Below are 72089 nucleotides of genomic sequence, written 5' to 3'. Positions count from 1 at the left end.
AGTTGCCCTTGAGTTAGTTTCAGAGGGCTGAGACCCTTAGGTTTGAGACCAAACTAGAGGCTTTCGTCCCTCTTTTGCACTTGTGTTTTGTTCTTGATTCCAAGAATTTCATAGTTTCTTTCATTTCAGTAGAGGTTAAGCTATAAAAGCCTGTGATTTCTATCTTCTAGATCACCTCTCTTGTGGTAGAATGGTTGGAAGGATTCATAATCTTAGTAAAAAGATATTGTGTTTATTATTTCTTAGAAATAGATGAATGTTAGTTGTTCTTCTTCACATTTTGTTTATGTATCTTAGAAGTCAGTTTATTGATTAGAGTAGTGTTATGGCATAAAATAGATGTTATTTAAATTCAACTCATCTTTTCCATCATAGTTTATATCACTTTGTTAATGATCAATGGATGTATGCATGTGGTTGGTTGTAGGGCTGTGTTGATCGGCAAGGGGGGCACCTATTCCACCTCCATCATGGACTCCTCAATCTTCTCTCTCCACCCCTCAATTACGTTCGAAAACTTTATTTCCATAGTCACTTTGTCTAGTAAACTTAGGACATCATGAGCATTCATCTTGGCGCAAGAAAAACCTCTGAGAGGTATTGGGATTGGCTAGGGGCTCAACCCAAACTTCCTTTACTCTCCCTAACATCCATCCACCTATTCATTCCATCAAGGCATCATTTTCACTATAAAAAGCCTCTTGGAACTCCTCCTATAGCATTACAAGCCCTTCTATAGAAATAAAACACCCCCACTTCAATGTTAGCTCATTCAAGATGAAAAATGACCCCAAGTTGTGATTTGATGATCAAGGGATGCTCCTAGACCACTCCAACCATTCCTTTTCCTCACTGCAAAACATAGTAGAATTAGTTAATTTCAATTACAAGTATGATGCAAGTTAGGTTTTTGATTTTCAAGCAAATTTGAAATAGGTAGTTGATACATGGAATTGCGTTGCTAGTTTGATGAATTATGCAAGATAGAGTAGCTTTCTTTCTGCAAGTATATTATCCCTTGTCCTTTCATGAAATGATTAATTAGAATCTTCAAGTTGAGCAAATGGTATTTCCAATTTCATAGCTACAATTAGTTTTCAAATGTACTTTCATTAGCAAGCTTTCACTATATTTCAGTAGGAGGAATGGTCTCTAAGAACTTTGATCTAATGTCATGAATGAGAGTGCATGAGTAGAATCCAAACTATTGTGCATATAACATTGTTACCTCTAAGTTTGTACGAACCCCATGTTGATAATTTGAGTTGAGGAGCCCTTGGGAGTTGTAACATTCTTCGTGTCATACTAAGGCTCACCAATCACTATCAATGAATTCCTTCAACCCATTATCTTCCATCATTGCCTCCATGTGGTCCTTCCAAGATCCTTCCAATAAACATAATTCGAGCTTCCCTCATAGACACACTCGAGCCTTAGTCCATAGAAATCTATCCTTCTAGTCTTGAATAATTGATCCTTAAAATCCAATCCTCCTGCAATTGTTGGAAGTAATACTGAGAGGAGGGGGGTGAATCAGTATTATCTAATCAATATAACTTTTTCATTTCCATATTCAGATTCATATATGCTACCTCAGTTAAGGAAAACTGCGTGTATATGCAATTGTGTATAATGCAACCAACGTATATTCAGTAAACTTATAAATCAGTTAGTTGCTTCTTAATGAGTGCATCATAACATTATTAACCATATGATCAGTAAACAGGAGTAGTAAAGTAGAGAAAATCATCACACATAATCAACACACATGAACACCAAGATGTAAGGTGGAAACCCAATGTGGGTGAAAACCATCTATTGCAATTTGTCTCTATATTCTTTTAAATTAGAAACTTCTTTTTAAAATGATTTTGTACTGGTGCAGTCTTATACCAGTACGTAGGCTACTACCTGCATAAGGCTACAACCTTCTCTCGTCCTCCAGCTTCTCCTGGAAGGGAGATACAACCCCCTTAGCTCTTGTACTAGCTGAGATACTAGTACGTAGGTGCTGACCTACAGAAGGCTACAACCTTCTCTTTTCTTCCAGGGACCACGTTTCATAAATTTTCAGACTGGATCCATGAATATCAATCAAACATCAAGTATATCTGCATCAACCAATCTCCTTTGTACAAACAAATACTGAATCAACCAATAACTTCTCAGAATGTTGTAACCAAAAAACAGTACCAGTAACCAGACACCAATTTTGAACCCAGAACACTACAGCAATAAACAGAAGTAGCTAAAACATATTTCATGAGATGTACGCTACTTCAATATGTGGAACCTGTGTGCATACGCTTCTGTATCAAGGCCAACCGACATATACACTATTTTAAGTTAGTGAACCAGCGTGTATACGCGCCTCTGCTACGCTGAACCTGCGTACAAATCTATAAAAGATAATTTACCCTTTTCACTTATTTAGACATCAGTTATACCCAGATTATCATATTTATAGATCAAGTCATGCACCAAATATAACAGATCAAAATTACACAAAGATACTTCTCTTCAAGCCGCCTTAAGATCTTGACCCATCAATAGAACTTATCCTTCTCCTTGCGCTCAGGTTCCTCCTTGATTCAGATCTAGTTATGCACCATAACCCAATGACTAGTATTCTAGATCTTACTCTTCATAAGATATTCAATGCTTAAGTCAATACCCTTGCCAAATGATCTCCTTCCCTTTTTATAGTCTTAGGCCTTACTCAAACCATGGTCCAAAACCATTGAGAACCAATACTAGGGACCCAATACTTGGGTTCAACACTTTGGATGCAATACCAAGGACCAAAACCATAGGTTCAAATATGTTGGACTAAATACCATGGACCAAACATAAGATTTCCCACATGTACGTGCTTTTCTTTGCATGAAAGTGTGTGCATACGTATATGCTCCTTTTGGTCGGTAATCCCACATGTATACGCGATTTTGTTAAGAGGAACCTGCGTATACCTCATTTTCTTTCATTCTGAGAGCCTGAACTGTGATCTGCCCTTTGAGTGAGTTGCCATCAAGGACAATACCTGTGCCATAGTGCCAAACCTATGTCATAATGCCAACAATCTCCCCCTTTGGACTTGATGGCAACCCCAAGTCACTCAAAATCATTCTCCCCCTTTGACATCAAGGGCAAAGGGTTATGCTCCCCCTGAATACATGCTGAATTCTCTGCTCTGCTATGCTGTCCAAGCTTCCCCTGACTGTAGGAAAGGTCTGCAAGAAGATGTTCTACAAAAGAAACATGACTTTATACATTATAAATGACCTTCCTACCACCAAAGACTCATACATACATCCATCTCCCAACCAAGTGGGGATTGACTCATCTACCCAACCAAGTGGGGATACACCAAGAATTTACACATGATAAAAACAAGAACATTACTTCATCCATCCCAGGCATAGTGGGGAAACCAAGATAGGTCGTTACATGACCTTGATAAGAAAAGAAATACATGACATAGAGACAAAATATCTACAACAAGACTATGATAGTTATCAACAACTATCATCAGCAACATCTGTCAATCATCATTCAGACCAGCAACCATGTTCTCCCTCTGCACTTGTTCCACCTGAAATTAAAGCAACTGTGAATGTGAACCAAGATCTTCTAAGATAATTCCAACAATGCATTATTAGAAGAATATATGCTCCCCCTGAACTTGTGCCAGATGGTCTCTGTCAGACCCATATCAGACTCTTTTCATCCTGAGCCTGGCCCACTGTTTGTCTTTAAACCAACATATACGCGACTGTATCTTCATAAACCAACGTATGTATGCATATCCTCCTCATGAAACTCATGTACAACCATTTTTCTCTGAAACAGACAGGATTCAACAGCAAGATGATGCATCAACTACCCCCAGCTTCTGTCTGAAGTATTCAAATGTCTCCTTGGGTAGTGGTTTGGTGAGTATATCAGCAACTTGTTCCTTAGAGGGAACATACTCCAATTTAACCTTTTGTTCAAGCACTTGTTCCTGGAGAAAATGATACTTGATAGGTACGTGCTTAGTATTTGAATGCATGACATGATTCTTTGAAATACTGATGGCACTTGTATTATCACAAAAAATGGAGATAGGTGGAGAACAAGTGATTTGAAGGTCTTGCAATGTTTGCATCATCCAAAGGAGTTGTGTGCAGCAAGATGTAGCAACCACATATTTTGCTTCAGCTGTCGATAATGCAATTGAACCTTGTTTCTTGTTGAACCAAGATACTAATCTGGAACCCATAAAGAATGCACCACCACTAGTGCTTTTTCTACCATACACGCTTCCTACCCAATCTGCATATGTATATGCATGAAGTGTGAGATCTGTATCTCTAGGATACCATAAGCCATAGTTTTGAGTTCCTTGAAGATACTTGAAAATTCTCTTAACTGCCTGAAGATGAGTTTCCTTTGGATTTGCCTGAAACCTTCCAACTATTCCCACTGCATGCATAATGTCTGGTCAGGTACCTGTTAGATAGAGCAGACTACCAATCATGGATCTATAGGTTGGTTGATGTACTGCTACTGATTCATCATTTGCGCTGAGGCTGCATCCTGTTACCATAGGGGTACACACTGGTTTCGAATCCTCCATCCCATATTTCTTCAAGATCTGCTTGAGATACTTGGTTTGTGATAGAAAAATGCCGTCTTTGTTTTGTTGGACTTGTAAACCAAGAAAATATGTGAGCTCACCAAGCAGGGACATTTCAAATTCTTTTTGCATCACCAAGGAAAAGTTTTGACTCATGTCTTCTTCATTACTACCAAAGATGATATCATCAACATACACAACAAGTATTAGCAACTTATCATTGTCAATTTTTATATATAGATTGCTATTTGTTGATCCTTTTATAAAACCTTGTTGATGGAGGTACTTATCCAATCGATAATACCAAGCCCTTGGAGCCTGTCTAAGGCCATAGAGAGCCTTTTTGAGTCTGCATACAAGTTTTGGATCATTTCCAAGTCTCCATTCAGGAAGGTAGACTTCACGTCCATTTGAAATACTTTGAAATTCTGAAAGCTAGAAAGAGCAAGGAACATTCTTATGGCCTCAAGTCTAGCAATTGGTGCAAAAGTTTCTTCAAATTCTATACCTTCTTGTTGAGCATACCCTTTACAAACAAGTTTGGCCTTGTTTCTAATCACATCTCCATTTTCATTTAGCTTATTTTTGAATATCCATTTTGTTCCTATGACATTCTTATCTTTTGGTCTAGGAACCAACTCCCAAGTGTTATTCTTTTCAATCTGCTCAAGTTCTTCCTCCATGGCCTTTACCTAGCATTCATCTTTGCATGCCTCTCTTAAATTTTGTGGTTAAGTGGAGGAGAGTAATGCTAGATAACTTGAAGCTTCTGAAATGGTTCTTCTTGTTTGTACACCTGCCTCTTTTTGCCCCAAAATTTGGGTTTCTGGATGATTCTTCTGAACGTACCTGGATGGAGTCTTTTCTTCTATTCTTATCTGTTCTTCTGGTGCCTCATGGGTTTCTTCTTCATCATGAATCTGATTTGATGTTGAAGGATAGTCTTCATCATCTTCGAAATCTTCAGATTTTACTTGCCTAAGAGTGTTCCCTTCTTCATCAACCACTACATCAATACTTTGAACAATTTTTCCAACTCTTTTATTGTAACACTTATATGATTTTCTGTGAGGAGAGTAACCAAGGAGAATGCCTTCATTTGCTCTAGGTTCAAACTTGCCAAGGTTTTCATTAGTCTTTTTGATGTAGCATTTGCTTCCAAAAATTTTGAAGTATTTAAGTTTGGGAGTCTTACCATACCAAAGTTCATGAGGAGTCTGAGTGCTGTTTACCTGGACATTTGTCTTGTTGAGAATAGTAACTGTAGCAAATGCGGCTTCACCCCAGAAGGTTGCAGGAGTTCCAGAATCATCAAGCATAGCACGAGCCATTTGTTGAACCATTCTATTCATCCTTTCCACTACTCCATTTTGCTGAGGGGTCCTTGTAGTAGAGAATTCCCTTCTTATTCCATGTTCTTCACAAAAATAAAAAAATTCATCCGAGGTAAATTCCCCTCCTTGATCAAACCTGAGGCATTTGCTTCTCCGATCTGACTCGTTTTCAACCAAGGCTATTAATGCTTTGAAATTATCGAAAGCTTCGTATTTATGCTTCATAAGTCCTATCCAACACATCCTAGAAAAGTCGTCAATGAACAATATAAAATATTCTTCTCCTCGAGGTGACCTTTCCCTAGATGGACCACATACGTCAATATGGAAAGGTTCAAGTGGCCTGCTAGCTGATGCTTCCTCCTCAAGAAAATTAGTTTTGGTTTGCTTACTAAACTAACATGATTTTCATATTGTATTGTTTGGAATTTTGATGTCAGGGAGATCACGAACCGCCTGATATTTGCATGCTTTCCTTATCTGAGAGAAGATTAGATGCCCTAATCTTCTGTGCCATAGAGAGTGTTCATCATTCTTGCTTAGATAGCATTGTTGTTGTCCTCCCTTGAGTATGCATAAATTATTTGGAGTTCTTATGCCTTTGATAACTGTTTCTCCTATATTAAGCTCACGAATGATGCATCCATTTGATCGAAATATTACTTCATTTCCTTGATCACACATTTGACTAACACTCAATAGATTATGCTTTAAGTCTTCAACATACATAACATTTCCAGCCTTGACCTTTTCTTTCAAAAGCACAAAACCTTTACCTTTTATGAGTGCAGGGGTGTCATTTCCAAATGAGACCTTCTTTTCCTTTTCTAAGGCACTATATGACTGAGGTTTTTCCTGATCACCTGTCATATGTTTCGAGCATCCATTATCGATGTACCACTAATTTTCTTGTCCTTCCGCATATAAGGCTATCCCACATCTTTCTGGTTGCGATTCTTTCTTTCTCCATGTTTTAGAATTCAATGAAACTTGCTCCTTCTGAGTTGTTTGCTAAAACCTACTCCTGCATTCAGAATCTTCATGACCGAAGTTGTTACAAATAGAACATTCTACTTCATTCTCAAGAGCAGAAAAGTTATTGTAGGTCCTTTTCATGATCCCAGTCATACTCCTTTGTTTTTGAGCTTCTCTAGTCATGATGGTCTTGTAGGCAACACATTGAGCAGCTTTGTGACCAAATTTATGACAAGAGAAACATTGGCCATTGAAGAAATTTCTGCGATTATCAAACCTACCAACCAAATGATTGTAGTTTCCATTGACATCCATTCTTGAGGCAAATTGAGAATGATTTACCTGTGGTTGGTTGAAGCTTATGTTCATCCTTGAAGTAGATTTCCCCCGATTTACTTGGTAATCTTTGTTCATTCTTGAAGAAAATTGTCCCTGATTTACTTGGTGATCTGCATTATGCTTTTGCTGTCGATTGTCAACCTGTTCACTTTTTCTTGCTGCATCAAGATAACTTTTGGAGGTGGATGGCTTCTGTGCTTGAGACACTTCTTCAGTATATCCAAGACCTGTCTTGATTAGAGGAGAATGCTGCACTTTGATAATCTCATCTAAAGTTTCAGATTCTTTAGCAAATCTAAGCTTAAGAGCTTTTGATTTCTCAATATCTTTTCTAAGTCCCACAATTTCACATTCTAACTTTTCATTGTGTTTTTCCCTTTCAACAAGTTGGAATGTCAGAGTATCTATAATCATATTCTTTTCCTCTAAACAAATTTTGAGTTTAGAAATTTCTTCATAGATACCTTCTTCATCTATGGCATCCAAGAAATCATCATCTTCAAAAGCCATCAAAAGTCTATAATCATTATGTTGTTCATCTTCATCACTGTCTTCATGTGTATAATAGCTCTTCTTACTTACATTCTGTTTTCTATTCCATCTAACTGGTTCCTTACCTTTGTCAAGTTTATCTTTATGAGGACACTTGGCAGCATAATGACCATCTCTTCCAAAGGCAAAGTATTTGAAAGGCAGCTTACCTCTGAATCTTCCAGTTCCCCGTTGAAGGTTCTTGACAAAATTTGATTCTTCCTCTTCTTCTGACATATGTCCTGACTCATTGTAATCTCCTTTTCCTGAGGCTTTGAATGCAGCTTCTCTCCTGTCTGATGGTCCCCCTTTTCTCATTTCGTAAGCAGTTAGGATTTCGTGCAGCTGTGACATGGTAATGCTCTATAGATTCTGTTTTTCTTCTATGGCAGAAACTTTTGAATCAAACTTAGGAGACAAAGATCTTAGAACCTTTTCAACCAAAACAACTTCTTTTATTTCTTCACCCAAGTTTTTCATACAATTAACAATCTCATCTATACGTAGGAAATAGTTAGCCACGCTTTCATCATTGTGCATTCTGAGATTTTCATATTGAATTCTGAGAGTTTGTAGTTTTGCTCATTTTACCTGTTCATCTCCTTCATAGCTCAGAACAATCTTGTCCCATATTTCTTTTTTGGTTTTGAGTTGCATAACCTTGATGAATTCTAATTGAGATAGGCTCCCTAATAGAGTATTGACAACCTTTGCATTTGTGTCATACTGCTTCTTACCAGCTGTATCTGTAGGAAATGCTGATGGAAATGTGTATCCTGTTTCCACAATCCCAAACTTCTGTACTAAGAGATTGAAGATAGGCAGTGATTCTTACCTTCCAATAGACGAAGTTGCTCCCATAAAAAATTGGTGGCCTGAATGATGCTTCTTTTTCATAGTTTCTCATGATGATAGATATTTCTTCAAGCGACCAAAGCTTCTTCTGAAGGACCTGCTCCGTTACCAATTGTTGGAAATAATACTGAGGGGGGGGGGGTGAATCAGTATTATCTAATCAATATAACTTTTTCATTTCCATATTCAGATTCATATACGCTACTTCAGTTAAGGAAAACTGTGTGTATATGCAACTGTGTATAATGCAACCAACGTATATTCAGTAAACTTATAAATCAGTTAGTTGCTTCTTAATGAGTGCATCAGAACATTATTAACCATATGATCAGTAAATAGGAGCAGTAAAGCAGAGCAAATCATCACACATAATCAACACACATGAACACCAAGATGTAAGGTGGAAACCCAATGTGGGTGAAAACCACCTACTGCAATTTGTCTCTATCTTCTTTTAAATTAGAAACTTCTTTTTACAATGATTCTGTACTGGTGCAGTCTTATACCAGTACGCAGGCTGCTACCTGCAGAAGGCTACAACCTTCTCTCATTCTCCAGCTTCTCCTAGAAGGGAGCTACAACCCCCTTAGCTCTTGTACTAGCTGAGATACTAGTACGTAGGTGCTGACCTACAGAAGGCTACAACCTTCTCTTTTCTTCCAGGGACCACGTTTCATAAATTTTCAGACTAGATCCATGAATATCAATCAAACATCAAGTATATCTGCATCAACCAATCTCCTTTGTACAAAAAAATACTGAATCAACCAATAACTTCTCAGAATGCTATAACCAAAAAACAATACCAGTAACCAGACACCAATTTTGAACCCAGAACACTGTAGCAATAAATAGAAGCAACTAAAACATATTTCATGAGATGTACGCTACTTCAATATGTGGAACCTATGTGCATACGCTTCTGTATCAAGGCCAACTGGCGTATACACTGTTTTAAGTTAGTGAACCAGCATGTATACGTGCCTCTGATGTGCTGAACTTGCGTACAGATCTATAAAATATAATTTACCCTTTTTCACTTATTCAGACATCAATTATACGCAGATTATCATATTTATAGATCAAGTCATGCGCCAAATATAACAGATCAAAATGACACAAAGATACTTCTCTTCAATCCGCCTTAGGATCTTGACCCATCAATATAACTTATCCTTCTCCTTGCGCTTAGGTTCCTCCTTGATTCAGATCTAGTTATGCACCATAACCCAATGACCAGTATTCTAGATCTTGCTCTTCATAAGATATTCAATGCTTAAGTCAATACCCTTGCCAAATGATCTCCTTCCCTTTTTATAGTCTTAGGCCTTACTCAAACCATGGTCCAAAACCATTGAGAACCAATACTAGGGACCCAATACCTGGGTTCAACACTTTGGATGCAATACCAAGGACCAAAACCATAGGTTCAAATATGTCGAACTAAATACCATGGACCAAACATAAGATTTCCCACATGTACGCACTTTTCTTTGCATGAAAGTGCGTGCATACGTATACGCTCCTTTTGGTCGGTAATCCCACGTGTATACGTGATTTTGTTAAGAGGAACCTACGTATACCTCATTTTCTTTCATTCTGAGAGCCTGAACTGTGATCTTCCCTTTGAGTGAGTTGCCATCAAGGAAAACACCTGTGCCATAGTGCCAAACCTGTGTCATAATGCCAACAACAATAACAACTTTGAAATATCTTCTCTACAGTGAATGCAACTCTGATGCCATGTAGAAATTAATGTGTAGATCTAAAAATGTTGATGAAATTTACTAAATCACAAGATTTGAAGCTACTCTACTGATGTGTGGAAGTTTATTCACTATATAGAATAAAAAAAATAGACATGCAAAAGCAAACATCACACATCCACAAAGATTTATCTAGGGGAAAGGAATTTCTCAAAACCCCTTCATATATTTATTACATTAATTAGAGAATAGAGATAAAATACATATGCTTGCTCAACCTTGAGCACACCCTACAAGTGTATAGTCTATCCCTCTTCCTGATTGTCTGACTTTGGCCACCACTTAGCCAATTTTCAAGCCCTACAAGCTCCTATTTCTTTTCCATTTTTCTCGAGGAAATTGGCCCCTATTATTAAGGAATTTCCCACTATTGAATTACAAAATTCCTCTACGTCCTTCCTCGGACTGCATGCACCACCTGTACACATTGGAATATGCTACAGATGATAGTACACTAACTTGGAATCTTCATCTCAAATAGGTAACTCGAATTCTTTGCATGAAAAAAATAGTTTGGGTTGATTGATCAGTTAGTTGGTTGATCATTGAGTGTGATTGAAGTTCCACTTCCACAGCTTGACCTCCACTAGTTCTTCTAGCAGTTAGAACTAGTTTAACTGATAATAACTCTAATTAACTGAAATGAGTTGCTACAAATTAGCAATCAACAATATTAAACTGAACTGAAGCTTCCCCAAATTGAATTAACTGTGTTAATTGAGTGACAAGTGCCATGTCACCTCAATTAACTACCTCCAATATTCATGTTGACGTAGAAATTCTAATTTTCTCTAGTTTGACTAAGGAAAATTCAAACTGATATTTTCTTACTGCATTTTCAACACTTTTCTCTGTATTGCTTCCTCATTCCCTCTTCAACTCTCCTTCCTTCTTCTAGCTAGGTTTTTAATATAAATTTATTCTTTAAAGACACATTCCTTCTCATAAAAAATTTGGAAACACTTTTCCAGGTCTCTATATTTTGTTAATAGATCTTCTATTTTTACCAATGATGCTTTAGTTTGGGCTTGATATTCAATCAATTTCTCCTTTTTCTTCATCAATTCTCTAGATTTCTATTCCATGTAGTGCATGTAACCAATGTCAGATATTTCTTGCAGTATTTCAATCGATTATTTTCTCAACACCCCGATTGTGAAGATTATCACACAATACACATATGGCCTATGGATTTGATAATTGATTTTGGTTTGAATGACATTTATCATCATATCCATTTATCACCATTTTCCAAACATGATATCCTCGAGAAGATATTTCTGAATTCACCTTTTCTCTACATGCTAAAAAATTTACCATCGAGCCATGGAACATCTTGATAACCCATGATTTTCCCAAGTTTACCTTACAGGGATTAATCAACCACAAAGGAACTTGATGTGACACCACCTGTTATAAATGTAGATCACTACTAAGTGTGGGTGTGAATTAGTAGTGATAATCCTTATATAATTTTAACTTATTTTTTCTGGTTTACTAAATAACAACAGACATCAATAACATCAATAGTTCTAAAGATAAAAGAAACACAAAATCAACACATAAAACCCGTGATAAACATCAATACGAGCGTGCACAAAGAGACCCAAGTATTTATGGTGGAAATCGTCATTGGGAGAAAACCACCCTGCTATTGTTGCACTGCTTTGAATATTTTATTATTGAAATAAATATTTTATCTTTTAGTTGGCCTCCAACAGCAAGGAGCCACCACCCCTATAACAATTAAGCTGGCCACCATCAACAAGAAGCCATCACCCCTTTCACAATTTAGTTGGCCACCATCAACGAAGAGCCACTACCCCTATAACAATTTAGTTGGCCACCACCAACAATGAGCCACTAGCCTTGTAACTCTCTTAGGCCACTTTTCAAAAAATTTCAAACTAGAACCCAATCATCAAAGAAACTCTCTTTGTAGCACAACCTCAATAAATTAGTAGCAACAAATTTCCATAGCAAGTCCTCTCCCTCGATCACAGAATCCACTGCAGCTTCTCCTCAACTATGATCACTGATACTTGTATACAATACTTCCTAGGACCTGTACAACAAGCTTTGATTTGCTTTAGATATTCAATAAGCTCCTACAACCATACTACATCTCTCCTAATGCCTTCTCAATGGGCCTCCCTCTTAATGGATCCAACCATAACTCCTCAAGGTATTCTCATATATATATTTTTTTCTTCTCAAACTTTCATCTTTAGTCACCTTCAAGATGAATAAAATACCTTCTCGGACAATTAGATCATTTACCATGAAGAAATACCATAGTAGACACCCAAAGAATTAACCATAAAGCACATGAAATATAGGAAAAGCCACCCACAAGGACTAACACAGGTCCTATCTTTAGGAAGTGCATTATAATGCATCTTAGTACACTACTTATATGTGTTATAATGCATGGATTCTTCAGGTAACCTTTTTTTACCTTGATTTAACCTCATTTTGAAGGCTTCTCCGATCAATTTGCCACTCAGCTTCAGGGCATGGACATGCAACTCTGAGACATTGTTCCAAACATAGGAGACCATATATTAGACTTGTACAATCATAGAAATGATTGTTACAAAGATGAACACCGCTAAGCATTGGTTGACATCAATGACAACGCTACAACGCAAATAAAATATTTAGCGTCAAGTTAGTGTGTTATGATTAACTAGACTAATATCTAAAAATGGAGTATATTTTCAATTGAATAGTCATATAGTCCAATATGAATTAACATTACGGAGTAATGATGAATGAGGTGATGAGCATTGAGATAAACAATTTTACGTCAATAAATTGGAATGCTTAATTAATTATGGAGAATAAAATCTCTCTATAGAAAATTGTTATTAAATCCACTTGTTACTTTATAAAACCTCTTATCTTATATAAAAGTCAAAATAGTTTTCTATGTTAAGGAATTTTTTTTTTAATCATCAATAACATGTAAAATTTAAAAATACTAGTCGCTCACCATTAAATAAGTGCAAAGAGAGTAAATAGTGGTCAAATTTAAATGTATATATATATTTAAAATATTATAAACTATTAGATATTAAATATTAAAGGAATAATCTATTAATGGAATAAGATTTCTATATATACGATTAACGTTAAAATATTTTAATCAACATGGTTTTTTTAATTATTAATATTTAATATTATATGTCACTTTCATTTTAAGAAGAGCAAATCCACATCTTTCTCTCTTTATATATATATATATATATATATATATATATATATATATATATATGATTGATCTCAAAACTTCTTAACAGACATATTTATAACCTACTTTAAACTTAACTTTTTTTATTATTATTAATATTATATATCACTTTCATATTAATATATTTTAATATTACAGGTTAACTATTAAAATTTCTTAAAATATTACATGTTAAGTGTAATAAATATTACGGGAACTAGTAAGAACTAGGGTTTCAAGAATATTCAGGAGTTGAACGCCATGGAGGGGTGCAAAGGGGGGAGCTCCACTCCCTCCTACAGACAAGCAGTAGCCAGTCGAGGTAAGAAACCATTGGAGATGGCTAGAAGTCTTTCAGGAGAAGGGAAAAGGAACATTGACAAGGTGCAGGACTTGACCAATTTAAGGGAGGACAACAGTTTAAAAGGAAATGAGGAAGGGGACAAAAAACAAGAAGCAGAAATCAAAACTCAAAAGGGTCCATGTAAGCCTAACGTTGAGGTCACACCCAGAGTAGTTTTAAATGATCCTGCACTACAAGCGCACAGGGATCACGTGCAGACCTATGCTATCATTTGTATATTCATGGTATTATGGCCCACTGAGAAGGCACTGTAGGTGTGGATTAAATACCACGGGAAACCTAAAGGAGACATAGGCCTACATCTTGGATCAAAAATTTTCGTCACGGTAGTGTTCACAAATATAGAGGACAAAGATAGGGTGTTTAAAGGAGGGCCCTACTTCTATGCAGCTGCAGGCCTTTATATGCGGCCTTGGATGATGAATTTCATACCGGAACACAAGACTTTCACTTCAGTCTTGGTCTAGGTAAGACTCTATTCCCTACCTCTAGATTACTGGCAAACTGAATCTTTATCTGCAATAGGAAATAAACTAGGGCGTTTTATCAAAGCATCTGAGGCTACCAGAAGGGGAAAATACACTTCCTTCGCTTGAATATGTGTGGAGATGGATCTCTCTGGAGCTCTACCAGATGAGGTCATCCTGGAAGTTTTTGTTGAAGACTAGGTGCAAAACGTGGATTATGAACATATTCCTTTCAGATGTCAAAGGTGACATGAACATGGGCACCTATTTAGAGATTGCCCTCTTAGTAAAATAGAGACCAAAAGTAAAGCTACCACAGTGAAATATACTGAAAGCTTTCACAAAATGGGGTATAGAGGAAAGGGGGGTAAAAGGGGGCCCAAGAAAAATCAAACAGAGGGGCAACAGGCTAGTCTGAATAGGTTCCAAGTATTAGAAGAAGAGGAAGAGGTAACAAAGGTAGATCAGGAAATGGAGGAAAGCCAAGGAGAGAAAGATAAGGAAGAAAATAGTGTGAAAACACAGGATACTTATAAACAGAAAGGGACTATGCTGAACAACGAGGAACTGGAAAGGGACCAAGAAATGACCCCGAGTGCAATGGCAATGGAGGATCATGAACTACAGGATATTCTTGACAGAGAACACCTAGATTTGGAAGGTTTCTTGAAATAGGGGACCACGGGAGGGGTTGACTCATTACCTCAAGAAGAGTTTAACAGAGTGCAACAATTGTTCCAATGGAGAACTCAGAATAATGAGCTGGAAGGACAAAGACACACAGAAAGGTAGGGCAACGAAGGGGTGAAAATTATAAAAACCACACAGAGACTAGCTCCCAGAAATCTAGGAAGGAAAAGGGGCAGGAAAAAACTAAATGAGTTATTGATGGAATGTGGAAAACTAATGATAGATTCAGGTATGATGAAAGATCTAACCAGCTACTCCTTTACAAATCTTTCATAATGACGCTAACATTTTGGAATATTAGAGGTCTAGGAAGTAAAAGGAAACAAAGGTTACTCAACAATAGAATGAAACAGGAAGCTCCAGACATGATCGTTATCCAGGAAACTAAATGTTCCATTCAAAAAATAAAGGAGATACACAACAGATGGCTCAATAAATATGAGTTTCTAGAAGTCAAAGCAGACAAAACAGTAGGAGGTATCCTTACTCTTTGGAACCCCCAAAAGATTGGTATAATAGATGCTGAGGCATCTAAGAAATATTTATCAGTGGTTATTCAGCCTGTGGGAGACAGGGAGATGTATTTAATTACAAATGTTTATGGGCCTCAAAGACCTGATGATAAACTCAAGCTTTTAGATTCTCTTGGGGAACTAAGAGATAGACACATAGAATACCATGGATAATGGGAGGGGACTTTAACATGATCAAATCCCATACGGAGAAAAAAGGTGGGACCAGAACGTTAAGCAAAGATTCTATAGAATTTCAAAATTTTCTTGAAAACATGAAGCTAGTTGACACAGATACAAGTAATGGCTACATGGAACAATAAGAGAGGAGGAGAGTCTCAAGTAGCCTCAAAGCTAGAAAAATTCCTTATCTCAGAGGATCTCATGCTCATAGGCATGGATATGACAGTGAGAATTCTCCCCTTCAGTGGCTTGGACCACTAGCCTGTCCAACTTGAGGTTTAGGGCATTGGCACCTCGAAGAACAGACCTTTTAGATTTGAGAATATATGGCTCACCCACCCAGATGTCATCAACAACATTGCTAAATGGTGGATAGAGGATCTTCAGATTCAGGGTACGAGAATGTTTCTACTACACAAACGACTGAAACATATCAAGCTCAGACTCAAAGATTGGAACAAGAATGAGTTTGACAATATTTTTGAAGGGAAAAAAGTTGTCGAAGGTAAAATGTAGGAACTCAATCAAGCCCTCATCACGGATGGCTTTGGTAGGGCAAGGAACGATCAAGCCACCAAGCTTCAGTAGGACTGGGAGAATTTATGTAAACAAGAGGAGATATTTTGGAGAAAAAAATCAAGGGTTCAATGGATAAAAGAAGGGGAGAGAAACACAAGGTTTTTCCACAGATCCAATTTGGAGAACAGGTCACATAATAGGATCTCAACAATCAAGGACTTTGAAGGTCAATTACTCAATACCCATAAGGACATAGAAGCTGTGTTGTTTCAACACTTTCGAAGTATTGCAGAGGAGACCATCTTAGACATAACTCATTTTATCGGGGACTTCACAAAGCACATTCCTAAGTTAGTAACAAGGGAAGATAATTATAATCTCAATAGGCTGGTGAATGAAGATGATGTTAGTGAGGTTATCAAAGAAATGTAGAATGGAAAAGCGCTGGCCCTGATGGTTTCAATGTCGATTTTTTTAAAGCTTGCTGGAACATTGTCAAGCAAGATATTCTGGATGTCGTGGAGGACTCTAGAATGAGTAGAACCATTATGAAGGTGCTCAATACATCTTTCATCTCTTTGATCCCCAAACAGGACAATGCCCTGACTCAAGACAGATTTAGACCCATATCCTTGTGCAATGTGGTGTACAAGATAATATCCAAAGTAATTGCCAATAGATTCAAACCCCTTCTCCCCACTCTGGTTTCTATGGAGCAAACAGGTTATGTGGAGGGCAGATAATTTCTAAATAACATCATACAAGTGCATGAGGTGGTGCATTCTTTGTTAAGTAATAAGAAGGTGGGAATGATTATGCAACTGGACCTAGCCAAGGCTTATGATAAGTTGAATTGGAACTACATCAGGAAGGTCCTTGTAGCCTTCGGATTTGACCACAACTGGGTTAGGTGGGTCATGGCCCTGGTGACTTCTTCTAGTTTTCCAATTCTGGTTAATGGTTCTCCATCTAAAACTTTTAAACCTTTAAGAGGCCTCAGGTAGGGAGATCCTATCTCCCCCTTTCTCTTTATCCTCATGATGGAAGGACTTGGTCGATCTATCAAGCATTCTAAAGAAGTGGGTACTATCCAGGGTCTCAGACTCCGAGACTGGACAGGCTTTGACCCATCAGCATGTTGTAGATGATACTATGCTTCAGGGCATCCCCACGGTCAAAGAGGCTCTAACATATAAACAAATCCTAAGTGACTTTGCCATGGAAGCTGGTACAGAGGTAAGCCTCTCCAAATCTAATATTTTCTTCTTTAATGCTAATATTTCTATTCAGCAGAATATCTCCAGAATTCTGGGCTTTCAAAGAGATGTGCTACCTTCCAAATACTTGGGAGTTCCACTAACTGACAAACCTTTGCACAAGAGTATCTGGGAGCCAGTGATTAACAAGATGCAGGACAAGACCAGGAAATGGACCATTAGATCTTTGAACTTGGCAGGCCAACTGGTGCTTACAAAAGTTGTCCTTCAATCAATCCCCACCTTCATGCTTTCAGCCCTTCTAGCTCCAAAAGGAGTCTTGCATCAATTTAGAATCATTCAAAGAGACTTTCTTTGGGGTAAGGGGGAGGAGAAAAAGAAATGGGCCTTGGTAGCCTGTGATACTATTTGCAGACCTAAGAACCACAGAGGCCTTGGTCTGGATGACCTGGAAGTGCTAAACAAAGTTTTAGGGGCTAAACTATGGTGGAGATGGGTTAAAGATCTAGAGGCACAGTGGGATATTATTTGGAAGGAGAAATACACTAGTAATTGGCCAAATAGTGACCTTATAAGGATGTTTGGCATCATAAAAGGCTCCTACATCTAGAATAAAGCATGGGAAAATAGAAGCATAGTTCAAAAAAATAGTTTTTGGGAAATCAGAGCAGGAGATCTAGCTTTTTTTTGGGAGGATAAATGGTAACAAGAACCTATACTGCTAAGAGAGGACTTTGTGGAGCTCAAGAATGATACTGACAACAAAGGACTACTTAGAGTAAAATATTTTTGGGATCAGACTAGCAGTGAATGAAAATGGCGTACCTGGAAGAATATGGAGTACAGGGATGACTTCCCCTTGAAAGTAAAAGTCGATGCACTTCTAAGAATGTTGGACCAAAGGAAAGTACTGGTATCAAAGGATCATGACCAACTTAGATGGGGCAATAATAATGAAGGCACCTTTAATCTTAAGGAGGCAAAGCGCTTAGTCCTGGAGCTTGATTCTAATGAAATGGATAAGGTTTGGCAGAACCTATGGAGACATCAAGGATGGATGAAAACCAAACTTTTCATGTGGTTGGTACATCTTAAGAAAATTCTTACTTGGGAGAGCATTAGGAAGAGGGGTGTTCTAGGACCTTCTAGATTCTAGCTTTGTGAGTCTCAAGAGGAAACGATGGAGCACCTACTCAACACCTGCATATTCACCTCCGACTTGTGGGATGCTTTTGTCTTCATTTTCAGAACGACAAACAGGGACAGAGGGAGCATCACCAATACCGTTAATAACCGGAGAGGAAACTTTTTTGATTATGAAATAATCAACAAATCTTGGGCTTTAACTCCAAGCTTCATAATATGGAATGTATGGAACGAAAGGAACAACAATATCTTCAAACATTAAAAAAGTTCCTACCAGAGCATCATGACTCAGATCTTAAGTCAGATCAAGGGGACGGTAGGAACTTTATTGCAGACTCACCTAAAAAACCCCCCTTTAGATATTCATATGCAGATACTTCTTTAGTTGGGTATGCAGGGGCTTATTCCTCACGGTATGGACGTGAAGGTCAAGAAACTGGTCACTGAAAAAGACTTTTGGCATCCTCCCCCTCAGGGTTTTATGAAATTCAACATAGATGGAGCCTCAAAAGGCAATCCGGGTATTGCTGGTTATGGTGGGGTGTTAAGGGATGAAAACGGATGCATCCATTTTATTTTTCACTTCCATCTGGGAAGAGCCACAAATAATATGGCGGCACTAATAGCACTAGAACAAAGTCTAGATATCCTTAAGCAGGACAATCTTCAGAACATCATCATTGAAGATGACTCTGAGCTAATCATCAATGCGGTCAAGAGAATCTATTATGGTTTGGTGCCGAAAAAGGTCTCAAGACACTGGAGGCTGCTTCAGGTCTTGCAAAGGATATAATTCCACCTTCCGCACTTGAGAACCGTAAGCTTTGTTCATGTGCGAAGGACGACCAATAAATTGGCAGACATTCTGGCTAATAAAGGGGTTCTCTGCACCAAAAGCAGTGTCAAGTTTAGATGGCAAGAGATGCCACAAGGCAGTTTGAGGGAGAATTGTCTCATTCAGGCGGATGAGGACCGTTCGCTCTATCGAAACAGAGTAGGTCATCAGCCGCAGAGACTAGGTCTAGCTGATATGGATCCAATATGAAGTGGTGTTTCAGAGGGGTTTTTACAATAGGGATGCAGGTCTTTGCCAGCTTTCTCAGCCCAGGAAAGTACGATCACAGGGGTCTTAGGTGGAAGTTGCTTGGCAGCCAGCGATTCTCGGAGGCTCAAACGACGAATACCAAGGGTGGTAAGATGAGTTCCTTCTTCCTGGGGATCAAGCAAATGAGGAGTAGAGGTGTTGTGAAGGACCACAGTCTCGGCTTTCTCAGCCGACATGAAACCCTCCGAATTACTACCTGTGGTGTCAATACTAGCCGTGGGGTGGTTTATGGTATATCATGCACCCTTAAAGCCAGGAGCGGTTTTTCTGAGTTGAGAGCGATTCCACTCACCACTCTACACGTGGCCAAGGCAGGAGAGAGAATACCGCCCTCATCGGGCGGTAATTCTCTGAGCTTTTTGATCATGCGATATGATCCTCCACCGTTGGATCGGGCAAGGATAATCGACGACTATGATACTACATGCTTGTTGGTGGGTCCGGGTGAGGCATTACTACCCGTGGTGTCAATACCGGCCGTGGGGTGGTTTACTGTATATCGCGCGCCCATAAAGCCGGGAGCGGTTTTTTTGAGTTAAGAGCGATTCCACTCACCACTCTACACGTGGCCAAGGTTGGAGAGAGAATACCGCCCTCATCGGGTGGTAATTCTCTGAGCTTTTTGTCCATGCGATATGATCCTCCACCGTTGGATCGAGCGAGGATAATCAATGGCTATGATACGGCGTGCATGTTGGTGGGTCTGAGCGAGTTACTCATCTTTTGCTTTTATTCTCTCTGTTGTATGGGTCTCTGATTACTTCAACCTTTGGGTTAGGGAGTAAAACCTTAGGCTAAATGGTTCAGCCTCTGATTGTTTGTATTATATGTAATTTCATCCTTTTGGTTATTTGAAATAGAAGGCACGACTCTTGCATTAACAAAAAAAAATGTATAATAAATATTACATATTAAATTATGGCTAGGGTATTTTGGTAATCCACATTAAATATTTTTTAATTAATATTTCTTAATATTATATATCACTTTTAAATTTCTAAAAATTAAGAAATTTTTTAATTTAAATTAATTAATTTTTTTAAATTTAAATTAATATAAAATTACAAAATTTAATATGAGCACTATAATATTTTATTTATATTCAACAATAAAATATATTGCTATTATTAATATATTCTTGTTTTGAATATTACATATCAAATAAATATAAAATAAATTACACAGGATGTAATATCAAAAATAATATATTTATATATCATATACTTATTCCAATAGGGAAAAAAAATAAACCTGAATCCTATTTCCTTTCCTAAACCGACAAAACGTAATTCTTATTTGCCTAGCTTCCCTTTCCGAAAAATAATCGACTTAAATAATGTATTTAAATCCGAATGTCGCCTTGATTTTACAATAAATTTTAGTTTCCGATCCACGGTTTTACATATTCCAACACGTATGGCTTTACTCAATATCATTTAATGGCTTTTCCTTATGACAGGAAATTGTGATGCATAACCCGGATTCCATTGAATTTCGGTAATAATAGGAGCTTATTCTTTCATGAGGTGTAAAGACGGGTGTTTCTATCGAGGTGGATATAGCGTTCCCCTTCTCCCATGCACTCTCCCATGCGTGCAAACACTATTTAGGCAAAGTCAACGGCGTCCTTTTTCCCATCAACATCATGCGATCCTTTTTTCCAATCGACATCACGTGATCTTTTTCCTTCCCGCCCGAGAGTTATCTATGACACTTGAAATTTGTTGTATTTTTGCGTTTGGTATTCGTTTTCTCTGAAAGTAGGTGTTCTTGGTTGCCCAGTTAAACTTGGAGGAATTGCGCCATAGCTGAACGCGGCCTTCGCCACAGACAGAAAGAATAACCGCCTAAATTTCACCGCAGGAAGACAAATCTGTATTACCTGCCACGCCACGCCACGTCAGCTCTCCAGAATCAGTAGGTTCCATGGAAAGGAAGGAATTAGAGATTACATGGTCCCGTTGGAAGCCCACAAAAAGACAGAAAGAGATTTTGGAAGACCTCTTCAGACAAGGGCATCGTAACCCTAGTCGCTCTCGAATAAATGAGATTACTGCTCTACTCAAACAACACGGCAAAGTAGAAGCAAAAAATGTGTTTTATTGGTTTCAGAATACTCAAGCACGCAGCAAGAGGAAATAGAAAATGAAGACCCGTCCGATGCAGCGATCTCGATTTGAATCAATGCGTCAGGTTCTGAATGAAAAAGATACTGTGAAAAGCTTGGAGGGCGAAACCTGTTATCCTCCAACTAAGGGTAAACTATAGTTACTTTGTTTTCTAAACAGTCTTAAGCGTTTCTATTTTTAGTTGCTTACTTATACTGTAGCCATGTTTGTCTATGTTCAGCTGATGGCATGATCGTGGATTATACAAAGCATATGGCCCAGTTCTCACCTCAGGTAGCGACAATCTAATGGGCAGCTTGTTATTCTCTTCCCTTTTTTTAACTGTTAAATCTAGGTTTCACATATGTTTTTCGCTCACTGATTCATTATCCACGTATTTTAGATTATGGTCCAGGAAACCACAAATTCACCAGAATCAGCCTCCGGTATGCCAACACAAAAGCTCATACCTATTGATTTGTCATCGAAACAACATTTGCAATCTGTTGGGGTCGAAACGTTCTCAGAACCCGATCATTTCACATACAATATGTGGAACAAAGAAGCCCATAGAAAAGATGGATGGGTGCACCATTTTACAGACCCTCGCAGAAGTAACGTCATGACGAATTGTGCAGCTGCCCAGGAACATGAGAAAAGAGAGGAATTGCTGGAGCTGTTTCCTTTGCATCCGGATGGTAACCTCGGGTCCAAGTGCAACAGTAGTTTGAACGGTGAACAACAAACCAACAACCTGAAGTTGGGTGGTGGTGTATTCTTGTCATTAAAGTTTGTGCCTTAGATACAAACGAATTGCATACTCAAAGTTTACCCCTATTTTATTCATTTCCATGATCATAAATCCCGTCCAATCCGTTAACAAATTTTGTCATTTGAAATGTACGTTGAGGTCTGGTTTATCATACAATCTAAATAAATCAAACAATCTCAGCGTTTTACTTGAATAAATAAATGCATCTTCCATTTTTATGACAAATATCTTCATTCTCTCCATTCATAACCATTTTGAGTTTACTAATGTGGGGAAATAAAAATATTTTTGAGGTTCGTAATGTTGCAAAATAAAATGTTTTGGCAAGATTAGAGGGTTACATTGTTAGTTCAAGTTTATCCTTAATCTGGATAGCATGAATACAAAATTTGCCTAAACCTAATTTCATAAAAAGGTTTGATTTTCACTGTGGAACTTGAATAATTTGCCTAAACCTAATTTCATAAAAAGGTTAAAAAGGTTTGATTTTTACTGTGCAACTTGAATTGACCATAGGAAGTGTGCATTTGCTGAATTGACCACAGGAAGTGTGCATTTGCTAAATGAAGCATACCACATTACCCTAGAGGATGCAGAAACAATTTTACTTGCAAATGGAGAAAACTTACACCATAGTTTTCTCTCAAACTCATCTCTACAAACTTTTTAATAGTATGAATTTTTTTGTAAACGGTCAATATTTATAATCCCAACCACCAATAGACTTAGGTTTTGCAATTTTTTTCTATTTTGACATTATAGTTGTTCTCTTTTTGAAAATGGTGAGGATAGTCATTATCTACCTTTTTCATCTCCATTTGACATTTGTCCTTCTGCCTTTCTCACATGTATAAACTTTAACTTAAGAAAAAAAAGGAATTACACATCTTATTGTAAAATGGACCATTTTACTAAATAATTTTTTCTCTATATAAAAAGAATGTTATAAATAATAATGAAGAACTTATTATAACTAGAATAATCTAAAATCCCTAGGAAATTGGTGGGTGTGGGAGCTAGTTGGAATTTATTTAGTTTTAAGATTATGGCTAAATTAGATATTAAATTGATATATGAGATTTTTTAATTTAAAGTTTATAAAGGTATATATATTTTATTCTTTTTTGAATTTGAACCTATAACATTTTACCAAAAAAATACATACTCGTTTGTATATATACTTTGTTAATATGAAATTGATATTTATAATTTCTGCATTCTACGTACAAAACAAATATATGTAAATAAACAATTCAATAGTCATATTATATATTTAATAGGTACTGCAGGGTTGGAATTTGATGGGCAAATTGCCCGTCATGGGATGATTTGCCCTTGAAATATAGGTTAAAAAATTACAAAACCCTAAAAAATATCCCTTGAAACTATGTATATATATTTAGTAGGCACCGTTGGAATTTGACACTACCAACTCCATTCCCAACTCCGTTCATAGATGAGGTGTTGGACAATGTAGGCAGTTAGGAAGCATATTCTTTCACTGATAGGTTCTCAAGGTACCACCAGATCAAAATCGTGCCAGAAGATAGGAGCAAGACAACCTTCGTGACTGAGTGGGGTTGCTTTCAATATATTGTCATGCCATTTGGATTGAAGAATGCCCTTGCTATCTTTTTACACGTAATTGTTGTGACATTCAGGGAATATATTCATAAGTTCTTGGAGGTCTATTTTGATGATTAGACTATATTTGGGCTGGTTAGGTGCCATGTAGCAAACCTGTGCTTGATGGTGGATACATGCTGAAGATGCCAAATCATGCTCAAGCTCAAAAAGTGTATGTTCCTTGTTCCTTTTGGAACCTCTTGGGGCATGTGGTTTGTAGACAAGAGTTGATGGTAGACCCCATGAAAATCGCAGTGATTCTGAATTTGCAAGCTCCATAGAGTGTGAAACAGCTGCACGCTACTCTAGGGAATACAGGGTACTACAAGAAGTTCATCAAAAACTATGCCTATATCACCATGTCGATGGAAAAGCTATTGAAAAAGGATATCACGTTCTGCTGGAACGATGACTGTAAGGAAAGCCTGGATGTATTGAAAGAAAAGATGGTCACTGCGTCGATTCTGGTCTTCCCAAATTGGAAGAAAGATTTTCATGTCCATCTTGACGCGTAGAGCATAGCGTTGGGGGCATTACTAACACAGGAGGGTGGAGAAGGCTTAGATCACCTTATCACATTCACTAGTCGCAGATTATCTAAAGTAAAAAAGAATTATTCCACCATTAAACGCGATGGACTAGCTATGGTGTATGTGCTCCAGGAGTATGGACACTACTTTCTAGGGGGACACTTCAAGATGTATACAGTTCATTCTCCGTTGAAATACTTGGTCAATAAGCCTGTGTTGGGATGTGCATATGAAGATGGTTTTTATTGTTCCAAGAATATTATTTTGAAGTTGTTGTGAATCATGGATGATTAAGCGCGGGACCAGATCACCTGTTGCACATTGAGACAGGACAGGAACCTACTAATCTGGAGGAAGGATTATCTGACACACAGCTCTTTAGTGTGTGCATAGCAGATGGACATTTTGAAGATAAAATTCACTTTCTCACAAATGGAACTGTGCTGAAAGGGTACTCTGTCCAGCAAAAGAAGGAACTAGTGGTGCGCACGACAGATTTATCTCTCATTGCGGAGCACATATATAAGATAGAGAATGATGAGATACTATGAAGGTATGTACCTGAATTTGAACGAAGAAATATCCTGACAGGCGCTCATGGGGGCGCTGCAAGAGGACATTTTATAGGGAGAGTGACCGCACAGAAGATTCTCCATGTAGGGTTGTGATGGCTAACCCTTCATCAATATTCAAAAGCACATTGCAAGGCCTGTGATTTATGTCAAAGAATGGGTAAACCATCGTGGATGGATGAGATGCCTTTGAATGCGCAAATGACGTTGCAGCCTTTTGAAAAGTGGGTGATCGTCTTTGTAGGACCTATTAAACCTCAGGGAAAGACAAGCGCAAGATATATTATCATTACGACAGAGTACCTGACATGGTGATATAGGCATAGCTTTTGATGAACTTCTTGTAGTACCCCGTATTCCGTAGAGTAGTGTGCAACTGTTTCACACTCTACGGAGCTTGCAAATTCAGAATCACTGCGATTTTCATGGGGTCTACCATCAACTCTTGTTTACAAACCACATGCCCCAAGAGGTTCCCAAAAGGAACAAGGAACATACACTTTTTGAGCTTGAGCATGATTTGGCATCTTCGGCATGTATTCACCATCAAGCAAAGGTTTGCTACATGGCACCTAACCAGCCCAAATATAGTCTAATCATCAAAATAGATCTCCAAGAACTTATGAATATATTTGCTAAATGTCACAACAATTACGTGTAAAAAGATAGCAAGGGCATTCTTCAATCCAAATGGCATGACAATATATTGAAAGCAACCTCACTCAGTCACGAAGGTTGCCTTGCTCCTATCTTCTGGCACGATTTTGATCTGGTGGTACCTTGAGAACCCATTAGTGAAAGAATATGCTTCCTAACCGCCTACATTGTCCAACACCTCATCTATGAACGGAGTTGGGAATGGATCATGTACACATGCGTTGTTCAACTTTCTAAGATCCACATATATTCTTATTTCTTCCAGCTGCTTCTTCTCTTGTACCACCATCGGGCTTACCAAATCAGATTCCTCCATGGGCTCGATGATGCCTGTCGCAATCATCTTGTCTAGTTCTACATGAACCTTCTCCTTGTATTTCGAATTTAAGCGATACAGCCTCTACTTAACTGGCTTCGTGTCGGGTTTTAACGTGATCTTCATTACCCCTAAATCTCTGATTATTCCCTTCAAATCCATAAACTTGGTCGAGAATAGGTCATGATATTCGGGGAGTAATTCAACAACCTTATCCACCATCGGGCCATCCCAATAGTCTCTAATCTTTACAATTTTATGTTCCACCTCCATACCAATATTCACCTACTTAGTCTTCACTAGCGTGGTTATGTCAGGGTTCTCAATCTGTGGTCCATGAACCTCGTGGTGGCCTTCAGTTTTGGGAATGTTAATTTTCCACGGATCTTTGTCTTCTTCTTCAACAATTACATTATAATATTCTAGCACGCACGTCAACTGAGTAGCCCATTCAGGCTAAATCGATTCTACTAGCTCCTGTGGTATCCTAAAGATGGCTGCTTTTACCTCTTGTAACGCTTCATCAATATTGTCCCACTCATCCTCAAAAATGAAGGTCATCACGAACCCTTCACGTAGAACATCCCGTTCACCTATCCCATGCCGGAGCTCTATTTCTATATACCAGTTCATTAGTAAAACATCCAAAGTATGATAGAACAGGTGTACCCACTCAGGCTGTGGCTTCTCCCCATAAGCCTGTGCCCATTTGGCCAAATGTGTGCACGGATCATCCTGCCCATTGTACATATCTGTCAGTCACACCCTAGGCTTCCCAAATCGTAAGCACATCATTCCCCTACACTTGCTCCAGTCGTCAATGCTCCCTTTATGTGTACCCCACCACCTCGTGGGTGTAGCGCGCAGTAGCCAATCTAAGGCCTGGAAGCATTACTTTTCTGGCAACTCCCTTTTGAATTTATTCAAGAAGTTGTCTACCTCACTTAGGCCATCATAAGTAGGCTGGTCTCTTACTTCTGTTGATACACAACGCATCGACCTTGTCATCATATTACAATTCAATGTAGTTACCTCATGTAACCAATTTTTCCATCGCTCTGTGTCCTCATCTGAATCTGACGTACATGATATTTCATACTCCCATGCAATCTGCCCATCCGTAGTGGGATTCACCTAGTCCTAGTTTTGCTTTGTTACCTTATAGATGTAGTCCAAATCATCATCACTTTCATAATCGCGCACTTGCTTTGTATAGCGTGATCCTTCTGTAGGACCCAGGGGTATAACTACGTGTAGTGAATTCTTCTCAAAAATCATCTTGTGCTTCTTTAGATTAATCACCCTGTTCATGCTAGTGGCACAATCAATTCCTAGTAGCATGGGGTAGGGATTGTTGTCATCAACAATCTCTATCACTTCAAAGTCTACTAGCGCACTCGCTCCCTTAATGTCCACAGTTATGCCCTATAATCGCCCCATGGGTATTATTTTTTGTTGGTTCACCATTCATAGTTGAATAGGAGACCATTGCAGCGTAGGTCTCCCCATTCGCTCCCATGTCTGATTCAACAGAACTTTTGCATTCGACCCTAAATCCAGAATTACTTGGTCCATTTCATATTCTCCAATTTTCGCGGTTAGTCTCATTTCTCTTCCCATTCTTGTCTTATGTTTTCCGATCTTCTGGACTACACGTGGTTCTCCTGGCGCGGTCCCAGCGCATCTGTTAATGAGTTCTTGTAACCCTTTTACCGCCTTACTGTCGCATAGTAGCTTCATACATGTTTCCAGGAATGTTGTGAGCATGGATGGGTCCATCTCCGACTCTGGTCAATATATTCTTCCTGAAGTGGAGGCATCAGCGAAGTTCTTCTTAGCTTCCATGAAGGTTTCCGAAGCGCGCTAAAAATCAAACTCTGCTTCCTTCATCGGAGCTTTGCGAACCCAAGTACTATCCTCTAGTTGTTTTCCTTTGTCATCTCCCTTCACGATTCCACTTCGGAGCACAATGTTTACATTTGGGTCTTCCTCGCGCAGCTTAGACCTCATCATCTGTAGGTTCTGAGTCGGGGGAGGCGGTAGTGCTCCTTTGTCACGTATCCTAGCTATCAGCGTAGGAAAATCTTTGGTCTCATGATCCAACAAGTTGCAATACAAACATAACGGGCACATTGGGTTTGTACAATCATGGGCATAATGTCCTGGCCCTCTGCAATTGTAGCATATCAACTGTCCGCGACCTCTTCTAGGTCCCCCTTCGCCTCGGCCTCGTCCGCGCCCTTGAAATCCTGTTTGTGCCACTCCTTCATTCTAGTCTAGGGGTCGTGATTTGACCTGAAATCTGTAGGTGGGAGTTCTATCCATAATCAACTCATAGCTTCTACAGGTGCGCTCATTGTGTCCCATCGACCTACAAAAGTTGCAGAACAATTGCTGCGAATTTTGTGTATAATTTTGTAACAAATGGAAATTGTCCGTAGCATGTTTTCCACCTATTTGACAAATCGGGCACCACAAAGTAGGCATCGTGCTAGGTCCTACTTGTGCTTCTAACCTTAATGGCATCGGTCCTCCTCCTGCGAGGTAATTCGTGAAAATCGGGCAATTCTCCTTGGCATGACCTTGACCTTTGCATTTTATGTGCCACACCTCCTCGCACACTTCTGGTCGAGCCATCCTGTCCTGTTTTAGACTCTACATCTCCAGGCATAGATTCTTCAGCTGGGCGTGGATCTGCTAAACTCTTAAGTTAGGATCCTACTACGGGGTATCATGCAGCCTCATCGTGAACTCTAAGGCCTCTGCTTGAGTCGTTCACTTCTATTGTGATAGCGCACTCCTCAGATGTGGTTTTAGTGATGCTACAAACCATTCACGATGTTGTCCATCCTTCAGATTTATATTAGCTTTCTGAATTGTACACTTCAGTCTCTGATCCAACTCCCAAGGAGTCTCGCTTGGTAGCATCGTAATCTCTTTGAATCTAATGATCGACTGTGCTTCAGACTTCGGCATGCTAAATTCTCTGTTTAGTGCTGCTTGGATATCTGCGATTCCTGCATTTGTATTATCATTGGAGTGCTTAATATACTAGGTCAACGCGCGGTCCTGTAGGGTACTAACCAGTGTCACTTTATTTATATTGTCATCTGTAACTCCTTGTGCTTCACATATGGCTCTTACAATGAACAAAAATTGGTCCGGATCCTCATTTTCCAATCTCTTGAACACATGCAACTTCACTGTGCTTGCCATATTGAATCGCGGTGGTGGCGGAGGTCGTAAGGGTGAAGATGGAGGTGATGGCAGCGAAGCTGGTGGACGTGTGGGTGGGGGTTGTATTTGTGGAATTATTTTTCTTATCAAATGGATTGCACTTCGTGGCGAGACCTTCACAAGCTCTTCCTCGTCCCCTCGTGGAGGTGAAATCAGGGGGCTAGTTTCTGGTCCCTTATTTCCTTCGTTCCTATAAGTTTTTCCACTTCACGTAGCCCCAAACATCAAGGTAACTACCTAACCCTCTCTTAGCACAATAGCATTTTAATCCAAGTATTCAGAGACTTTACATACTTACCTCGTGGTCCTTTGAGAAAGTGTTGCTATGCCTCGCTATAGCTGTCTGAGGTGTCAACCACGAACTCCGTAACGAATCCTCCTATAATTCGATCGAGCCAATGATCAACGGAGCACACAATCTTATCCTCTGATGCTTCCAACCTTCTTACTAATTCTAGGGTCGACACAATAGGATTGTTGAGTTTCCACCTTCCTTGACTATTTGCTAGCTTCGCAATCCACTCGTACAGCTTAGTAGGGAAAGACGTGAAGAAAATTTTGTGGATCTTTGTGTGCAGGTAGTAGTCTAACCACTCTTCTTTTGGTAGTCGCGGGTTTCTATTTTCCTGCGCTGCGAACTCGTGAATTCTTTTGTCCAACCAGCCTTAAATTTCCTTAGTTGGATTCCAATGATATGACATCAGACATATCTCATGCAGATTCAGTCCCGACAATGGAACCATTTGTTGGCTTGATGGGGCCTGACCCAGGTTCAAAGTTATTTAGCCAAAAAAATCCCTACACTACTAGCCCTTTCGCCATGAGCCCATGGGGTGTGGACTGAAGTCTCACCCGAAGTAGTATTGGGGGATGTTGGAACCAAGTTTCCACACCCTCGAGATGTCTGAGGTGTCAATTTAGTCCAACTGTGCCTAACTATGTGCAGGTCACTTCGTGCATTGTGCTGACCTGCGAGACCTTCGTGATCTATTATAATCACCTTTGCGCAGCCCTAACCAGGGGCTGAGGTGCTTTCGCGCTACTATGGCAGCGATCTGCGCTATTTCCCCAAACTATACCGTGGATCTTACTTATCTTCTTAAAGATCTTAGTTAACTTCGCGTAAATAAATACTTTATCTCACATTCACTGAATTAACACAGTCACATACGTTCGCGCATCATATAAATAGTAGAAATGCAATTCATACCCAATGCATTCAATGCAGAAAATAGAAAATAAATACTCAGGAATGGTATAAAACTTCTCTTTATTAATGCTTTCAACTATTAGAAACTCGACTCGCCCTGCGCATTCAGTTGTAGGGGTCCACGCACTTAGCTACGAACTACTAGGCCTCTGTGCACTCAATTGCAGAGCCTTCTCCTACTCTACGACTCAAACTAGGCTTTACGCTCTAGATACAACTCAACTATTCATCCTTAGGTTTTTCTTATTTTTTCCATTATTGATTTAGAGTTAAAGCCTTGCTCTATTTATACAATCCCATGGTCTGCAGACCATGGGTAGATCTATATAGTCGACATTACATTACAAAATTAAGGTTGGACAACACTATGACTCATTTACAAGCTATGCACTTCACGCCCACAAAATGTGGAGTATTTACATCGAAGTTAGAATTTGTGACCAAAATCTGGGCTCTAAGCCCCAAAAATTCCCTTGGGGGATCCCACACCCAACGTTATTTTTTTGTCATTTCTTCCCACCACAAGCCCCCTCGATCTTCCTTTGGTACCCAAGGTCACAAATGACCATCTAGGCATCCTTTTGCATATATATTCCTTCAGCACATCTCCATCCCCTAGGGCTTCTTATGAAAAAATAATATTCTGACAAGGATATTTGAATAATTCCATAAGGGCTAGCCTTTTACGGCTGCTATAAAAACCTTTACAATTGAAGGAAGGGATGATAATTTATAAACCACCTCAAGGGACTGCTCTTCTCTAAGTTCCCCTTGTAAAGAAAGTTGTTTCCCATATGCTATGTCCAACTTGGATTTCAACTGGGCTTTTGAGAGATTTGATTTTCTACCTCTAGATTTTTGGGGCACAGAGGGCTCCCGAGGACTCCCCAACCCACCCATGGAGTTAGGCATGAGTTATTTTTTGTCCCTAGGTGGAAGGTTATAGTGAGGTCCCGTCGAAAGTGAGGGCACAAGTAGTTGGTTGCGAAACACAAAGGAGGAGGGAACCTCGAGGATAAGGACAAGGATTGAAGTGATGATTCTATCCAACAAATTGGATATTTAACACTTGGAATTCATAGAGGATAATAAATGCCTAGAGGGACCAAGCCATGATACAATGTAATAAAAAGAAATCACTGATTCAGATTCAGAGATAATGGAGGGTAAAGGAATACCAACTAGCTGAGACGTTGGTTCAGTATGTATTACTTTGTTTTGAGCCTCTTAATGTTGCTCGCTTCCCGACCTATCTTGATTCCCTTGAAGACTAGGCATCGTTTCCTCAATCTCCATTTCATATGGATCAAGATTCCTCTAAACACCCTTAATCACTACTTGTCTTGCTTCCTCCCCCTCCATTGTCCCCTACTCATCAGTCCTCTAATTTTTCTTCTCACACCTTCTCCTACAAAATCCCAATGGAGAATACCTTGCCAGATGACCATGTTTATGACAATAGTGGCATCAGAAAGAAAATTCTTCATAATCAATTATATGAGAATGTGTATACCCCTAGATCTGGAATTTGATTTTTTCCACTAAACCCTCCCTTGGCTTCAATTTTACCCTTAAGCGAGCCATAATTCTATTATTTGTTTCCAAAAATGTCATGTTTTCTTCCAGGAATTTTCCTAAGTCATTCTCGATGGCCCTCAATACATCCTTTGTCCATAAATAAGAAGGCAGTGTCGAGAGTCATACCCAGACCAAAATCTGCTCCATTTTTTCCCTTTACACATCAAATAATGGTGTCCATTTTTTAAAAAATATGGGAGAAATGACGAAACACTATTTTCACTCGAGCACCCATTCAAACATCTCACCTTTGCTGAAGCGAACGATGCACTGACCTCTAGCTAATATAGTCACTTCTACCTGGGCCTCTAGTGCTCCTTTCCATTCCTTGTCAATGCATTCAAGTATATATGGAGCCAAATAACATCTTCCTTTGGCTCTCCCAACTAAGATCAACTCTGAGGCTTCCATGGCCTTATCCAACTGAATATCAACTCCAAGAACTAGTTTGGGACATTCTGAATCTTTCTTATTACTTTCCCCTTTTTCGTTTTTCTCCTTTGGTTTGGCCATTTCTTCCCTCCCCTGATGCTGAGTTTTCTTGCTCTTCACCCACATATTCCAGATCTTCAAAAATCCTATCTAATATCTACTCTACCGATACTGACTGCGTGAATAATTCCATTAAATCGGCTGATACCCCTTCCACTTTGGATCCGCGAGCTGTGCCCCTCGTTCTCATCACCAAGAGGTCGACTCTCATTCTTCCTGAGGCCCATTTCCCTTCTTTTCTTGTATGCATTCACCGTCACTTCACTCCCTTGATTTCCATGGATATTCATATCTCTCTAGTGACTTCCACTCATCATTAATGGCCTCATGTACACCCTCCAATGGAGCTGGATTTTTTCATGCTATTTGGGTCTCCTCCTCCCTTGTCTGAGGGACTAAATTCCATGTCACCACTCTCTCAATCCTTTGAGATGAATCCACTTCGTTAGCCTAATTTCTTGATACCAAGCATGATCCTAGTCGTTCATTCCCCCATAGCACAATCCCTTAGGCTGACCATCTCCGCTAGCTTGTAGAAGAATGCAAACCAATATGCGAGTAAAACACCGCAGTTGTTACCTACTACACTAGGCTCGTGCTACTAACTTCCAAGATCACCTAAGCTTCTAGCTGACTCCTTCTTCCTAGGGAGAATGCAGATACTTCGATGTAGTTTACCCCCCCACCATTTTCCTATCGCGTACCATCCTTTTTTGCTAGGGGAGATACCACGAAGTCCATGTAGGCAGCTAGGACCTCCTCTTGAGGTAGCCTTGGCATGAATCCCTTATAACCCTAGCTACCATCCTCCAATCACCTATTGATGCTAGGAGAATTCCACCCAATAATTTAATTTTAATATTATAGCTAAATTATATATTAAATTGATGTATGAGAAAGAAAGAAATAAAATTTTAATGTCCACAATGCTAAAGATAGCCTATGGGACCTCTTTTAGAGTGAAAAACTTAAAAAACATATGCACCTCAAGAGATTTAATCCACTTCAAAATGGATCTATATTAGTTACATATATGCATATAACATGTGTAACTTTTTATTTTTAAAACTATATTTTTGAATGCATAAATGGATTCAATGCCTTGAAAGTTTACTTGGACAAATGGATTGTGTAAACTACACCACATAAATTTTCAATTCCAACAAATATTTACTAGATGAAATTTAAATTTAAATTTAAAAATGGAATTAATGGCTCGAGGAAAATGACTCCAAATTTTAAAACAAACCCCCTTCTTTACGGTCATTGCAGAATATCATGGAATCTGAAGGTCACTCTAGTGAAAGATGTTATTTATTTAATCTCATTATCAATACACACTGACTTTAGTCATTTCCTGTGTGCAAATACATTTTTGGTGCATTAGTGCCCACGAGGACCCATAGTAAAGTTTCTTCTCATTACCTTGCATGTTATAGCTTGGATATAATATGCATATAATATTTTGACATAGTGGTATGATTGGAAAAAAATGATTTAGTGAGGTCGTTTGGGCAACATTTGTTGGACAACTGTCGACACAAGTGTGAGACTATTGCAAGCATGAGCACATTTTCTCCCCTCCATCCTCCACCCTTTAGTTTGTTATCTTTCCTTTGTTGCAACATTTTTGCAGTAAAATCATAGGCATGCTCAATTCCTTGGGTTTACCTTTCCACCTTTAGGGGAAATTGCTAATATTATAAGGCTACACTCTATTTAAGAATGAGAAACACCTTGAACAGGGGGTTCATGATGAGTCCCATCAATAGGTATATTTTGAAGATCATCCTGCCATCCTCCAGCCTTAAAACTATCCTTTTCTCACATTAATTCAATTTTTTTGTTATATTATGCTTACGAAGAAGAGTAAAAGGTGTTTGTCATAGTATGTGGCATAATGTGGTCTAATTATAGGAAAAAGAAGAATTTTTAAGGAAATTTATATGTAGGGTCTTGATGGACAACCGAGAGAGAATCTAGGGGGTTTGTCCACCTCGTTAGCTGCCTAACTCAGCTTGGGATCACACCATCCTCTCTCACTAGTTAAAATTCAATGGAAATTGAGTAAATCCTAGTACAAGTGAAGCTCAAAAGGGAATAGTTCCACCATTTCCTAGATCAAGGAGGGAATCGCTCTCATTTTTAAGGGAGATTCTATCAACTACCCTTTTGTATAAATAAACAATATGAAAAGATCATTAGGATTCAAAGTTTTAGTTCATATACGTGTAGTTATTTCTCTTAGAACTTGACATTGTCATTTTAAACTTTTATGTGATGTATGAGACTTTTACTTTATGATAATGAGAAGTTGGTTATTAAGTTTCCCTTGAGTTAGTTTCAGAGGGCTGAGACACTTAGGTTTGAGACCAAACTAGAGACTTTGGTCCCTATTTTGTACTCGTGTTTTGTTCTTGATTCCAATCATTTCATAGTTTCTTTCATTTCAGTAGAGGTTAAGCTATAAAAGCCTGTGATTTCTATCTTCTACATCACCTCTCTTCTGGTAGAATGGTTGGAAGGATTCATAATCTCAGTAAAAAGGTATTGTGTTTATGATTTCTTAGAAATAGATGAATGTTAGTTGTTCTTCTTCACATTTTGTTTATGTATCTTAGAAGTCAGTTTATTGATTAGAGTAGTGTTATGGCATAAAATAGATGTTATTTAAATTCAACTCATCTTTTCCATCACAGTTTATATCACTTTGTTAATGATCAATGGATGTATGAATGTGGCTGGTTGCAGGGCTGTGTTGATTAGCAAGGGGGGCACCTATTCCACCTCCTTCGTGGACTCCTCAATCTTCTCTCTTAACCCCTCAATTACGTTCAAAAACTCTATTTCCTTAGTCACTTTGTCTAGTAAACTTAGGACACCGTGAGCATTCATCTTGGTGCAAGAAAAACCTCTGAGAGGTATTGGGATTGGCTAGGGGGCTCAACCCAAACTTCCTTTACTCTCCGTAACATCCATCCACCTCTTCATTCCATCAAGACATCATTTTCACTATAAAAAGCCTCTTGGAACTCCTCCTATAGCATTACAAGCCCTCCTGTAGCAATACAAGACCCCCACTTCAATGTTAGCTCATTCAAGATGAAAAATGACCCCAAGTTGTGATTTGATGATCAAGGGTTGCTCCTAGACCACTCCAACCATTCCTTTTCCTCACTGCAAAACATAGTAGAATTAGCTATTTTCAATCACAAGTATGATGCAAGTTAGGTTTTTGATTTTCAAGCAAATTTGAAATAGGTAGATGATACATGGAATTACGTTGCTAGTTTGATGAATTATACAAGATAGAGTAGCTTTCTTTCCGCAAGTATATTATCCCTTGTCCTTTCATGAAATGATTAATTAGCATCTTCAAGTTGAGCAAATGGTATTTCCAATTTCATAGCTACAATTAGTTTTCAAATGTACTTTCATCAGCAAGCTTTCAGTATAGTTCAATAGGAGGAATGGTCTCTAAGAACTTTGATCTAATGTCATGAATGAGAGTGCATGAGTAGAATCCAAACTAATGTGCATATAACATTGTCACCTCTAAGTTTGTACGAACCCCATGTTGATAATTTGAGTTGAGGAGCCCTTGGGAGTTGTAACATTCTTGGTGCAATACTAGGGCTCACCAATCACTATCAATGAATTCCTTCAACCCATTATCTTCCAACACTGCCTCCATGTGGTCCTTCCAAGAAACATAATTTGAGCTTCCCTCATAGACACACTCGAGCCTTAGTCCATAGAAATCTATCCTTCTAGTTTTGATTAATTGATCCTGAAAATCCAATCCTCCTGCAATAACAACTTTGAAATATCTTCTCTATAGTCAATTCAACTTTGATGCCATGTAGAAATTAATGTGTAGATCTAAAAGTGTTGATGAAATTTACTAAATCAAAAGATTTGAAGCTACTCTACTGTTGTGTGGAAGTTTATTCACCATATAGAACAAAAATCATAAACATGCAAAAGGAAACTTCACACATCGACAAAGATTTACCTAGGGGAAAGAAATTGCTCGAAACCCCTTCATATATGTATTACATTAATTAGAGAATAGAGATTAAATACATATGCTTGCTCAACCTTGAGCACACCCTACAAGTGTATAGTCTATCCCTCTTCCTGATTGTCCGAGTCTGGCCACCACTTAGCCAATTTTCAAGCCCTACAAGCTCCTATTTCTTTTCAATTTTTCTCGAGGAGATTGGCCCCTATTATTAAGGAATTTCCCACTATTGAATTACGGAATTCCTCTAGGTCCTTCCTCTGATTGCATGCACCACCTGTACACATTGGAATATGCTACAAGTGATAGTACACTACCTTGGAATCTTCATCTCAAATAGGTAACTCGAATTCTCTACATGAAAAAAATAGTTTGGGTTGATTGATCGGTTAGTTGGTTGATCATTGAGTGTGGTTGAAGTTCCACTTCCACAGCTTGACCTCCACTAGTTCATCTGGCAGTTAGAACTAGTTTAACTGACAATAACTCAAATTAACTAAAACGAGTTGCTACAAATTAGCAATCAACAATATTAAACTGGATTGAAGCTTCCCCAAATGGAATTAACTGTGTTAATTGAGTGACAAGTGCCATGTCACCTTAGTTAACTACCTCCAATATTTATGTTGATGTAGAAATTCTAATTTTCTCTAGTTTGACCAAGGAAAATTCAAACTGATATTTTCTTATTGCATTTTCAACACTTTTCTCTGTATTTCTTCCTCATTCCCTCTTCAACTCTCCTTCCTTCTTCTATCTAGGTTCTTAATATAATGATTTCTTCTTTGAAGACACATTCCTTCTCATAAAAATTGAAAACACTTTTCCAGGTCTCTATATTTTGTTAATGGATATTCTATTTCTACCAATGATGCTCTAATTTGGGCTTGATATTCAATCAATTTCTCCTTTTCTTTATCAATTCTGTAGATTTCTATTCCATGTAGTGCATGCAACCAATGTCAGATATTTCTTGCAGTATTTCGATCGATTATTTTCTCAATCAACATCATGCGATCCTTTTTCCCAATCGACATCACGCGATCTTTTTCCTTCCCACTCGAGAGTTATTTATGACACTTGAAATTCGTTGTATTTTTGCGTTTGGTATCCGTTTTCTCTGAAGTAGGTGTTCTTGGTTGCCCAGTTAAACTTGGAGGAATTGCGCCATAGCTGAACGCGGCCTTCGCCACAGACAAAAATCTGTATTACCTGCCATGCCACGCCACGTCAGCTCTCCAGAATCAGTAGGTTCCGTGGAAAGGAAGGAATTAGAGATTACATGGTCCCGTTGGAAGCCCACAAAAAGACATAAAGAGATTTTGGAAGACCTCTTCAGACAAGGGCATCGTAACCCTAGTCGCTCTCGAATAAATGAGATTACTACTCTACTCAAGCAACACGGTAAAGTAGAAGCAAAAAATGTGTTTTATTGGTTTCAGAATACTCAAGCACGCAGCAAGAGGAAACAGAAATTGAAGACCTGTCCGACGCAGTGATCTCGATTTGAATCAATGCGTCAGGTTCTGAATGAAAAAGATACTGTGAAAAGCTTGGAGGGCGAAACCTGTTCTCCTCCAACTAAGGGTAAACTATAGTTACTTTGTTTTTTAAACAGTCTTAAGCGTTTCCATTTTTAGTTGCTTACTTACACTGTAGCCATGTTTGTCTATGTTCAGCTGATGGCATGATCGTGGATTATACAAAGCATATGGCCCAGTTCTCACCTCAGGTAGCGACAATCTAATGTGCAGCTTGTTATTCTCTTCCCTTTTTTTATTGTTAAATCTAGGTTTCACATATGTTTTTCGCTCTCTGATTCATTATCCACGTATTTTAGATTATGGTCCAGGAAACCACAAATTCACCAGAATCAGCCAACACAAAAGCTCATACCTATTGATTTGTCATCGAAAAAACATTTGCAATCTGTTGGGGTCGAAACGTTCTCAGAACCCGATCATTTCACATACAATATGGGGAACAAAGAAGCCCATAGAAAAGATGGATGGCTGCACCATTTTACAGACCCTCGCAGAAGTAACTGTTAAGCTCCATTAATTTAACACAAAAGCTGCCTTGATTTATGGAGTTGCAGCTTTTCTTAACTTATGGAAACCAACTGCAGTAGTTTCCTTAAGTTAAGAAAATCAACTGCAATTACTAAATTAATAAATGGGAGCTACTAAAGTGGTCCATTACTTTGATCTCATCTCTACCTTGATTTGCGGTTTTTCTAACACATGGCATTTAGAAGCTTGATGGAAGCTTAGCTATATGTTTCTCTGTTGGTCCCCAAGCTCATATCTCAACCCCCTTCAGTTCTACACCATCTAGCTGAGATAGCAGAGCTCGGAAGTGCCTTCAGAATTTTGTGTTCTTTTGTTTGGACAGAAGCTGGAGTGCTGAAGGAGAAGCTGGAGTGCTGAAGGAAAAGCTTGTGGACTGTGGCCTGCATCAATACATCACCAATGGCTGGAGGTAACTCGTATCCCTGGGCAATAAGGTTTAATGATTCTTTGAGTTTATTCCGCATGCAGAATCATTGCTGAATTGGTAGAATGTCTAACAGTTGGTATCAGAGCCTGAATTTACTTCTGCCTTGGTGTGCGATTCGAATAGCATTAGAAAATTTATTTATGAAGATTGCGCAACCATTAGAATCATATATTCGACCCACGGTTTGCGCAAAATTTCGGATGCATGCCTGAAACGAATAGAAAACATATAAAGTTATCTCGGAAACTATTTTTTACTTATATCAAGTCATGTTTAATACAAATATGAATATAACACTTTATAGATTCATGGGAAACTCGGAATCCAACAGATAATCTTTATTTTAAAAATAGCGAAAGTGTCTGCAATCATATTTCAACTTGCCCAACAGGAAAAATTCCGTCTATGTTGGACCAGTAATTCGGTCCTGAATAGAAGTGTCAGCAACTTTTTCAATTTGCCCGACCAAAAATTCAGTCATGTTTGGAAAGTAAATGGTGCTGAAGAGTATATCCATGAAAGGAAAAATCTTTTGCAAACTTCCATTCACACTAGTTTTCCAATATAATTGAGGGATAGAATTCGGGGTCCCATTATATCTTTGGACTATATATATTTACCAGTAGCGTTTTTTCACTGTAGTAACTAGCGCTAGCGCTAGTCAAGATCTGGAAAAGATTGTTTGGCCTGGAGCAAGAATCGCTCGAGGATCGAACTTGCGTTTCCTCTCCACGAATTGGTCCCACTTCTTACCGAAATGTTTCTTCCACTCTCCATTCGTTTTGTAATGAGTAAGATATTGTATCATTTCAATGCCCTCCCTTACGCATATTCCAAGAATCTCCACATTCTCTGCGAATATGCTCTCTATGGAATTAGCACCTGGTGAATTTGGATGAATAAAACGTAGAATTCCCACCAAGTAGAAGATCTCTTCATCAGGCACAGCTGTAGACATTCGAGAATCCCACCTGCAAAGATAACAACATATTTTGGATTAGTATTGTTAACAAGTTAATCACAGGGTGGAAGAGGGAGATATGCATATTTACTTGTTTCTGTTCAGAGGATATAGGAGGATGGGTCCTCCTATGCCATGTTTAAGAATTCCTTTCAAAACCTTGCTATCGAAACGTGAGATTTGAGATTTCGGTATGAAGAGATTTAGCCAGGGATGAGGAGCATCCCACATTCCAGTGGCTCTGGCCGAGATCTCTTCCCTATGTACACGGTTAAGAAAAGCGAAATATGATATGTCAATGTCACAATTCGAACCTTTTATGAAACTCAGAGGAGCCAGCATGGTGTCGAATTTCTGCAAAACTTTCAGAGTTCAGAGTGTTTACAATTTTACTGCGTTGAAACTATTGAGAAACAATTTTAGGGTTTATGTAAAAGAACACTGTGATCATCTAATCAAACCTTTTTCAAGGTCGTGAAATCAGTGGTATTATGATAATATAACGCCACCTCCGGGCAATACAGAACTGGGCCTGAATTTGGAGGGATGAGTGATGGGTGGAGGGACGTGTCAGTGGTTTCTATCATGCAACTATAATTAGACCAATCAAGTTACGTTTAGATTAAATCTGTGAATTTTGTGCTTTTCTTGGCTTTTATTGTCAAGGTTGGTATTGCCTCAATGAAAATTTCTACACTTTTGTATCTATTGCCATCATAAATTTGCAGTTGGGTAGGGATTCCTTCGACTGCTTGGGGTAAGGTGTATTGAATATGCAGATTTATCCAAACCCATCTAAACCTGGGTTTAATATGACATGCACCTCGAGGGCAAAAAGTTACATGATGTGTATTGTTTTCTAGTGGGAGCTATGAACCCCAAGGCGTTTTAATATGGTATATATTTTGATTATGTTTTTATAGTTTGGTTATAATTTATATAGTTAATTTGGATAACTATATAAAATCAACAATGCAAAATGCAAAGTAAGTTTTACATTGAACTTACATTTATGAACATTTGTAATTAAAGAGAAATAAGAAATGGTTTATTTCTCATTTGGGCATTCAGTTTATGAACATTTGTGATTGAAGAGAAATAAGAAATGGTTTATTTCTCATTTGGGCATTCAGTTTTGATTCTATGTTTATTTCGCATGAAGTTCAGATTTAGCGTTGTTGAAAATTAAGTTTTTGTGAGCAAAATAGCTTGTTTGCTGGTCTCTTTTGTTGTTTTATAAACTTAAGGACGGAGCCTGAAGTCAAGCCAGCTAGTCTTCGAACTGCATTTGCTATGCAAATGCAAAGTAGATCAAAGCTGATTCAGTCAATCTTCGGGTTAAGTTTATAAATTGAACAATCAATTTGTAGTCATTTTCAGTAAAGCTGACTGCTTTTGATTTTGCTGGAGAATTATTACAGTTATATGGAGTTTATTAAAATGTCATTTTGACTTACTCTTTCAGTAAACATTATTTTTCTCCCTGGTTAAGTTTTGTTTATGCAACAAAATTAATGTCTAGTGATCCATGTAATTTTAATTAATTAGAGAGTAGCCACAACATCTTTAATTAAATAAAATTATATATTGATTGGCAAGATCACATAAAGATTATTTAGACATTAAATTGTAATTAATTACACTGAATATAATAAATTTTATCCCACAGGAATTTTTATTATATTTATGTGATTAATTAGGATAAAATTTCATAACCTACCCACAGGAGTTATGAATTAATAAGTTTTATCATAAAGTTGTATTGAATCTGTTTGAATTGAAAATTCAGCCCAAAGGCAATTTTCATGTCATTTGATTCAATTCTTTTTAGCATGTTTTACATTGGTAAAACGTGAAAGATCATAAAATTTTGTTGAATCTGCTTGAATTGAAAATTTAGCCCACAGGCAATTTTCATGTCATTTGATTCAATTCTTTTTAGCATGTTTTACATTGGTAAAACGTGAAAGATCATAAAGTTTTGTTGAATCTGCTTGAATTGAAAATTTAGCCCACAGGCAATTTTCATGTCATTTGATTCAATTCTTTTTAGCATGTTTTACATTGGTAAAACGTGAAAGATCATAAAGTTTTGTTGAATCTGCTTGAATTGAAAATTTAGCCCACAGGCAATTTTCATGTCATTTGATTCAATTCTTTTTAGCATGTTTTACATTGGTAAAACGTGAAAGATCATAAAGTTTTATTGAATCTGCTTGAATTGAAAATTTAGCCCACAGGCAATTTTCATGTCATTTGATTCAATTCTTTTTAGCATGTTTTACATTGGTAAAACATGAAAGTTCATAAAGTTTTATTGAATCTGTTTGAGTTGAAAATTTAGCCCACAGGCAATTTTCATGTCATTTGATTCAATTCTTTTTACCATGTTTTACATTGGTAGAACATGAAAGTTTATTAAGCCTCAACATAAGCATGTGATTCTTTATTTTGATGCAGTAGTACAACCTGCAAATTTCTCTGAAATTCGTTCTGACATTCCCGAACTTGAGGAAGTAATCTCGTTTGTTTGTTATGAATCTAATATGGTTAATGTTAATAGCCAGTGAGAAGTGAGCAAAGCATCTTATCAGGAAACAATATGGGCTCGCATGTGGAAGCTATAAGAACATGTTATTTAACTTTAAGTAGTGGCTTTGTTTTGGAGTTAGAAAAGACCTTTTATGTTCCAAGTTTTTCTAGAAACTTGATTTCAGTTTCAAGGCTTGTACCTTTTGGACATTCCTTAAACTTTTCAGAAGAATCTTTCAGTCTATTCTATAAATCTGATTATGTTGGGAATGGTATTTTGTCTAATGGTCTTTACTGCATTAATTACAAAACAATGTCACATATGATTCAATGCATGTTCACACTGGTACTAAAAGATGATGATTAATAACACTTCTTCATGAATAACACATCTTCATTGATTCCCCTCTAGTCATGGTGAGCAATTGGTTTGCAAGCTCAAGAAGTCATTGTATGGTTTAAAACAAGCATCCCGCCAATGGTATTTGAAATTCCATAGTGTAATTTCTTCTTTTGGTTTTGTAGAAAACATTATGGATCAATGTATATACCTGAAGGTTAGTGGGAGTAAAATTTGTTTCTTGTTTTACAAATGGATGACCTTTTTGCTAGCAACCAATGATAAGGGTTTGCTACATGAGGTGAGACAATTCCTCTCTAAAAGTTTGATATGAAGGATATAGGTGAGGCATCTTATGTCATTGGCATTAAGATCCATAGAGACAGATTTCGAGGCATCTTGGGTCTGTCCCAGGAAACTTATATTAATAAAAAATTTAGAGAGATTTCAGATGAAGGATTGTTCACCAAGTATAGCTCCCATTGTGAAGGGTGATAGGTTCAATTTGAACCAATGCTCGAAGAACGACTTAGAAAGGGAACAAATGAAGAACATTCCATATGCTTCTGCTGTCGGAAGCCTAATGTAGGAATGTTGGGACGAAGTCAGAGTGATCCAGGTTTAGACCACTGGAGAGCTGCAAAGAAAGTAATGAGGTACCTTCAAGGGACCAAAGACTACATGCTTATGTATATCCTGTTTGAGGCTGCTTTACATGGTGTATGGCTTAAGAATTTCATTTCTGGGCTTAGAATTATGGATTCTATATCTAAGCCATTGAGAATATATTGTGATAATTCAGCTGCTGGTTTTATGGCTAAAAAAGTGGGAGTCGAAATAAACACATCGACATTAAGATTTTAGCTATAAGGGAACGTGTTAAAGAAAATAAAGTGGTCATTGAGCACGTCAGCACTGAGTTAATGATCAATGATCCTTTGACTAAGGGCATGCCACAGTTAATTTCAAGGATCATGTATTGAATATGAGACTTGGTTCCATTATGCAGTTTTTCATTGTATGGACAATGTTAATGAAATTCTTAATTATTGTGATGTTTTTTCTCATATTATGTGCACCTTAAGTTGATTTGAGAAAATTCATTTAAGAAGGACCAAGAATAAACATAGGGTTTATTCATTAAGATATTGTTGCCACATAAATTATAATAAGAATAGATGCATAGTAATACATGGAAGATAATACTCGTCATAAGAGGACTTATCGCCATGATTCATGTATCTATTACTTAATACAGATTATAAATGGTTTTTAAGTTGAGACATTAAGTTTGGAAGTATGGACCAAGTGGGAGAATGTTAAGCTCCATTAATTTAACACAAAAGCTGCCTTGATTTATGGAGTTGCAGCTTTTCTTAACTTATGGAAACCAACTGCAGTAGTTTCCTTAAGTTAAGAAAATCAACTGCAATTACTAAATTAATAAATGGGAGCTACTAAAGTGGTCCATTACTTTGATCTCATCTCTACCTTGATTTGTGGTTTTTCTAACACATAGCATTTAGAAGCTTGATGGAAGCTTAGCTATATGTTTATCTGTTGGTCCCCAAGCTCATATCTCAACCCCCTTTAGTTCTACACCATCTAGCTGAGATAGCAGAGCTCGGAAGTGCCTTCAGAATTTTGTGTTCTTTTGTTTGGACAGAAGATGGAGTGCTGAAGGAGAAGCTGGAGTGCTGAAGGAAAAGCTTGTGGACTGTGGCCTGCATCAATACATCACCAATGGCTGGAGGTAACTCGTATCCCTGGGCAATAAGGTTTAATGATTCTTTGAGTTTATTCCGCATGCATAATCATTGCTGAATTGGTAGAATGTCTAACAGTAACATCATGACGAATTGTGCAGCTGCCCAGGAACATGAGAAAAGAGAGGAATTGTTGGAGTTGTTTCCTTTGCATCCGGATGGTGAGCTCAGGTCCAAGTGCAACAGTAGTTTGAACGGTGAACAAAAAACCAACAACCTGAAGTTGGGTGGTGGTGTATTCTTGTCATTAAAGTTTGTGCCTTAGATACAAACGAATTGCATACTCAAAGTTTACCCCTATTTTATTCATTTCCATGATCATAAATCCCGTCCAATCCGTTAACAAATTTTGTCATTTGAAATGTACGTTGAGGTTTGCTTTATCATACAATCTAAATAAATCAAACAATCTCAGCGTTTTACTTGAATAAAGAAATGCATCTTCCACTTTTATGACAAATATCTTCATTCTCTCCATTCATAACCATTTTGAGTTTACTAACGTGGGGAAACAAAAATATTTTTGAGGTTCGCAATGTTGCAAAATAAAATGTTTTGGCAAGATTAGAGGGTTACATTATTAGTTCAAGTTTATCCTTAATCTGGATAGCATGAATACACAATTTGCCTAAACCTAATTTCATAAAAAGGTTTGATTTTCATTGTGGAACTTGAATAATTTTCCTAAACCTAATTTCATAAAAAGGTTTGATTTTTACTATGCAACTTGAATTGACCAGAGGAAGTGTGCATTTGCTAAATGAAGCATACCACATTACTCTAGAAGATGCAGAAGCAATTTTGCTTGCAAATGGAGAAAACTTACACCATAGTTTTCTCTCAAACTCATCTCTACAAACTTTTTAATAGCATGAAATTTTTTGTAAACCTTCATTATTTATAATCCCAACCACCAATAGACTTAGGTTTTGTAATTTTTTTCTATTTTTACATTATAGTTGTTCTCTTTTTGAAAATGGTGAGGATAGTCATTATCTACCTTTTTCATCTCCGTTTGACATTTGTCCTTCTGCCCTTCTCACATGTATAAAATTTAACTTAAGAAAAAAAAGGAATTACACATCTTATTGTAAAATGGACCATTTTACTAAATAATTTTTTCTCTATATAAAAAGAATGTTATAAATAATAATGAAGAACTTATTATAATCTAAAATCCCTAGGAAATTGGTGGGTGTGGGAGCTAGTTGGAATTTATTTAGTTTTAAGATTATGGCTAAATTAGATATTAAATTCATATATGAGATTTTTTAATTTAAAGTTTATAAAGGTATATATATTTTAATCTTTTTTGAATTTGAACCTATAACATTTTACCAAAAAAATACATACTACTTTGTATATATAATTTGTTAATATGAAATTGATATTTATAATTTCTTCATTCTACATACAAAACAAATATATGTAAAATAAACAATTCAATAGTCATATAATATATTTAGTAGGTACTGCAAGGTTGGAATTTGATGGGCAAATTGCCCGTCATGGGATGATTTGCCCTTGAAATATAGGTTAAAAAATTACAAAACCTTAAAAAATCTCCCTTGAAACTATGTATATATATTTAGTAGGCACGACACGGTTGGAATTTGACAGCGCCCATCATCGGGTGATTTTCCCTTGAAATACAGGTTAAAAAATTACAAAACCCTCAAAAATCTCCCTTGAAACTATGAAAATAGGTTGGAAACTCTGAAAAAATTCAAATTTGAAGCGCTAGTCTTTTTTGAAATTCCAACCCTAGTAGGTAGTCCTTCGGGCTCTGTATTGTCTACCTTTTTCTTCTCCATTTGACATTTGTCCTTCATGTTTTGACATGGGTCAATTTTAACTAAAGAAAAAAAAAAGAATTACACATCTTATTGTAATATGGACCATTTTTCCGAATAAAATTTTCTTATATATGAATGAGTGTTATAAATAATAATTAGGAACTTAGCATGGAGGAACTTATTAGAATTGGAATAATCTCAAATCCCTGTGAAATTGGAGGGTGGGGAACCACACTAATCTAATTTTTTAAATTTATTAAAAGTAATGGACCATTTTGTTAATTCAATTAAATTTAAGTTTGTTATTTATTTATTTTTAATGTTTTTGTAAAAGAATAATAATAATAATAATAATGATAATTTAATTTTAAGGTTTATATATTTTTAATCCTCTTTGAATTTAAATTTGTACCAATTTACCAAAGAAATACATACTCTTAATGGTATATATATATATATATATATATATATAATTTCTCTCAACAATTCAATAACATGAAAATTTTCCAAACTATAAATGCATATCATATACTTAGTAGGTGCTCCTCATTGCCTACCTTTTCCATCTCCATTTGACATTTGTCCTTTTGCTATTTTGACATGGGTCGACTTTAACTTAAAAAAAAAAGGGAATTACACATCTTATTGTAAAATGGACCATTTTGTAAATAAAATTTTCTTATACATAAATGAATGTTATAAATAATAATGAGGAACTTATCATGGAGGAACTTATTAGAATTGGAATAATCTCAAATCCCTAAGAAATTGGTCACATACACGAAACTAATTTTTAAATTTATTAAAAGTAATGGACCATTTTGCTAATTGAATTAATTTTCAATATCTAATTTAAGTCTATTGTTCACATTGTTGCAAAAAACTAGAACCTCCAGGAAGACATATAAAACACACGCTCCCCAAAAGGACTAAGTTGTTTCTCTATCATCATCACAGTATCAAAAAAACCATAAGAGAAATAACATAGTAGGGCCTCCCCAACATTGGAGAAAACAATCATCCTGTAAATAAGTTTTACATCAATGTTTGATGAAATAGATTGAGTATCCATACAAAAATGCAAAAAGTATATTGTAAGCATAATTAGAAAAACAAAAACATAAAAGTAAAGCTTTGATGGTACTCCAAGGTTTGTATAGAAGATAAAAGGTATCATCTCATTTGATATAGGGTGGTTGATTCGACACACGAATCAAACCATCCTCATATGTTGATTCTCTCCAAGTGCCTAGATCCTATTTTAGACCTTCCTTAGAAAGGAAATATATTATGGTGTCCAGCTCCCTGTAGGTGTGAAAAACAACTATGTAATGAAAAATCATTTTAATTTGTAAAATTTCCTGAATAATTGGGAACAGAATGTAGTTTTGACACCTTTGACTCTCATTAATCCAATTAATAACATTTAACGAATCTTCAAAGATTTGCACACAATAAATCCATAAGTCCATGATCCAGTACAACAATAGTTTCAGCGTTTGGAGCTCTGCAAATTTGTTTGTTCCTTCCCCAAGGATTTCCAGTACCTGCGTTCTTTATGATAAATGACTAGTCTTGCCCCACATCTATTTTGAGCAGTCGATGCTCTGTCAAAATAAGCCTAGGTTATAAGAGGGTTTATCTATTCTTCCTTTATGATTCAGGAGATTTGTGGGGAAGTAGTCAATGGGAGGAGAGAAAAAAATGATGTGTATTCGACTGCAATGAGGTATGGTGCCAAAGGGACATCCATAAATATCCATTTATTTCTAGCCAACCAAATGCCCCAGGAGATGATGGGTGGAATATTTTTGGATTTTCCTCTTGATTTTCTTGCCACCAGCGTTTCCAAGCCTCCATGAGAGACTACCCTCTCCAGCCCCACCTGATTCCCATGAGATTCAATGCAAGCTCCCAAACTTTTGAAGTGAAAGGATAGACTAGGAAAACATGGTTTGTAGTTTCTTCTAAATTTTTGCAAAGTGTACACCATCTAGGTCCATTCTTGTTCCTTTTATGTAGATTAGCCCACGTAGGAACTTTACTCCTAAGGAGACACCAAAAGAGAAACCTTTCTTTTGTTGGGCACTTTAGCTGTGAGAGGGATCTCCACAACCATTGCTGGCCTCCCTGTAATCTTCTTTCAATTTGGTAATCGTAGCCATATTTTGGGGAGTATAGGCCATTTGGGGAATGTACACACCGAAGCTCATCTGGACAGTATCTTAACCTGATATTTGATCAAATAATGTCTCTAATGAAGGACTTCCATATACCTCTCCAGCACAGATGAATTTGAATGGCTTCAGTAGTTTTCCAACCTTGTTTCCAAAGAGAGGACTCTTTAGGGGTCGCAATCTGGTTAAGGGAGGAACTCCTTGATCTCCCTTGGGAGAGAAAATTGTTCATTGTATCCCACCCATGGATCATCCCCTATTCTTACTTCTTCCCCATTCCTAGCCATCCAAGCCAACCCTTCTTAAATTATGCCAATTGATTCTAGAGTAGCCTTCCATATTAATGATGCACTAGCTAGTTTTTTAGTTACTCTCCAAATCCACTCCTTCATAGGTTCAGGGTCTATATATTTTCTTTACAACCACTCTCCAAATGTTTTCCTTTGTTATCGGCCTCCATACCGATTTTTCCGCTAGTGGGAATATGAGAATGGGGAGATCCTTAATACCCCATCCTATCCAAGCCTTTGGGATGGTTATTTTGTCCCAAGCAACCTATGGAAGGACACCCTCATTTTTTGAACCGACTCACATAAACTACCCACACAGTTTCCTGATCTGATCTAAAATTCCTTTTGGTACCCATGTGAGGGCAATCCAATAAACTAGAATGGCCATTAGAACTGATTTGATTAGTACCAACCTATCAGCCCTTGAAAGCCACTTATAGCTCTAGTGTTTAAACCTCTTTTCAACTTTTTGCAGCAGCGAGTGCCAGTCATGTTTTCTATAGTTATCTGGCTTAAGGTGAAAGCCTAATTATTTGAAGTTTTCAATCATAGGCATTTCTGGATAAGGGAGGCTTGTAGTGAGTCTCTTTATCTCCACCACCGAGCAACCATCATAAACTATGCAATATTTCTTCTTGTTTATGCTCATTCCCGTAGCTTTTAATAAAAGATCAAGTGTGATTTTCATTTTTTAGATGTCTTCTCTCATCCCATTACTGAACAAGAGGATATCATCTAGAAAAAGGAGATGGGTAATGGAAAAATTTGTAGCTACTGTGATCCCTTTTATCTCCCTTTTGTGCTTTGCTGGAATGATTAGCTGACTAAGAACTTCAGTTGCTAGTAAGAACAACAAGGATGGCAGGGGGCATCCATGCCTTAGCCCTCTCTGGCTATGAAAAAAGGGGGAAGCAACTCCATTGATAAGTATGGAAAATCTTACATTTGTAATTCATCCCATGACCTAATTTATGAAACCAATTTTGAACCGTAGATCGATTACAAGTAGGTGAAGGTATATCCAAATAATTTTTTCATAGGCCTTTGATAGATGTATCTTTACAATGAACTCTTTTTTCTTGCTCCTTTTCATACCATGCATGGATTCCTGAGCAACTCCGATGGCTTCATGTATCTTTCTCCCATCCAAGAATCTGAATTGTTCTCTTGAGATGTCCTTGGAGAGGATGGGTTTTAGGCATAGAAATATAATTTTGCTATGATTTTATAGATACAATTACAAAGATAAATAGGCCCAAATTCCTCAAAATGCTTTGGATCATCAGTTTTAGGGATGAGGGTTATGAAATTTGAGTTAGATGGTTCATGTATTGATCCTCTAACTCTTGATTCATCCACCACGCTAGTTAATTCATCCCCCATAAGCTCAAAAAAGTGTTGGAAGAGTTCTACCGTCCATCCATCAGGCCCCAAACTCTTATCCTTCTGCATTTTTTTGAGAATTCCTTCGGCTTCTCCCTTTGTAGCAAATGTCATTATCATATCATTTTCCTCTTATTCCACACATCTGGGAAACAATTGAGCCACTTGAATAGCCTTTGGTGGCTTCTTTTGGAGCTATAAACATGCCTTTAAAGTGGTCCTTACTTAGGCCTACTATCTCATCAAAGGATTTTTCTATTCATCCCTTAGATCATTGCATTTCCTAGATAGTATTGCAATTCTTCCTATATTTCACATAATTTTGAAATAATTTTGTGTTTTCATCACTAAATGGGAGCCATATTGCTATGCTTTTGAGACTCTACTGCTCCTCCATTCCTCTCAATATATTACTTTCTGAAATTTCCAGTTGTTTGATTCTTTCCTTTTTGACTTGTGTCTCATAGCCATCCACCTCTGGACTTTTGAGGGTCTCAATTGTTTCCTTTATATGTTAAAGTGCGACCTCTTCCCTATTCATTTTCTCCTTTTTCCCTTTTCCCATGCTATTGTTTCCTGTTTCAACCGTTTGAGTTTTCTCATGAAAATATCGGCTGATGACATGCCCTGATCATCAGTTGCAAACCTCCATGTTTCATTAACTAAGGTATTATATGCAAGGTCTTTTAGCCATTTAGGATTGAATTTAAAATGGGAGGCTGGATTTCTATAAGAACATTTCAGTTCGAGGATAGTAGGAAAATGATTAGAATCACCACTAGATCCAATCCATTGTCTGAATAAAGTTAAGTTGTTGACCAAATCCTCCATCATCAGAAACTTGTCCAATCTCTTAGCAACCTGAGCCTCTCCCATTCACTGATTCCTCCAAGTGGGTTGGGATTTTATAAATTTTACATCAATGAGCTTCCCCGTCATGAGTTTATTTTCAAAGTAGCCAACCAGAGTGTGTGCTTGAACATGAGGCCCCCAAGTCTCTGACATGCCTAGAGAGAAGTTCATATCCCCTCCCATCACCAAATTTGAGGCCTTCATGAAGGATTTAATAAATAAAGAGTTACAAAATGTGACACTATACTGACAAAAACCATATACATTCAGGATATTTAGCTCTAATCCAAGTTTAGAAGAGTAAATCTCGACCCCCAATATTTGATCCAATCTTGAGGAATTTAGGAGTTTTATGTGTTGGCTTGATGGGGCCTGACCCAGGTTCGGAGTTATTTAGCCAAAAAAATTCCTACACTACTGGCCCTTTTAGCATCACCCCACGGGGCATGGACTGAAGTCTCACCCGAAGTAGTATGGGGGGATGTTGGAACCAAGTTTCTGCACCCTTGAGATGTTTGAGGTGTCGATTTAGTCCAACAATGCCTACCTTCGCGCAGGTCACTTTGCGCACTATACTGACCTGCAAGACCTTCACGATCTGTTACAATCACCTTCACATAGCCCTAACCAGGGGTTAAGGTGCTTTCGCGCTACTATGGCAGTGATGTGCGCTATTTCCCCAAACTATACCAGGAATCTTACTTATCTTCTTAAAGATCTTAGTTAACTACGCATAAATAGATACTTTATCTCAAATTCACTTAATTAACATAGTCACATACGTTTGCACATCATATAAATAGTAGAAATGCAATTCATACCCAATACATTCAATGCAAAAAACAAGAAATAAATACACAGGAATGGTATAAAACTTCTCTTTATTAATGCTTCCAACTGTTACAGACTTTACTCACTCTACGCACTCAGCTGTAGGGGTCCACGTACTCAGCTGTGGACTACTAGGCCTCTGTGCACTTAGCTACAAAGCCTTCTCCTACTCTACGACCCAAACTAGACTTTACGCTCTAGATAAAACTCAACTCTTCATCCTTAGATTTTTCTTATTTTTTCCACTATTTTTCTATAGTTGACATTACATTACAAAATTAAGGGCGGACAACCCTATGACTCATTTACAAGCTACGCGCTCCGTGCCCACAAAATCCAGAGTCTTTACATCGAAGTTACAATATGTGACCAAAATCTGGGCTCTAAGCCCTAAAACTTCCCTTGGGGGATCTCGTGCCCAGCAAGCCCCCAACACAAACATCGATTCTCGCCCTCAAGTCACTCTATTGGTGCGGATATCTTTGTGTGAATACCTCCCAATTCTGCTCGGATCGCTGCAAGATCGACAGTGCACTCAGCGGCTTCCTGTTGCGATTCCTGAATGCATTGTTCAGAAACCGCTGTAATTGATCTGCTTCCCTGAACCTGTTGCTATGTGCCCTCTATCTGCGTGAGATTTGCTTCAATAGTGGTTGTAATGACAAACGCCTCATCAATCCATGGATGTATGCGTGCCTTCAGAATGGCTTCCTTATGTCGAGAAAAATCCACCTGCTCCTTGAGTGCTTTTTCCTTCTGCATCCATGCAAGCCTTTGTGTAAGGGCAACTGTCTGCATGGTCGCTTCTATCTCATCATATTTCTGCTGCAGCTCGCGCGCCTTTGTTACTAAGTGTTGTATGTTTGGGTCCTCCTGTAGAATGGTGAGAACCTCGAATGACTCTTTAAATAGCCTGGTGTAGTCTTTCACTATGCTGTTGACCTCTACTATGGCCGTTGTAATCACACTGGCGTGCTGTTCCTTAACCTCTGGCAGTGTTGAAGGCCGTGCCTTCAATTGTATCTTGGTTATCTAAAAGTTTAGCTCCAGCTAAACCTTGGCCATCTCTTCCTTAGCCTCGAGCACCCCTACTGCTAGTTTCCGGATGTGCACCTTCGCTGGTTCCTCTGCTTGGATGGCTAGTTCTGGGACCATCTGCCAAGCTTCGTCGACTACCTGCATAATCTATCGGTTCTGTGCCACTACCTCGTTGCACTGCAGGCTCACCTGTTCGATGTTGATGCGATGCTTGCTCATGACCTCGAGCGCATGACCCTTCCTAGATCACAGTTCTACAGTAACTCCCTCCTGCAAAACATAGAGCATCTCCCGAGGGAGCGCAACCATGTTTATCCCGATCCCCTTTAAATGGCCGACCATAGGCCTGTCGGCCTCATTTTTTGTCACAAGTGCTCCCTTTGGTAGTACTATGGTATTGGTCATGTGGACGCGCAACATTTCCTTAGTCGCTGCCATTCCTAGTGCGAGGTTGGTTGACATAGTACCAACCCGTGGAGTGTGCACCTGCAACTCCTGTATCTGCATTCGGAGGGCCCTGAACACCATCTGGTGTTCCTCCGCAAACTGCTGGAGGGCCTTCGCGGTGATGTTCCTCACCGTCTTCCTAGTGTCATGTAGATCCCCCTTAGTGAGGGTGATCGGGTCGAAAGAAGTCTTTGAGGCCTTTGACTTCTTCTGTAGCCCTACCTGTTCTCTTGGGCAATGCTATTTCAACTGTTTGGACACCATCTATGGGTCCGCGCCACCTTCCTCTAGATCCGTTTCCTGTTCGGGCAAAGGCGACTTCTAGCCTTTGCACTCCTTCTCTGCTGCCTTCTGCTACTCTTTTTCAGCCTTCGCAGCGTTGCGCACCTCCTGCCACTTGGATGCTGATACTTCGTTGCTTCTCTTCTCTGCCAACTACGCCATCTACAGTTTTTCCTCCTCCTTTTTCCTCTGTGCAATGGACTTCTCCGCTTCCACCGTAGAGCTGGCTAGAGCACACCACTCTAGCGGCCATGAATCAAGGATAGTGAATATGACATCGTCTGTCACCAGATAAGGTAGCTCCTTCCATGCCTTCGTGGGGTCCTTCGTTGCCCTAATGTACATGTGGTGAAAGTCTGCCTTGAACTCCGCAAAGCTCTGCAGATTGTTATAAACTGTGGGCGATAACCGTGGCTTGAAGTTAATCCCTATTCTGATGTTCATCTGCATGAACACCCGGAATATCTTGTTGTCTCTGATCCTCTGTGCATCTCTGGTTTTGGAAGATCCTACGCAATCGCTGTGAACTGACTGTCCTTAGGATATTCCCAAGCCACCAGCACTATGGATAGTAGAAGCCATGCATAGTGGAAAGTTTTCCCCTGCTTGTGTGCCTCGCTATAGTTCTCCAGGAACTCTCTACACAGGTAGTATGCCTAGTTAAATTGGACCCCTTCTGCGCATTGCATGACAAGCGCAACCACTGGTGTGGGCACCTCATCCGCGTGGCACTTCCACATAACATTCCCAGCTAGTATCTGTGTCATGACTTTGACCACCACATTGTTGATGCTGAAGATCATGTACACTCTTTTCTTCTTCTCCAACTTCAAATTTTTCTTCATGGCCTCTACAATGACCAACTCATCACTTTTACCCTCTGAGATATTCATTGGATCCTCCCCTTTGCAAGGGATCTGGGTAATTCTGTGAATCAGATGATCTGTGATGGGGATGGGCTCCTCCAGCCACAAACACCCATCATGCACCAGGCAGAGCAGCTACCTGATGAACAAAATAGTCACTGGGGTGCGATGGTAATGCGGCACCCAGAGCATGTTTAACAATCCTGCTTTCTCTACGCCTCGCAACCACTAGTGCGGCTCGAACTCTATAACTCTCGGCGATGTGTTTTTGTTCTGCGCATGAGCTACATGGTTGTCAAATGTGGGAATTTCTTATGGTCTTCGATATCCCAAACCTCAAATTTTAATACCAATACTCGCCCCAAGTGTGCTCTGTCAAAAATGGTGTCCTTAAGGAGTAGCGTGGTCTACAGAGAACTCTTTCTCTCATCTAGGTCCTTGGGCACCCTTGCTTTCCCCTTCTGTGGAGGAACATACACGGGTAACCTGGTCAGAGAGTCCACACCATAGGTTTCCACCTCCATCTCTACATCATCTTCCTCCTCTACCAGGATTTCTTCAAAGTCTTCCTCCTCCTCACCAGCTTCCAAATTGATCACCTTCCCCTTTTCTTCCATGGTGAGCCTTGTTCTTAACGAATTCCTGGGGGACACGCACACCGGTACCATAGGCTACTTGCCTTTCTGGGTCTCAACGTGCGCTTGTGCGGTCTCCTCAGCGGTCATTGCTCCGGTATCCATGGGTTCTTCAGGCACTGCCATACTGCTATTCCACAATTCTCTTAACGACTCGGGTAAGTGCTCAAACAATGCCTTCAACTTCAAAAGATCAAAAAAATTTGGGTTCATGAATCTCTGGGTGTGCAATAACTGAATTCTCAAATGGCCAAGTGTTGTTTGTTGGGCATCCCTTTGCAATTCATAGTACCTTTTGAATTCAAATTTGACTGTTCCCCCCATTTTCGGTCCATTAATGCTCCCTTGGTGGTAGATTTTCCCAAATCTAGCCCATAAAGTTCACCTTAAATTCCTGCCACCCGCTCCATTTAGTCTCAAACCAAGCATCACATCGTGAATAGTGACTGTAACGACCACTTTCCAGCCAACTCGTGTGGTAGCGCAACTACCCTTACGCTGTCGTAGACCCTGTGACACTTCGCTACTGTGCGCTTTCCTGTCATCGTGAAGTTCCTGGGTAGAGTAGTTTATAGTCCTGCGCCTCCTTTCAGCTGCCTCGAGCACTAAGACTGTGCTTCCTACGGCTAGTCAGATGGTTGAGCCACATGCGTATAGCTTCAAACGACTGCCATTGACATTTCTTGGGAAGAGTTCTCCATTTAACTTTACCAACTGCACCACGCCAACATCTATGATTTCCTTAATAACATATGGTCCCAGCCAATGCATTCTGAGTTTCCCCAAGAATTGATCAAAATTACTATCATATAGAAACACCAAATCATTTTCCTTGAAGGTGCGTAACTTAATATGTTGATCATGCCAGACCTTTTCGTGCTACTTTTGTACCTACTGGTGAAATCCAACCAAAAGTTGTTCTTCTTTGAGCTTCTCCAACTGCGTGAGCCTCTCCTCTAGGGTTCCACGGTCCATCATACCTGTGAGTGCTACTATGCGTAGACTAGGCATGATGTACTCCATAGGCATTACAGCTTCCACTCCATAAACAAGCCAGAAAGGTGTCTGTCCCGTTAGTTTCTTGTATGTCATCCTATAAGCCCATAATACTATGGGTACATACAGGTCCCAATCAATTTGCTGCTTATTACATACCTTGGTCAGCGTAGTCTCTAGCACTTTGTTAAACACTTCTACTGTCCCATTAGCTTGTAGGTGATACGGTGTGCTTTTCTGATGATACACCTGAAACTTTTCTATCAGCGCGCTGATTGTCTCGTTCAGGAAATGTGTGCCGCGATTGCTCATCAAGATCTTCGTACATCCAAATCATGTCAATATGTGTTCAAACAGAAACTTCGCGGTCGTTGCGGCTGTGCAATCTTTTACCGGCTATGCTTTTGCCCAACAAGTTAGGTACTCTGTCGTAGTGATAATATATCTTGCGCTTGTCTTTCCCTGAGGTTTAATAGGTCCTACAAAGTCGATCACCCACTTTTCAAAAGGCTGCAACGTCATTTGCAGATTCAAAGGCATCTCATCCATCCATGATGGTTTACCCATTCTTTGACATAAATCACAAGCCTTGCAATGTGCTTCTGAATATTGATGAAGGGTTAGCCATCACAACCCTGCATGGAGAATCTTTTGCGCGGTCACTCTCCCTACAAAATGTCCTCTTGCAGCGCCCCCATGAGCATCTGTGAGGATATTGCTTCGTTCAAATTCAGGTACATACCTTCATAGTATCTTATCATTCTCCATCTTATATATGTGCCCCACAATGACAGATAAATCTGTCATGTGCACCACAAGTTCCTTCTTTTGCTGGACAGAGTACCCTTTCAGCACAGTTCCATTTGTGAGAAAGTGAATTTTATCTTCAAAATGTCCATCCGCTATGCACACACCAAAAAGCTGTGTGTTAGATAATCCTTCCTCTAGATTAGTAGGTTCCTGTCCTGTCTCAATGCGCAACAGGTGATCTGGTCCCGCGCTTAATCATCCATGATTCACAACAACTTCAAAATAATATTCTTGGAAGAATAAAAGCCATCTTCATATGCGCCTCCCAACACAGGCTTATTGACCAAGTATTTCAACGCAGAATGATTTGTATACATCTTGAGGTGTCTCCCTAGAAGGTAGTGTCCATACTCCTGGAGTGCATACACCATAGCTAGTCCCTCGCGTTTAATGGTGGAATAATTCTTTTTTACTTTAGATAATCTCCGACTAGTGAATGTAATAAGGTGATCTAAGCCTTCTCCACCCTCCTGTGTTAGTACTGCCCCCAACACTATGCTCAACGTGTCAAGATGGACATGAAAATCTTTCTTATAATTTGGGAAGACCAGAATCAACGTAGTGACCATCTTTTCTTTCAATACATCCAGGCTTTCCTTACAGTCATCGTTCCAACAGAACGTGATATCCTTTTTCAATAGCTTTTCCATCGACATGGTGATATAGGCATAGCTTTTGATGAACTTCTTGTAGTACCTCGTATTCCCTAGAGTAGCGTGCAGCTGTTTCACACTCTACGGAGCTTGCAAATTCAGAATCACTGCGATTTTCATGGGGTCTACCATCAACTCTTGTCTACAAACCACATGCCCCAAGAGGTTCCCAAAAGGAACAAGGAACATACACTTTTTGAGCTTGAGCATGATTTGGCATCTTCGGCATGTATCCACCATCAAGCACAGGTTTGCTACATGGCACCTAACCAACCCAAATATAGTCTAATCATCAAAATAGACCTCCAAGAAATTATGAATATATTCCCTGAATGTCACAACAATTACGTGTAAAAAGATAGCAAGGGCATTCTTCAATCCAAATGGCATGACAATATATTGAAAGCAACCCCACTCAGTCACAAAGGTTGTCTTGCTCCTATCTTCTGGCACAATTTTGATCTGGTGGTACCTTGAGAACCCATCAGTGAAAGAATATGCTTCCTAGCCGCCTACATTGTCCAACACCTCATCTATGAACGAAGTTGGGAATGGATCAGGTACATACGCGTTGTTCAACTTTCTAAGATCCACGTATATTCTTATTTCTTCCAGCTACTTCTTCTCTTGTACCACCATCGGGCTTACCAAATCAGATTCCTCCATGGGCTCGATGATGCCTGTCGCAAGCATCTTATCTAGTTCTACATGAACCTTCTCCTTGTATTTCGAATTTAAGTGATACAGCCTCTACTTAACTGGCTTCGCGTCGGGTTTTAACGTGATCTTCATTACCCCTAAATCTCTGATTATTCCCTTCAAATACATAAACTTGGTCGAGAATAGGTCATGATATTCGCGGAGTAATTCAACGACCTTATCCACCATCGGGCCATCCTAATAGTATCTAATCTTTACAATTTTAGGTTCCACCTCCATACCAATATTCACCTGCTTAGTCTTCACCAGCGTGGTTATGTCAGGGTTCTCAATCTGTGGTCCCTGAACCTCGTGGTGGCCTTCAGTTTTGGGAACGTTAATCTTCCACGAATCTTTGTCTTCTTCTTCAACAATTACATTATAATATTCTAGCACGCACGTCAACTGAGTAGCCCATTCAGGCTAAATCAATTCTACTAGCTCCTGTGGTATCCTAAAGATGGCTGCATTTACCTCTTGTAACACTTCATCAATACTGTCCCATTCATCCTCAAAACTGAAGGTCATCACGAACCCTTCACGTAGAACGTCCCATTCACCTGTCCCATGTTGGAGCTCTATTTCTATATACCAGTTCATTAGTAAAACATCCAAAGTATGATAGAACATGTCTACCCACTCAGGCTGTGGCTTCTCCCCATAAGCCTGTGCCCATTTGGCCAGATGTGTGCATGGATCATCCTGCCCATTGTACATATCTGTCAGTCGCACCCTAGGCTTCCCAAATCGTAAGCACATCATTCCCCTACACTCGCGCCAGTTGTGAAAGATCCGTTTATGCATACCCCACCACCTCGTGGGCGTAGCGCGCAGTAGCCAATCCAAGGCCTGGAAGCATTGCTTTTCTGGCACCTCCCTTTTGAATTTATTCAAGAAGTTGTCTACCTCACTTAGGCCATCATAAGCAGGCAGGTCTCTTACTTCTATTGATACACAGCGCATCGACCCTGTCATCATATTACAATTCAATGTAGTTACCTCATGTAACCAATTTTTCCATCGCTCTGTGTCGTCATCTGAATCTGACGTACAGGAGATTTCGTACTCCCATGCAATCCGCCCATCCGTAGTGGGATTCACCTAGTCCTGGTTTTGCTTTGTTACCTTATAGATGCAGTCCAAATCATCATCACTTTCATAGTCGCGCACTCGCTTTGTATAGCGTGATACTTCCGTAGGGCCCAGGGGTATAACTATGTGTAGTGAATTCTTCTCAAAAATCATCTTGTGCTTCTTTAGATTAATCACCCTATTCATGCCAGTGGCCCAATCAATTCCTAATAGCATGGGGTAGGGATTGTTGTCATCAACAATCTCTATCACTTCAAAGTCTACTAGCACACTCGCTCCCTCAATGTCCACAATTATGCCCTATAATCGCCCCATGGGTATTATTTTTTGTTGTTTCACCATTCATAGTTGAATAGGAGACCATTGCAGCATAGGTCTCCCCATTCGCTCCCATGTCTGATTCAACAGAACTTTTGCATTCGACCCTAAATCTAGAATTACTTGGTCCATTCCATATTCTCCAATTTTCGCGGTTAGTCTCATTTCTCTTCCCATTCTTGTCTTATGTTTTCCGATCTTCTGGACTACACGTGGTTCTCCTGGCGCGGTCCCAGCGCATCTGTTAATGAGTTCTTGTAACCCTTTTACCGCCTTACTGTCGCATAGTAGCTTCATACATGTTTCCAGGAATGTTGTGAGCATGGATGGGTCCATCTCCGACTCTGGTTAATATTTTCTTCCTGAAGTGGAGGCATCAGTGAAGTTCTTCTTAGCTTCCATGAAGGTTTCCCAAGCGCGCTAAAAATCAAACTCTGCTTCCTTCGTTGGAGCTTTGCGAACCCAAGTACTATCCTGTAGTTGTTTTCCTTTGTCATCTCCCGTCACGATTCCACTTCGGAGCACAATGTTTACATTTGGGTCTTCCTCGCGCAGCTTAGACCTCATCATCTGTAGGTTATGAGTTGGGGGAGGCGGTAGTGCTGCTTTGTCACGTATCCTAGCTATCAGCGTAGGAAAATCTTTGGTCTCATGATCAAACAAGTTGCAATACAAACATAACAGGCACATTGGGTTTGTACAATCACGGGCATAATGTCCTGGCCCTCTACAATTGTAGCATATCAACTGTCCGCGACCTCTTCTAGGTCCCCCTCCGCCTCGGCCTCGTCCGCACCCCTGAAATCCTGTTTGCGCCACTCCTTCATTCTAGTCTAGGGGTCACGATTTGACGTGAACTCTGTAGGTGGGAGTTCTATCCATCATCAACTCATAGCTTCTACAAGTGCGCTCATTATGTCCCATCGACCTACAAAAGTTGCAGAACAATTGCTGCGAATTTTGTGTATACTTTTGTAACAAATGGAAATTGTCCGTAGCATGTTTTCCACCTATTTGACAAATCGAGCACCACAAAGTAGGCACAGTGCTAGGTCGTACTTGCGCTTCTAACCTTAATGGCATCGGTCCTCCTCCTATGAGGTAATTCGTGAAAATCGAGCAATTCTCCTTGTCATGACCTTGACCTTTGCATTTTACGTGCCACACCTCTTCGCAGACTTCTGGTCGATCCATCCTGTCCTGTTTTAGACTGTACATCTTCAGGCATAGATTCTTCAGCTGGGCATGGATCTGCTAAACTCTTAAGTTAGGATCCTACTTCGGGGTCTCATGCAGCCTCATCGTGAACTCTAAGGCCTCTGCTTGAGTCGTTCACTTCTATTGTGATAGTGCACTCCTCAGATGTGGTTTTAGTGATGCTACAAACCATTCACGATGTTGTCCATCCGTCAGATTCATATTAGCTTTGTGAATTGTACACTTTAGCCTCTGATCCAACTCCCAAGGAGTCTCGCCTGGTAGCATTGAAATCTCTTTGAATCCAATGATCGACTGTGCTTTAGACTTCGGCATGCTAAATTCTCTGTTTAGTGCTGCTTGGAAATCTGCGATTCCTGCATTTGGATTATAATTGGAGTGCTTAATATACTAGGTCAACGCGCGGTCCTGTAGGGCACTAACCAGTGTCACTTTATTTATATTGTCATCTGTAACTCCTTGTGCTTCCCATATGGCTCTTACAATGAACCAAAATTAGTCTGGATCCTCATTTCCCAATCTCTTGAACACATGCAACTTCACTGTGCTTGCCATATTGAATCGTGGTGGTGGCGGAGGTCGTAAGGGTGAAGATGGAGGTGATGGAGGCGAAGCTGGTGGACGTGTGGGTGGGGGTTGTATTTGCGGAATTCTTTTTCTTATCAAATGGATTGCACTTCGTGGCGAGACCTTCACGAGCTCTTCCTCGTCCCCTCGTGGAGGTGAAATCAGGGGGCTAGATTCTGGTCCCTTATTTCCTTCGTTCCTATAAGTTTTTCCACTTCACGTAGCCCCAAACATCAAGGTAACTACCTAACCCTCTTTTCGCACAATAGCATTTTAATCCAAGTATTCAGAGACATTACATACTTACCTCGTGGTCCTTTGAGAAAGTGTTGCTATGCCTCGCTTTAGCTGACTGAGGTGTCAACCACAAACTCCGTAATGAATCCTCCTATAATTCGATCGAGCCAATGATCAACGGAGCATGCGATCTTATCCTCTAATGCTTCCAACCTTATTACTAATTCTAGGGTCGACACAATAGGATTGTTGAGTTTCCACCTTCCTTGACTATTTGCTAGCTTCGCAATCCACTCGTACAACTTAGTAGGGAAAGACGTGAAGAATATTTTGTGGATCTCTGTGTGCAAGTAGTAGTCTAACCACTCTTCTTTTGGTAGTCGTGGGTTCCTATTTTCCTGCACTGCGAACTCGTGAATTCGTTTGTCCAACCAGCCTTAAATTTCCTTCTTAGTTGGATTCCAATGATACGACATCAGACATATCTCATGCAGATTCAATCCCGGCAATGGAACCATTTGTTGGCTTGATGGGGCCTTACCCAGGTTCAAAGTTATTTAGCCAAAAAAATCCCTACACTACTAGCGCTTTCACCATTAGCCCATTAGGTGTGGACTGAAGTCTCACCCGAAGTGTTGGAACCAAGTTTCCACACCCTCGAGATGTTTGAGGTGTCGATTTAGTCCAACTGTGCCTAACTATGTGCAGGTCACTTCGTGCATTGTGCTGACTTGCGAGACCTTCGTGATCTATTATAATCACCTTTGCGCAGCCCTAACTAGGGGCTGAGCTGCTTTCGCGCTACTATGGCAGAAACTTGCGCTATTTCCCCAAACTATACCGTGGATCTTACTTATCTTCTTAAAGATCTTAGATAACTTCGTGTAAATAGATACTTTATCTCACATTCACTGAATTAACACAGTCACATACGTTCGCGCATCATATAAATAGTAGAAATGCAATTCATACCCAATGCATTCAATGCAGAAAATAGAAAATAAATACTGAGGAATGGTATAAAACTTCTCTTTATTAATGCTTTCAACTATTAGAAACTCGACTCGCCCTGCGCATTCAGCTGTAGGGGTCTGCGCACTCAGCTACGAACTACTAGGCCTCTGTGCACTCAATTGCAGAGCCTTCTCCTACTCTACAACTCAAACTAGGCTTTACGCTCTAGATACAACTCAACTATTCATCCTTAGGTTTTTCTTATTTTTTCCATTATTGATTTAGAGTCTTTACATCGAAGTTAGAATTTGTGACCAAAATCTGGGCTCTAAGCCCCAAAAATTCCCTTGGGGGATCCCGCGCCCAACATTATGTTTTTGTCATTTCTTCCCACCACAAGCCCACTCGATCTTCCTTTGGTACCCAAGGTCACAAATAACCATCTAGGCATCCTTTTGCATAGAGATTCCTTCAGCACATCTCCATCCCCTAGGGCTTCTTATGAAAAAATAATATTCTGACAAAGATATTTGAATAATTCCATAAGGGCTAGCCTTTTATAGCTGCTATAAAAACCTTTACAATTGAAGGAAGGGATGATAATTTATAAACCACCTCAAGGGGCTGCGCTTCTCTAAGTTCCCCTTGTAAAGAAAGTTGTTTCCCATATGCTATGTCCAACTTGGATTTCAACTGGGCTTTTGAGAGATTTGATTTTCTACCTCTATATTTTTGGGGCACAGAGGGCTCCCGAGGACTCCCCAACCCACCCATGGAGTCAGGCATGAGTTATTTTTTGTCCCTAGGTGGAAGGTTATAGTGAGGTCCCGTCGAAAATGAGGGCACAGGTAGTTGGTTGGGAAACACGAAGGAGGAGGGAACCTCGAGGATAAGGACAAGGATTGATGATTCTATTCAACAAATTGGATATTTCACACTTGGAATTCATAGAGGATAATAAATGCCTGGAGGGACCAAGCCATGATACAACGTAATAAAAAGAAATCAGTGATTCAGATTCAGAGATAATGGAGGGTAAAGGAATACCAACTAGTTGAGACGTTGGTTCAGTATGTATTACTTTGTTTTGAGCCTCTTAATGTTGCTCGCTTCCTGACCTATCTTGATTCCCTTGAAGACTAGGCATCGTTTCCTCAATCTCCATTTCATATGTATCAAGATTCCTCTAAAAACCCTTAATCACTACTTGTCTTGCTTCCTCCCCCTCCATTGCCCCCTGCTCATTAGTCCTCGAATTTCCCTTCTGACACCTTCTCCTACAAAACCCCAATGGAGAATACCTTGCCAGATGACCATGTTTATGACAATAGTGGCATTAGAAAGAAAATTCTTCATAATCAATTATATGAGAATGTGTATACCCCTAGATCTGGAAGTTGATTTTTTCCGCTAAACCCTCCCTTGGCTTCAATTTTACCCTTAAGTGAGCCATAATTCTATTATTTGTTTCCAAACATGTCATGTTTTCTTCCAGGAATGTTCCTAAGTCATTCTCGATGGCCCTCAATACATCCTTTGTCCATAACTAAGAAGGCAGTGTCGAGAGTCGTACCAAGACCAAAATCTGCTCCAGTTTTTCCCTTTACACATCAAATAATGGTTTCCATTTTTTAAAAAATATGGGAGAAATCGTGAAACACTAATTTCGCTCGAGCACCCATTCCAACATCTCACCTTTGCTGAAGCGAACAATGCACCAACCTCTAGCTAATATAGTCACTTCTACCTGGGCCTCCAGTGCTCGTTTCCATTCCTTGTCAATGCATTCAAGTATATATGGAGCCAAATAACATCTTCCTTTGGCTCTCCCAACTAAGATCAACTCTGAGGCTTCCATGGCCTTATCCAACTGGATATCAAATCCAAGAACTAGTTTGGGAGATTCTGAATCTTTCTTATTACTTTCCCCTTTTTCGTTTTTCTCCTCTGGTTTGGCCATTTCTTCCCTCCCCTGATGCTGAGTTTTCTTGCTCTTCACCCACATATTCCAGATCTTCAAAAATCCTATCTAATATCTCCTCTACCGATACCGACTGCATGAATAATTCCATTAAATCGGCTGATACCCCTTCCACTTTGGAACCGCGAGCTGTGCCCCTCGTTCTCATCACCAAGAGGTCGACTCTCATTCTTCCTGAGGCCCATTTCCCTTCTTTTCTTGTATGCATTCACCATCACTTCACTCCCTTGATTTCCATGGATATTCATATCTCTCTAGTGACTTCCACTCATCATTAATGGCCTCATGTACACCCTCCAATGGAGTTGGATTTTTTCACGCTATTTGGGTCTCCTCCTCCCTTGTCCGAGGGACTAAATTCCATGTCACCACTCTCTCAATCCTTTGAGATGAATCCCCTTCGTTAGCCTAATTTCTTGATACCAAGCATGATCTTAGTCCTTCATTCCCCCATAGACCACTACTTCGAACTATGTCTTCAAGGCCTCCCAAGAGGTAAATGGTTCAAAGTGTCTAAATACTGTTTAAGCGACCTGATTCCCTGCTAACACCTCTTTTACCTAGACGCCTAAAACTGCGGAAGACTTGAAAACCTCCTGTAAAGAATTGTCAGGGCTTCTGAACCCATTTGATGCACTATTTGGCTTCCCTAAAATCGTAAAGCCAAAACTATCCCCTGAACTCCATTCAAATCCTGTAACACCCTTATTTCCAACTGACGATTGATGTGGAGGCCTGAACTTATCTAGGTTTCATTGAGTTGGCTCCAGCCTCCATACAAATAGAATATCCTTCAGTTATGATTTAAAGTCCACACAATCCCTTAGGCTGACCATCTCCGTTAGCTTGTAGAAGAATGCAGACCCATATGCGAGAAAAACACCGCAGTTGTTACCTACTACACTAGGCACATGCTACTAACTTCCAAGATAACCTAAGCTTCTAGCTGACTCCTTCTTCCTAAAGAGAATGTAGATACTTCGATGTAGTTTACCCCCCCCCCCCCCAACATTTTCCTATTGCGCACCATCCTTTTTTGCTAGGGGAGATACCACGAAGTCCATGCAGGCAGCTAGGACCTCCTCTTGAGGTAGCCTTGGCATGAATCCCTTATAACCCTAGCTACCATCCTCCAATCACCTATTGATGCTAGGAGAGTTCCACCCAATAATTTAATTTTGATATTATAGCTAAATTAGATATTAAATTGATGTATGAGAAAGAAAGAAATAAAATTTTAATGTCCACAATGCTAAAGATAGCCTATGGGACCTCTTTTAGAGTGCAAAACTTAAAAAACGTATGCACCTTAAGAGATTTAATCCACTTCAAAATGGATCTATATAGTTATATATATGCATATAACATGTGTAACTTTTTATTTTTAAAACTATATTTTTGAATGCATAAATGGATTCAATGCCTTGAAAGTTTACTTGGGCAAATGGATTGTGTAAACTACACCACATAAATTTTCAATTCCAAAAAATCTTTACTAGATGAAATTTAAATTTAAATTTAAAAATGGAATTAATGGCTCGAGGAAAATGACTCCAAATTTTAAAACAAACCCCCTTCTTTATGGTCATTGCAGAATATCATGAAATCTGAAGGTAACTCTAGTGAAAGATGTTATTTATTTAATCTCATTATCAATACACACTGACTTTAGTCATTTCCTGTGTGCAAATACATTTTTGGTGCATTAGTCCCCACGAGGACCTATTGTAATGTTTCTTCTCATTACCTTGCATATCGAATAAACATAAAATAAATTACGTATCATATATAAAAAAATAAATAACCCCGAGTCTTATTTCCTTTCGTAAACCGACAAAACGTAATTCTTATTTGCCTCGCTTCCCTTTCCGTAAAATAATCGACTTAAATAATGTATTTAAATCCGAATGTCGCCTTGAATTTACAATAAATTTTAGTTTCCGATCCACGGTTTTACATATTCCAACACGTGTGAATGTCGCCTTGAATTTATGATACGAAATTGTGATAGATAACTCGGATGCCATTGATTGCCAGTAATTATGGAAGCTTTGTCTTCCATCGCCCTCTTACATTATGATTGTTCTCTTTTTGAAAATGGTGAGGGTAGTCATTGTCTACCCTTTTCATCTCCATTTGACATTTGTCTTTTTGCCCTTCTCACATCTGCCCTTCTCACATGTACAAACTTTAACTTAAGAAAAAAAAGGAATTACACATCTTATTGTTGTAAAATGGACCATTTTACTAAATAATTTTTTCTCTATATAAAAAGAATGTTATAAATAATAATGAAGAACTTATTATAATTAGAATAATCCAAAATCCCTAGGAAATTGGCGGGTGTGGGAGCTAGTTGGAATTTATTTGGTTAAGATTATGGCTAAATTAGATATTAAATTAATATATGAGATTTTTTAATTTAAAGTTTATAAAGGTATATATATTTTAATCTTTTTTGAATTTGAACCTATAACATTTTACCAAAGAAATACATACTCCTTTGTATATATACTTTGTTAATATGAAATTGATATTTATAATTTATGCATTCTACATACAAAACAAATATATGTAAAATAAACAACTCAAAAATCATATTATATATTTAGTAGGTACTGCACGGTTGGAATTTGACAAATTGTCCATCATGGGATGATTTGCCCTTGAAATACATGTTAAAAAATTACAAAACCCTTTAAAAATCTCCCTTGAAACTATGTTTATATATTTAGTAGGCACTGCATGGTTGGAATTTGACACTGCCCATCATGGGGTGATTTTCCCTTGAAATACGGGATAAAAAATTACAAAACCCTCAAAAATCTCCCTTGAAACTATGAAAACAGGTTGGAAACTCTGAAAAAATTCAAATTTGAAGCGCTAGTCTTTTTTGAAATTCCAACCCTAGTAGGTAGTCCTTCGGGCTCTGTATTGTCTACCTTTTTCTTCTCCATTTGACATTTGTCCTTCGTGTTTTGACATGGGTCAATTTTAACTAAAGAAGGAAAAAGAATTACACATCTTATTGTAATATGGACCATTTTTTCGAATAAATTTTTCTTATATATGAATGGGTGTTATAAATAATAATTAGGAACTTAGCATGGAAGAACTTATTAGAATTGGAATAATCTCAAATCCCTATGAAATTGGAGGGCCGGGGAACCCCACTAATCTAATTTTTTAAATTTATTAAAAGTAATGGACCATTTTGTTCATTCAATTAAATTTAAGTTTGTTCTTTATTTATTTTTAATGTTTTTGTAAAAGAATAATAATAATAATAATAATGATAATTTAATTTTAAGATTATGGCTAAATTAGATATTAAATTGATATATGAGATTTTTTTCATTTAAACTTTATAAAGGTTTATATATTTTAATCCTCTTTGAATTTAAACTTATAACAATTTACCAAAGAAATACATACTCTTAATCGTTTATATATATATATTAAATTTCTCTCAACAATTCAATAACATGAAAATTTTCCAAACTATAAATGCATATCATATACTTAGAAGGTACTCCTCATTGTCTACCTTTTTCATCTCCATTTGACATTTGTCCTTTTGCTATTTTGACATGGGTCGACTTTTACTTAAGGAAAAAGGGAATTACACATCTTATTGTAAAATGGACCATTTTGTAAATAAAAATTTCTTATACATAAATGAATGTTATAAATAATAATGAGGAAATTATCATGGAGGAACTTATTAGAATTGGAATAATCTCAAATCCCTAAGAAATTGGTCACATACACGAATATAATTTTTTAAATTTATTAAAAGTAATGGACCATTTTGCTAATTGAATTAATTTTCAATATCTAATTTAAGTCTATTGTTCACATTGTTGCAAAAAACCAGAACCTCCATGAAGACATATAAAACACACCCTCCCCAAAAGGACTAAGTTGTTTCTCTATCATCATCACAGTATCAAAAAAAACATAAGAGAAATAAAATAGCAGGGCCTCCCCAACATTGGAGAAAACAACCATCCTGTAAATAAGTTTTACATCAGTGTTTGATGAAATAGATCGAGTATCCATACAAAAATGCAAAAAGTATATTGTAAGCATAATTAGAAAAAGAAAAACATAAAAGTAAAGCTTGATGGTACTCCAAGGTTTGTATAGAAGATAAAAGGTATCATCTCATTTGATATAGGGTGGTTTATTCGACACACGAATCAAACCATCCTCATATGCTGATACTCTCCAAGTGCCTAGATCCTATTGTAGACCTTCCTTAGCAAGGAAATAAATTATGGTGTCCCGCTCCCTGTAGGTGTGAAAAATAGCTATGTAATGAAAAATAATTTTAATTTGTAAAATTTCTTGAATAATTAGGAACAGAATGTGGTTTTGACATCTTTGACTCTCATTAATCCAATTAATAACATTTAACGAATCTTCAAAGATTTGCACATAATAAATCCATAAGCCCGTGATCCAGCACAACAATAGTTTCAGTGTTTGGAGTTCTACAAAGTTGTTTGTTCCTTCCCCAAGGCCTACTGAGGATTTCCAGTGCCTGTGTTCTTTATGATAAATGACTAGTCTTGCCCCACATCTATTTTGAGCATTCGATGCTCCGTCAAAATAAGCCTAGGTTATATGAGGGTTTATCTATTCTTCCTTTATGATTCGGGAGATTTGTGGGGAAGTAGTCAATGGGAGGAGAGAAAAAAATGATGCGTATTCGACTACAATGAGGTATGGTGCCAAAGGAACATCCATAAATATCCATTTATTTCTAGCCAACCAAATGCCCTAGGAGATGATGGGTGGAATATTTTTTGGATTTTCCTCTTGATTTTCTTGCCACCAGCGTTTCCAAGCCTCCATGAGAGACTACCCTCTCCAGCCCCACCTGATTCCCATGAGATTCAATGCAAGCTCCCAAACAATTGAAGTGAAAGGATAGACTAGGAAAACATGGTTTGTAGTTTCTTCTAAATTTTTGCAAAGTGTACACCATCTACGTCTATTCTTATTCCTTTTATGTAGATTAGCCCATTTAGGAACTTTACTCCTAAGGAGACACCAAAAGAGAAACCTTGCTTTTGTTGGGAACATTCGCTATGAGAGGGATCTCCACAACCATTGTTGGCCTCCCTGTAATCTTCTTTCAATTTGGTAATTGTAGCCATATTTTGGGGAGTATAGGCCATTTGGGGAATGTACACACCGAAGCTCATCTGGACAGTATCTTAACCTAATATTTGATCAAATAATGTCTCTAATGAAGGACTTCCATATACCTCTCCAACACAGATGAATTTGAATGGCTTCAGTAGTTTTCCAACCTTGTTTCCAAAGAGAGGACTCTTCAGGGGTTGCAATCTGGTTAAGGGAGGAACTCCTCGATCTCCCTCCGGAGAGAAAATTGTTTGTTGTATCCCACCCATGGATCATCTCGTATTCTTACTTTTTCCCCATTCCTAGCCATCCAAGCCAACCCTTCTTAAATTATGCCTATTGATTCTAGAGTAGCCTTCCATATTGATGATGCATTGGCTAGTTTTTTAGTTACTCTCCAAATCCACTCCTTCATAGGTTTAGGGTCTATATATTTTCTTTACTACCACTCTCCAAATGTTTTCCTTTGTTATTGGCCTCCATACCGATTTTGCCGCTAGTAGGAATACCAGAATGGGGAGATCCTTAATACCCCATCCTATCCAAGCCTTTGGGATGGCTATTTTGTCCCAAGTAACCTATGGAAGGGCACCCTCCTTTTTTGAACTGACCCACATAAACTACCCACACATTTTCCTAATCTGATCTAAAATTATTTTTGGTACCCATGTGAGGGCAATCCAGTAAACCAGAATGGCCATTAGAACTGATTTGATTAGTACCAACCTACCAACCCTTGAAAGCCACTTATAGCTCTAGTGTTTAAACCTCTTTTCAACTTTTTCCAGCAGAGAGTGCCAGTCTTGTTTTCTATAGTTATCTGGCTTCAGGTGAAAGCCTAAGTATTTGAAGTTGTCAATCATAGGAATTTCTGGATATGGGAGGCTTGTAGTGAGTCTCTTTATCTCCACCACCGAGCAACCATCATAAACTATGCAATATTTCTTCTTGTTTATGCTCATTCCCGTAGCTTTTAATAAAAGATCAAGTGTGATTTTCATTTTTTAGAGGTCTTCTCTCACCCCATTACTGAACAAGAGGATATCATCTACAAAAAGGAGATGGGTAATGGAAAAATTTGTAGCTATTGTGATCCCTTTTATCTCCCTTTTGTGATTTGCTGCAATGATTAGCTGACTAAGACCTTCAGTTGCTAGTAAGAACAACAAGGATGGCAGGGGGCATCCATGCCTTAGCCCTCTCTGGCTATGAAAAAAGGGGGAAGCAACTCCATTGATAAGTATGGAAAATCTTACATTTGTAATGCATCCCATGACCTAATTTATGAAACCAATGTTGAACCATAGATCGGTTAGAAGTAGGTGAAGGTATATCCAAATAATTTTTTCATAGGCCTTCGATAGATGTATCTTCACAATGAACTCTTTTTTCTTACTACTTTTCATACTATGCATGGATTCCTGAGCAACTCTGATGGCTTCATGTATCTTTCTTCCATCCAAGAATTTGAATTGTTCTCTTGAGATGTTCCTAGAGAGGATGGGTTTTAGGCATAGAAATATAATTTTGCTATGATTTTATAGATACAATTACAAAGATAAATAGGCCCAAATTCCTCAAAATGCTTTGGATCATCAGTTTTAGGGATGAGGGTTATGAAATTTGAGTTAGATGGTTCATGTATTGATCCTCTAACTCTCCATTCCTCCACCATGCTAGTTAATTCATCCCCCATAAGCTCAAAAAAGTGTTGGAAGAGTTCTACTGTCCATCCATCAG

The 72089-nt window shown here is 38.6% G+C and overlaps 1 protein-coding gene across 1 annotated transcript; it reads right to left on the bottom strand.

Moving 5' to 3' along the window:
• Positions 1 to 40135: 40135 nt before the first annotated feature.
• LOC149226877 (cytokinin dehydrogenase 7-like) lies at positions 40136 to 65174 on the bottom strand. The gene is made up of 4 exons (XM_089380332.1): positions 64910 to 65174; positions 59735 to 59796; positions 40527 to 40789; positions 40136 to 40445 (listed from the first exon to the last, which is right to left on the bottom strand). Exons 1-4 carry the CDS (start codon positions 65172 to 65174, stop codon positions 40136 to 40138), a joined length of 900 nt encoding a protein of 299 aa, XP_089236458.1.
• Positions 65175 to 72089: the final 6915 nt, after the last annotated feature.

Source organism: Pinus tabuliformis, chromosome J, assembly GCF_031772625.1.
Source record: "Pinus tabuliformis cultivar Carrire ecotype Pingquan chromosome J, CPIR1, whole genome shotgun sequence".
In the NCBI taxonomy this organism is placed as follows: Eukaryota; Viridiplantae; Streptophyta; class Pinopsida; order Pinales; family Pinaceae; genus Pinus; species Pinus tabuliformis.
The sequence above is the reverse complement of the archived record's forward strand: the minus strand, read 5'-3'. Positions and strand labels throughout refer to the sequence as shown.

Excerpts from the sequence above, each read along its gene's own strand:
- LOC149226877 (XM_089380332.1), bottom strand. The coding sequence starts at position 65,174 with ATGGCCAAACCAGAGGAGAAAAACGAAAAAGGGGAAAGTAATAAGAAA. Across the intron at positions 59,797-64,909 it reads CATTGTTCGCTTCAGCAAAG|GGTCGATGCGCTGTGTATCA; the intron begins GTGAGATGTTGG and ends ATATGATGACAG. Across the intron at positions 40,446-40,526 it reads TATCCTCTGAACAGAAACAA|GTGGGATTCTCGAATGTCTA; the intron begins GTAAATATGCAT and ends TTATCTTTGCAG.